Source organism: Oryx dammah, unplaced genomic scaffold (genome assembly GCF_014754425.2).
Source record: "Oryx dammah isolate SB20612 unplaced genomic scaffold, SCBI_Odam_1.1 HiC_scaffold_28, whole genome shotgun sequence".
Classification (NCBI taxonomy): domain Eukaryota; kingdom Metazoa; phylum Chordata; class Mammalia; order Artiodactyla; family Bovidae; genus Oryx; species Oryx dammah.
The window spans coordinates 29,132,709-29,204,797 of record NW_024070212.1 but is presented as its reverse complement, the minus strand read 5'-3'; the positions used below and the strand labels follow the sequence as shown (position 1 = coordinate 29,204,797).

General features: G+C 43.6%; 1 protein-coding gene across 1 annotated transcript; it reads right to left on the bottom strand.

The window, feature by feature from the left end:
• Positions 1-50,495: 50,495 nt before the first annotated feature.
• LOC120856071 (monocarboxylate transporter 1-like) lies at positions 50,496-60,625 on the bottom strand. The gene is made up of 4 exons (XM_040231019.1): positions 60,409-60,625; positions 59,056-59,199; positions 53,516-54,382; positions 50,496-51,247 (listed from the first exon to the last, which is right to left on the bottom strand). The coding sequence occupies exons 1-4, from the start codon at positions 60,623-60,625 to the stop codon at positions 51,000-51,002; spliced, it is 1,476 nt and encodes a 491-aa protein (XP_040086953.1). The 3' UTR covers positions 50,496-50,999.
• Positions 60,626-72,089: the final 11,464 nt, after the last annotated feature.

Sequence of the window (72,089 nt, the reverse complement as noted above, 5' to 3'; positions counted from 1 at the left end):
AATCAGTGTCTGAGGAAGCCTGAGGCAAGCCTTTCTGAAGGGGCTGAAGACGGTGGAAGGGATTTAATGTGAAAAATGAAGACCCTCCTGATTCATTTGTGGCGAGAGAGTTCCAAGCTCAGTTGTCTATTTGCTTGTAGATCTGCTGCTTGGGGGCCATTGCTGGGGCATTCAGGGCCACCTCCCCCATCTTCCTCACACCTTCTGAGGTCCCCCTGGCTTCCTTTATTCTAACTCTGATTAGGGTAACATTTGTAACATTTGTCTCTGGAAAGCCAATGGCTTGGAGTTGGGGTGGGACCTTTGTGGGGTTCTGGTGCCTCCATGATCTAACTGTGACTTTGAGCAAGTCATCACTCTTCTACAGAACTCAGTCTCCTAAATTATAAATTGGGAGCAGAATCTCAGCCCTGTCTCCTTCACATGGCTATTGTGAGGGTGAGGTGTGATTATGGAAGTTTCCTGTTTACTTGTCTAACCTACATACTCCACGCTCCAGGGAATGGAAGTATGTCTTCCCTGTTAATTATTGTGTTCCCAGCACCCGGAAGAGTCCCTGGCATGGAAGCTCAGTAAACACATGCTGAATAAATCATTGTAAATGTGCTTCATCAGCTGTCAAATACCATTACATAGAATTCTGTTTACTGCTGCTCAGTCTGATTTATGGGAGGGCCCTCCATGTGCTCCTCGCTGTGCCTTGAGTTGTGGGTCTGCCCCTCCAGCCTAGGAGCTCCCAGAGAGCAGAGACATCTCTACATCTGTGCACCTAGTGCTGTACCTGCCACACAGCTTTAGAAATGTCTGAGGAATGAATGGATGGGTGAACAATACAGAGTGCTTAAGTGGTTTGCTTGAGATTATCAGCTAAGATTATCAACTGAAAAGCAAATGTTTATTAAAAGTTGAATAAACGCACTATGAACCTGGGTTTTTGTGAAGTATTTTTCGCTATTTCATACCAGGTGTCCTGACTTACAGTGCCATATTCTCTCCATTGCCCTTTCACGAGCATACCTCACCCATCCCACACTGGTCAGTAGTGAGATTAGTACTTTCTTGTGAGGGCAGGTCATTCTACTTGGAACCCACCTCGATGGAGGCTCTAGGGGAGCCCTGCTCCCCTATTACTGCTCCCCTCAAATACTGCTGTTGTTGCTGCCACTGCAGGGCCAGAAATTAGAGCAACAAAATTGAAGTGATTTGTCTTAGCTTGAGTTTTCTTAAGCGGACCTTGAGACATAGATGTGGATGCCGAATGTTTTGGGGAGATGATCCCAGGAAACATTCATGGGGGTGGGAAAGTGAGATAAGGAAAGAAAGAAAGCCAATAAAGGGCTGTTACCAAGCCAGTTACCACTGTGGACGCCTGGAGTCCTATCCTGCTGGGGACCCTTAGGAGCTGGTGTGGCGCGTGCTGCAGAGTCATCTCGACTGAGGACGAGGAAGCTAGGTTCTTATGCCCTACCCTGTTGTCCTTGGTGGAGGGCTGCTCTTTCAGCTCTCTGGTACTTCTGGTTTGCCAGACATGCAGATGTTCTAAGTGGCATCTTTGGAGTGTGGCGGTAAATGCCAAGGTTATGTGGCAGAGCATGCGCAGAGTCCACTGAGGTCTCATCAGAGTCCCAGCCTGGCTTGGTGTCCTTTGAGCCTCATCTTCAGCTTCTGTAAAAGAGAGGTAACAATCCACCTCCCCAGCTAGGCTGTGGTGAAGTTAAAGGAGATGCAGTTAGTTATGTGACATCACTTACAGGGTGATAATCGACATTTGTGACTAATGGCTAGTCCCACTCTTCTAGTATACTAAAGGAAGATTTAGAAATCAAATGACAAAGAGAAAGCTGGGCAGGTCACTCCAACGGGGAATGGCTTTAGATTTAGATCTTGATTAAATTTCTGAGTTGGAGGAAAGGACCACCCCAAGGCTGTGCCCAATTACTGGTCAATTCACACCCAACCCATACCCAGACCTCTGGGAGGGAAAAACACTTTCATCTCAGCTCCAACTCTTGGCTCAGTTGAGCGACTGATCTGAACTGAACTGAAGTGGGCAGGAAATGCTAGAGAAAAAAAGAAAGACAAAGTTGCTAAGATAAAGAGGGCTGATTGCTGTTTGGCAGGAGGGAAGGACAGGGCAAGATGTGGGGAGAAACAGATGAAACTGCCCCGGTGGATGCAGATCATTGAATGAATGGCACGTGTGATTCACGTGCTCTTACATCTGAAGATCTAGAAGTTTCAGAGAGTGGGGAGAGGGAAGGAAAATGAAGGAAAGCACTAAAAAAAGAAACAGAAGTCTCTGTTTACTCTGCTTTTTCTCTACTACTGGCCAAGGCTGCTGGCAGTAAACTCAGCAAATCTATTTGATGTTAATCTTGTTGGAAGAATTTACTGTAATTTGGTTCACTGGGGCGATAATCAGATTTGTGTAAACTTTCATAATAATCTGCAAACAGTTCATATCTCTTGACAGATATGGTCTTTAAAATGCCTGCACTCTGATCTTAGGAAAAGAGAGACTGTGGGCTGGTGGGGACCTTGGTTTTAGGAACCAAAGAGGTGCACCGACCTGCTTTTTTCTCTGGACTCCCACTCTCAGGCTTTCACTCCACCCCTTCCTCAGTGCCTGGCTCCAAAGCTGATGGGGTCCCCTTGGTGGGTGGTACTGATAGTAGCCTGGGATAGCAGTATCTTAAGGATAAGAAAGCCCACCAGGACTTTCCTGGTGGCTCAGTGGTAAAGAATCCACCTGCAAATGCAGGAAATGCAGATTTGATCCCTGGCTTGGGAAGATCCTCTGGAGGAGGAAATGGCAACCCACTCTAGTCATCTTGCTTGGGAAATCCCACGGGGAGAGGAGCCTGGCGGGCTACAGTCCATGGGGTTGCAAAGAGTCAGAGATGACTTAGTAACTGAACAACAACAAGGATGAGAGAGTAATTATTCTCCATGTCCCCAGGTCTAATTGTTCAATAATTCCTGATCAATCAACCAATAGTATTGCCTTTAAAAATCTTTGTTTGGCAGTCCCTGTAGCAGCAAACTTGATTCTTACCAATATTTTTATAATTTTCCAATTACCAATAGAATTATTTATGTTTCTATTTTAAAGCCATAAAAATATTTATTCTATGCACTTTTTCATGCCTAGAAAACCTGACATAAATAGCAACTATTTCAGTATAATAAGCATAAACTATCCTTTTAAGAAGCAGTGGGGATTTTTTGCTTGTTTATAACAATAGGAACTGGATTCTTGGAGCAAATGGTGGAAAGTTAGAGGTGAAAGGAGAAAACTAGGATCTGGGAGGACAACTGGGGCAACTTGTGTTTCTCGTAGGATGGCAAGGTCCAGAGGGCATGAATTCGTATTTTTTAATGATGACATGAAACTACCCATCTCCTTTCCTCAAACAAAAACAGACCACAACTCCAAGCAAAACCAAGCCTAAACATTTTACCATAAAACGTAACTCTACGTGGCCCATTGAAGCCAAGTCTGGCTTCTGTACTCTAACACCAAATTAAATCTAAGAGGTGAGTTTGGGGAGGAGTAGAAAAGAACAGCTTTATTGCTTTGCCAGGCAAAAGGGACCAGAGTGGGCTAATACCCTTAAAATTGTATATCTTCACCTGGAGGAGATAGGAGTTTTGCAGTAATGGCTCTGAAAGGCATGATCAGGGACTTCCTTGGCCATCCAGTGGTTAAAACTCCACACTTCCAATGCCAGGGGTATGGGTTCCATCTCTGGTCAGGGAATTAAGATCCCATATGCCAGGGAATTAAAACCCCATATGCAGAAAAAAAAAAAAAAGACATGATCAGCTTCTGGACATTCTTCTGATTGGTTGGTGGTGAGGAATTGGGAGTCCAACTGGTCTGAGGTCTCCATGCTTGTGGCAGCATACAGTTCTACAAAACAGTTCAAAGATACTGTTTTACATATATATATATGTTCCCCCCTTGAAGGGGAACCAGGACCTTGCCCCAAGTCTATACTACTGTTTCTTGACTTTTCTCTGCATCGCCTCTCTTCCCTAATTAACAACTGTTTCAACCTACCCATTGGAACTCATAGAAGGTCATGGAAGCTGAACAAAACCTATTTTCTGCTAACCAGAAAACAGAGGACACAGAAAGACTTTTGTACCCAGGACCCCCCTCCCCCACCCAGGATCCTGCTTGGTTTCACCATCAGGCTCTCTATGACTTTGGAAATGTGTGCAGTTAGGATCTGAGAAGTGATATGAAGTGAAAGTTGCTCAGTTGTGTCCTACTCTTTGCGACCCCATGGGCTGCACAGTCCATAGAATACTGCAGGATCTGAGAAGCTGTGGGGAAAAATGTCCTCAGGGGAATGGGCTCTGAGAGCTGTATCAGCTTGGTGAGGAGAGCTAAAGCCAGAGTGCTTTCAGAGAAGTTGAGATTTGCTGCAAAAAGAAAGGCAATTAAAGCTGATATTCAGATCAGGTCTGAGCCTAGGGGCACTGGGGAATCATAGATCTAGAATGGGGCTTCTCCGGTGCCTCAGCGGTAAAGAATCCACCTGCAATGCAGGAGACGGAGGAGATGTGGGTTTAATCCTTGGGTCAGGAAGATCCCCCTGGAGGAGGGCATGGCAACCCACTCCAGTATTCTTGCCTAGAGAATCCCATAGACAGAGGAACTTGGCAGGCTACAATTCATAGGGTTGCAAAGAGTCAGATACGACTGAAGTGACTGAGCACAGCACAGCACACACACACATCTAGAATGACTGTAGGTTTGTTAGCGTGGGGATGGGAAAATGGTGGTATCATGAGAAATGGAACCATTGGGAAAGAGGAACATTTAGGTAGAGAAGATGATTAACTCAGGGTTGGTCACCTTGAGAAGTGGCTTTGGGGCAACTGGCAGAAACATCCTACATTAATGGTTGGCAGAGGACTGAGAAAATAGGGCAGAAAATAGAGAACTGAGAATTACATAAGGAACGTTTAGCGAGCCCTTGCTGCATGCCAGGAGTTCAGGTAAATGCCAGGTGGAGAGGTGCCTGGGTGCGCAATCAGAAAGTGGGGTGATTAAGTGCTCCAACTTCAGATTACACAGATCAGTGTTCCAATTCCCACTTTGCCACTTACTAGCTGTCGGCACCTTGGGCAGGTCATTTAATGTTTTTAAGCCACAATTTTCTCATCTCACAAAAAATGTGGAAAAGGGTGTCTGGCACACAATCATCAATAATAAAGGGAGTTCTCATGAAGATTAGGGAAGATAATGCATATGAAGTGCACAGCACTGTGTCTAGCATACAGCAAATACTTTAAAAATGTTACCTATTATTATCAGGAAAAAAAAAAACAAACCTTAAAGCACCCCTAGTCTAGTATGCTGTATGAAACAGATATACAGTATCTAGTGTGAAAACAGCAAGATAGGAGCTCAGCTGAGCTGGAGGAGAGAGAGAGAGAGCAGTAACTGAGCCTGTCGGTTATCTGTGTAGCTGATTAAACCAACTGTCAGGGAAGAAGATATTTTCCTCTACCCTTCTAGGTTCTTCTGGCCAGTCTAAGAAGATTAACAGATTAACAGGAGAAAATAATATAAAAGTTTAATAACATATATGCATAGGAGAGACCCAGAAAACCTGAGTAACTGGCCCAGATGACCCAAATTCTCACCTTAAATACCATCTTCAGCTAAAGACAAAGGAGGATGTTGGGGGTAGGGTGTTGGGTCTTCGAAGGGGAGGAAAGCAATTGACATGGAGATGGAAAAGCAAAAGTCTGGGAAACAGTTGTTTGCTGGGCCAGGCAGAGGCACTGGGACACAGAAGAATTTTAACTGACTTTGCTAGGTTCCTCCCTTTCTACACACCTGGTTCATACCATCCATGATATGATATCATCACAGATACCCTATCTGTGGTGATGACTGCCTTCCGGCAATAGGTCCCCTATCTATGTTCTTCAGGCAGTTAGGGGGAGTTCAAAGTTTCTTCCTGAGACTTTTGGGCCTTGGTTGTTTTCAGCTCGAAATAATCTTCACACTGAAGAGATAATTTGGTATCTTAGAAAGTACGTGACAGGAACGTCAGCCCAGCAATGTTTCTGTGACGATAAGGCCAGGCCAGTAAATGAGATCCCAGGTGGCCTCTGCCTGCAGTGGCTTGAAGTTCCTTGTCCAGAGACTGAGGTCAGGTCACAGCAGTGAGAGCACCGAATCCTAGCACTAGGCCAGTGGTCAGTGACAAGGCCCTGGCCCTTCCACTTTGCAGAAAATAATTCCCACAAAGACAGAAAGTAGTGAAACAAGTAAGGTGTTTATTAGGGGGAAAAGGAGAGCAGTACGTGTTGACAGACACATGGGCAGACTCAGAGGGAGAGTCCTGAGTCGTGCCCTCGTGGCAGTTTCAATCACTTGTATGGGGGTACTTCTTCTGGGTTTCCTTTGGCCAATCATTTTGATTTGCCTGGTTCAGAGTCCACATTTAATATATCTCAGGATCCTCCCATGTGTGTGCATGCATCTCTTAGCCAAGGTGGATTCTACTGCAAAGGTCTATGAGTACAGCATCCCTTAGCATTACTTCCCTTTGACCTCCAGTGAGCCTTGTTGTGTGTGTGTGGTCAGGAAGGTCTCTTGACTTAGAGAATGAGAAAAATGTGGTCCAGCCTCTTCTCTTAATTGTCCTGCTAGTCTCCTCTTGGAGTTTCAGTCCATAGGGAATGAATCTCCTATCACTTTACCCTGGAAGGGGGCCATCTACTTCCTGGCTCCTGTTTCTAACAGGAGCCCACACTTGTGAATGAGTTAACCTAGGCTCTGAATTTGGAGTTCTCATCAACTTTGCAGGATACTTTAGTTCATCAACACCCTTCGCTGACTCTTCTTGGTCTCTTTCATTTTGGTGTTATCGAGAGTGAAATAAGGTGACTGTGTTTTCATTCTGACTACCATACCAGACCTCAGGTATGCGGATGATACCACCCTTATGGCAGAAAGTGAAGAAGAACTAAAGAGCCTCTTGAGAAAGTGAAAGAGGAGAGTGAAAAAGTTGGCTTAAAGCTCAACATTCAGAAAACTAAGATCATGGCATCTGGTTCCATCACTTCATGGCAAATAGATGGCTGACTTTATTTTTTGGGGACTCGAAAATCACTGCAGATGGTGATTGCAGCCATGAAATTAAAAGATGCTTACTCCTTGGAAGGAAAGTTATGACCAACCTAGACAGCATATTAAAAAGCAGAGACATTACATTATTAACAAAGATCTGTATAGTCAAGGCTATGGTTTTTCCAGTAGTCATCTATGGATCTGAGAGTTAGACTATAAAGAAAGCTGAGCACCAAAGAATTGATGCTTTTGAACTGTGGTATTGGAGAAGACTCTTGAGAATCCCTTGGAGTGCAAGGAGATCCAACCAGTCCATCCTAAAGGAGATCAGTCCTTTAGGACTGATCAGTGTTCATTGGAAGGACTGATGTTGAAGCTGAAGCTCCAATACTTTGGCCACCTGATGCAAAGAGCTGACTCATTGAAAAAGACCCTGATGCTGGGAAAGATTGAGGGCAGGAGGAGAAGGGGACGACAGAGGATGATATGGTTGGATGGCATCACCAATTCAATGGACATGAGTTTGGGTAAACTCTGGGAGTTGGTGATGGACAAGGAGGCCTGGCGTGCTGCGGTTCATGGGATCGCAAAGAGTGGGACACGACTGAGCAACTGAACTGACTGACTGACTGACTGACCAGACCTGTCCTGCATGCTAGTAGTTACCTGCAAGACCACTGGCTATGAAAGTAACATGTTCAGTTTAGCAGGAAGAGGACTTTAGGTTTTCATTCTGTTTAGTAGAAGTAGAAGACAGCCCGGGGAAATGATAGAGGTTTCTTTCCCACAAAAATGTTGGCAAATGAGTTTTCAAGTAATTTTCTCCCCTTTGTCCTTTAACCCCAGGAGATAAGCGAGATGGCTACTGACAGTTCTTACAATTTGCGCTTCAAAGTAATGGATGCAAAAATGAGGCATTTTAGCACATGCTTCAAAAAGATATTAAATTGGCTTTGGGTCCTTGCCATTTATATCTTTCTCATTCTAGCTCTAGGTCCCTTAATGCATTTAGGAAGAAAGGAGGAGAAGCATCTGGGTGGAGAGGGGAAGAGAGAAAAAGGCTTCCCAGGTGGCTCAGTGGTAAAAACCTGCCTACCTGTGCAGGGGGTGCAGGAGACACGGGTTCAATCCCTGGGTCAGGAAGATCCCCTGGAGGAGGAGATGGTATTCAGATGGTATTACACTCCAGTATTCTTGCCTGTAAAAACTCCACGGACAGCAGAGCCAGGCAGGCTACAGTCCCTGGGGTTGACTGAGCATGCATGCACAGGGAAGAGAGACAAGTGCTGTGTGTTTGTCTGGAGGGAGTGGGGAGCGTACTCATCTCTTTGCACCCGGGCTCAGGCCCGTGGTATTCAGAGGCCCTAGAGTGAAATGACTGCTGTGAGATAAGCGTGTGAAGACATCCTGTTCTCTGGGGAAATGAGAGGAGCCCTCCTTGGGAACCCCCACCACTGCTATCATCACCACCCAAACATCCTGTGCTCTCTCTCCAATGCTAGTATAATTAGATGATGTGGTTGTCTATGGGTGCTCTTAGAGGGGATAGAAACTGCAGGTCCCAAGAAGTTCCCCTTGTCAAAATATAATTTTCAGAAGGTAAAATATGACCCTCATGGAAGGTACAGTGAGCACTTATTTAATTCATTAATGAGGAAATGGGCATAATCATAAAGCCTTGTGAAAGAAGAGTATGTGGGACAGTATATACAGTAAGAGAAAGAGAGATTGCTAAGCTAACTACAAAGCTTGGTTAATTTGCTACAGTGCAAGAAAGCTAAAATGTTTGGACCTATCTTTTCTACTGGGCAGAATATGTTTGTACCCCTAACTGGACCAAAAAAATCATTTGCAACTTATTAATTATCTAAAAGTTAACATCTCTCTTTACAGAGTAAGGATCCCCGTCAAAGTCAGACAAAGGTATACTCCCTCAAAAGTCAGGAGATGCTTAGGTAGGCTCATTGGGAAATGCTCTAGTGTGAATTTGAAAGTGTATACAGTGATATCTTTACCTTACGTACAAGTTTTGGATAGTTTTTCTTAAAACTCAGAGTATACCCCAACCCCACCATAGTTTTATAATTCAACAATTTGGCCGATATCTCTTTGAGCAAGTTGGGAGTCAGACTAGAAGAGGCTCTAGGCGTGAGGCTCCCCTGGACCCTCTCTCCGTGCTAGTCCTCCCAGTCCTTCCATCCCATTCCTGCACTCAGTCCTTGGAGATGAGACTGTAGGACACTGAGTCCAGAATGGGAGCCCCGAAGCTTTTGTTGGCTTCACACGAGGGCACAAATAAACTCCATGCTTCAGCGTGGTTTCTGCCACCTGTCCCAAGGCATAAGAAATTTCTGTAGTCGAAGGTTAAGGGTGTGGAGCCAGACCCCCATCCCTGAGGCCTGTGTGTTTGTTTATGAATTACTCCTCCTCCTGCCATTCACACACAGCCCTCCCTTTACCCACAGAACTGCTTACAGCCACAACAATAAACAGGTGTGCACGGTGCTGAGCCCTGACAGAGACTCTCTTTGACCAAACAGACAAAGGCTCTTCTAAGCCTTTTTTCTTTGGCCTCCATCCTATGTCCTGCCCTGTGTCGCTGCATAGCCCACTCTCAGCAAAGAACGCGGCTTGATAAGTCAGTGTGGTGAGAAATCCCCCACTTTTGACATCTGACTTTCCTCATCTCTACCCCATCTTTGATGTATACGTTTTTGACTTTTCCTTTGGAAAGAGTCCTATTAAGTCAGCTTAGCAAGACTCCTGCTACCCTTGTCTTCCCTTAAAAATTTCCCATCCACTGACCCCCCTCATTCTGCTCATTGGCCATAAGTCCCTAGCTGCCTTCACTGTATTGGGAGTGGAGCCCAATCTCTTACCCCTATTGCAAGTCTTGAATAAAATCTTCCTTACTAATTTAATGAGTGTCATACTAATATTTTCTTTAATGGAACTAAAAATAAAGTGTACCCAGTCCAAATCCAGTCCTTCTTGCTGCTGTCAGAGCCCCGCTGTCAAAAGGAGTCTCCATCTGCCCCAAGTTCTTCCACTGGATTTAGTTGCTGCCTCGGAGATTAAGAATCAACAAGGATGGGGCCTCTTGTTCGAAAGCAGAAAAAAGTGCCATTAAAATCACTAAAGTATAAAGCCCTTTTCTTTCTTCCCTTCCTTTGTCTCTTGATTTATTATGGTGTTTATTTGCTATTTAATGTCATTTTCTTTCTTCTGTTACTTCCTTGAATTCAGTTCAGTTCAGTCACTCAGTCGTGTCTGACTCTGCGATCCCATGAATCACAGCACACCAGGCCTCCCTGTCCATCACCAACTCCCGGAGTTTACCCAAATTCATGTCCATTGAGTCGGTGATGCCATCCAGCCATCTCATCCTCTGTCATCCCCTTCTCCTCCTGCCCCCAATCCCTCCCAGCATCAGAGTCTTTTCCAATGAGTCAACTCTTCGCATGAGGTGGCCAAAGTATTGAATTGAATTAGCTAGCCACTAATACAGAAAATGATGGCATTGAAGGAAAGGAAAAAACAGGACCACTCACAGTTCCTTCTCCTTTCAGTCCTTCTTTAGTCATTGACAAGCTGTAAGTAGATAGAACTGGTCAGATGTGTACATATCAAGAAGTAGAATGAAGGGACTTCCCTGTGGTCCAGTGGCTAAGACTCCATACTCCCAATGCAGAGGGCCCAGGTTCCATCCCTGGTCAGGGAGCTAATCCCACATGCTGAACTAAGAGTTCACAGGCTGCACCTAAAGGGCCCTGCCCCCTGCAATGAAGACTGGAGGTTCCAGGTGCCACAGCTAAGACCTGGCACAGCCAGATAAATAAATAAATCCTATTTTAAAAAGAAGAAGTAAGATGAAAGCAGCTGAGTTAGTTTCATGCCTTTCTACTATTTTGGTAAGAACAAAATATGCATACATGTACAAATTATGAAATGTGAATTATGTAACTTCGGTGATTCTGCATATGAACTAAATGACCTTACATTTGCATTTAAAACTGGGATTGTGCAAAATAAAGACGAACAGTAAAATTTATGTTAATAATCCAAAAATTTTCTTAAATTTCTTTTTACTTAGAATGACATTAAGTAGCAAATAAACACCATAACGAGTCAAGAGAGAAAGGAAGAGAAGAAAGAAGAGGGTTTTATATTTTAGTAACTTTAATAGCAAGTTTTCCTTGCTTTTTGAGCAAGGGGCCCCATCCTTGTTAATGTTAACAGACTGGACCTAAAGAAGAGGCTGAATGCTGAGGCAGGGAACACAGGGAAGTGGTCAGAGCAAGGCCATAAACAGGCTGGGTGCAATATACAAGTGAAATTGTCCCCTGAGCAAAAGGTCCTATAAAATGTTCCTAGGAAATATTTTCTAATATTTCCCAGGGGAGGCTCCCCTCCCCACAGTAGGCTTAAAGGGCCATATATTTATGACAAAAACTTTTTGTTTATTTTTAAAATATTTATTTATTTGACTGTGTCAGGTCTTAGCTGTGGCATGTGGGATCTAGTTCCCTGACCAGGGATCGAACCTGGGCCCCCTGCATTTAGAGCATGGAGTCCTAGCCTCTGGACCATAAGGGAAGTCCCGAGAAAAACTTTTTAAATAAGCTAAAATGTTTTACATTGCTTTAGTATCAACATATATTTTCTTTATGGTTTCTTTAATTTATTTAACAGTAAATTAACATCAGCATGACCATAAAATAAGGAAAAGATAAGGCTAGACGGACAGTTCCGGTGGGTCAGCTAGATGAAGTTCCCTGTGTTACCCCTGTGGGCTTAGCCGAGAGTCCACTCCTCTGACCCTTCCAACAGTTGTACAAATGCCTCATTCTCTTTATTAAATTTCTCCCTGCTTCAAATAGCTATAGTGGTTTATTTCTTGGGAAGACCCTGTCTGATAAATAAGTTCGACAGCACAGGCCAAAGGGAGTAGTGTCAGAGACTCGATGAAAACTGTGTCCTGCCGGAGAAAATAGATCCGCTCTTTGCTGGGAGCTTCTCTGTCAGATCAACCAAATCCCTCTCTAATCAATTAAGCCCATTTACTCCTTTACCATCCTCTACTGAAAACCAGAAGAGCTAGACATTGGGCTCCATTTCGGACACTGGGGAATTAATATCTGCTGGAGAAAGTGGAAGCTTAGCCCGCCCTGGTTTTGTCTGGGATGTGATGGTGTGACTCCTACTCACACGGTGGTTTAAGAGGCCCTCCTGAGGAGCCTTTGTGAGTTCTGTTAGAAGCCAGAGCAAGATTGGATAACCACCGGGCTACACCTTCCTTCCATGCAAGATTGATTTCCTGAGGCAAAAACACCTCCTGCCAAAAGCCTCTTACCTTGTTCCCTGAAGCTAACTTCCATTTGGCTGACACCATGAAACAGAATGTATTAATACCCATGGTGGGTGATCAGCCTTCAATAAATAATGCTAGTTGTTCTAATGTACCTGGTATGAAATATTCAGAGCTATTAATGCATTTCCGTTTAAATCGTCACCAGGGCATTAGTCCAAATCAGTGATGAACTTAGGTTCTATCATCTTTTTCTGCACAGATCAGATGTAGAGTGCAGGCTGAGGGTTCCAGGAAATGGCACCAAGGAGCCAACGCTCTGCAGAATGGAGCAGACTATGCAGTGTAAAAAGATGTGATGGGGGAATACCAGGGTCCTTGCTTGGGGTCCAGGGTTCCTGTCCTAGCCTGGCTGGACTGAAGGACGTGATAAGCAAACTTTCAGAAGCAGAGACCTGATGGAAATGGAAATAAAGAGGCATTTATTTCGGGTTTGTTAGGACTACAGCTTGGAGACATGGATTCAAGAGGCAAATGAATTGTGTTCTGCTAGACTACAAAATGGAGAAAGTTTATAAAAGCAAAAACCTTAAGGTTACAGGTGGTTACATGAGTTGTTTATCAAGGATTATAATTGAAGCTGGCAAGAAGTAAGAATGTCTATTTAGCAAGAATTGATTGAGGTCTGAAATATTTGCATAGTTACCAGGGGGAACAATCTTCGGACACAAGGTTGTAGCTAGCAGATGTGTTAAAAATGGCTGGTGACCTTGGGTTTGGTACAGTTCACAAAAAGTTCTCAGTGGTGCAGGGGCATGGCAGACCAGATCCTCCATAGCCACTTAACTACATTTTGGATGCTCAAACTATGATTACTCCATCAGGATTTCAATCTGTCATCATTCTCGAGGCTTCTGTGGTCACGGGAAGTCAGATTAGAGCATTATAAGATGTCTTCTCCTGTCCTTGATTGTAAGCACTTAAAATGCTTTAGTCTCTTGAGGCTACAGAGGGAACATTGGAGAGTGGGGGAGTCTAAACAACCACACAGATTGGGAGTGGGACTCAAATTACCAAGCATTAGGACCTCCGCAGGAAACTTTGGGTACTGAGAGATTTGAGAAGGTTAATCTCAGATATCCTGGCACTGTGCGGATAGTTGACAGGTCTATAAATTATGTTTGCTTGTGAGCTGTGGTCCTGACTGGCAGGTAGTAAGCAATGGGAAGAATCTGAAGGGTGAGCTGACAGAAGTGTCAATAAGGACCAAGTGGGTCAGGATTACTTCCTGCCTCTTTCTGCCTTGTTTGTTCATTTTTAGGACTTTAAGTGAGAGGTAAAGAATTGTTGGTGTGGGAGAACTCTCCAGACATAATGGAATTGCCTAGGTGCCTCCAACACCAATGTCCCCACACCCTTCTCAGATCCCTGGTTTCCCACCCTGCCCCATCCCAGGTGAAGTCCATTAAGAACGTAATCCAAAGGGATCTGAAAGGAAGGACAGAGTTATTTAGTTCCACTAAGGGTTCCCTGCTCCTCCCTCCCCCGAGCAGAAATGGATGTAGGAAGAGGAGATTTCAGAGGTGGAATTAGCTCTCTGAGATCTATTCTCTGAATCCCAGCTGAAAGCCTGTCTTATCCTTACTCTTATGAAATCCTGATCGCCCCTCACTCTTGCCTCTCCTCTTACCCTTCCATCGGCCGAGGTCACTTAAATGCTTTCTTTATGGGTTTCTGACATTGTCAGTTCCCAGCAGCTCAGCAGCTCCATTCCAATCTCTACGCTAATAAGCTGATCTCTACTTTTGTCAATATGGCGATTCTCTCAGCTCATGCCAGTTCTGCTTGATCTTTGCTTTACTCAATCACTTCTTCACTCTCAGAGGCCATGAGGTAAACATGGCAGAAAGCAGTAGTCAGACTGGCCTTAGGGACTAAGCAAGAACCTTAATGTGTGCCAGTTATTTAGTTATTGCTTCTCAGCCTCAGTCTTATCTTTCTATCCTCTGCTTTGTGATGCTGGGGCTAGAACTTTGAAAACTAGTTTTCTGCTCAGCCAGTTAGCTCCCTGTTAGTTTCTGCCAGTAGGGGTTTGCCAGACTGGCAGGCAGAAGGCATACACTTTTCGTCTGTGCTGTCCTCAGTTGTCCATCTGACTCTTTGAGACCCCATAGACTGTAGCCCACAGGGCTCCTCCGTCCATGGGATTTCCTAGGCAAGAAGGCTGGAGTGGGCTGCCATTTCCTTCTCCAGGGAAACTTCCCAACCCAGAGATCGAACCCATGTCTCTTGTGTCTCCTGCATTGGCAGGCGGATTCTTTACCACTCTGCCACCTAGGAAGCCTCCACAGTTTTCCTCCAGCCTTGATTTTTCACAGCAGATGAGGCAGTTTGTTCAGTAGCAACAGTTGGTTCCAATTTGCAATTGCTCCTCCTCTGTTCAACTTCTAAATAATGGGTTATCCAGGGCCAAGGTCCAGTCCTGCATGCCCATCACTCCTCTGTGAACACATTTTGAACACTTCGGCTGGTTTATGGATTTATGTGCCAGAAATTCTGATGACTGTCAAATCTGCTTCTCTAACACTGACCCTTCCCTATACTCCGTATTTGAAATGTTAGACGCATCTTCAGTTTAACATGTCCAAACATAATTTCAAATTTCTCCTCTTCCAAATAAGGTTCTCCTTTTGTCTACTTCACCTCCACTGACCATGTGTCACCATCTTCACCACACCACCCTCATCTAAGCAAGCATCAGCTCAGAATGAGTTGGGTACAAAATCAGGAAAATTCTTGCAGTAAAGCTCCCAAGATATTTTTAAAATATTTATTTACTTATTTGGCATGTGAGATCTTAAATTGCCACATGCAAACTCTTAGTTGAAACCTGCAAATTCTTAATTGTGGCATGTGGGATCTAGTTCACTGACTAGGAATCGAACCCAGGCCCCCTGCATTGCAAGCACAGTCTTAGCCACTGCAACACCAGAAAAGTACCCCCAGTAAAGCTTCTAGAATGCCCAGTTATAGAATCTCAGAGCACAGTGACTTTCTCCCTGAACAAAGGGAAACTTGGGATAACAAATCTGTTGGGAGTGAAACCAGAACTACGAAACGAAGGAGTCATGAGGGAACATTCGTAAGAAGTGGCAAACTAAATAGGGAAAGTCGCCCTTGTTGATGACCTCAGCCTCCCTGCTGCTCAGGGGCCACGTGCTCCTGCTTATTACTGGGACCGTGAGCTGTGCTGGGCTGGAGCCCATCATTACTCATAATGACTTCACAGAGCTCAGTCCAGGTAGGAGCCCAGACATTTCAAGATAATGGCTTTTCTTCCCTTTTTATTCTGAGTGTGCTAGCTCCCTGCATGGATTGAAAAACGCTTATTGAAAGTGCCTTTGATAATTAGGTTGGTCCTGGCTTCATTAAACACCGATAAGCTTCCTGCTTCTAGGTCCAGACATGAGAAGGAGCCCAAAATATGGATTCTCCTTTAAATGAGGCCCTGGGACACAGAGAGGGCAGAAGTGTTTCCCTTTCTGTTTCTGGGTTGAGTTAGTTGTGGGGATAGGGAGGCAGGCAGGCAGGAGGCAGGTCCCCATGGGACTACTGAAGGAGGTCTTTTTTTACCATTCATGCCACCCACATGCTAGGCCTTGATTTTGCTAGGTCTTGCTAGGTCTTAATTTTGGCATGTGGGATCTGGTTCCCTGACCAGGGATCAAACCCGGTCCTGCTGCATTGGGAACGCAGAGTCTTAGCCAGTGGACCACCAGGGCAGTCCCTAAGCCTTGATTTTCTTATCTGTTATATGGAGCTTAGAACCTGGAGAATGTCAGAGCCAGAAAGGACCTCAGGTGTATTGATGCCTACACCTTTACCCTACAGAGGAAGACATACAGCTATGGAGGCCCAGAGAGGAAATGCAACTTGCCCAAGGTCACACAGTTCAGCTGTCACAAGGCCATGCTCAGAACCCAGGTCTTTTTTGGTGGCTCCAGGCTCAACGAGGGCTTCCCAGGTGGTGCTAGTGGTAAAGAACCCACCTGCCAATGCAGGAGACGCAAGAAACACGGGTTTGATCCCTGGGTTGGGAGGATCCCCTGGAGGAGGAAATGGCAACCCACTGCAGTATCCTTGCCTGGAGAATCCCATGGACGGAGGAGCCTGGCGGGCTACAGTCCAGGGGGTCACAGGGAGTCAGACACGGCTGAGATGACTAGGCATGCACACAGGCTCAGCAATCCCCAGTGCACAGAACCTCAGAAAATAGGAGAGAGAAGATGAAGTAGTTTGACAAAGGACCCATGCTTTGCAGACGCGAGGGGTTCCTGTCTGGGGGATGGAGAGGAGGAGGTTCACGGGTCTCCTGGCTTTAGCCTCTCCTCCCAGGCATGAGAGCATGGCCAGGTCATTTGGCCTCCTTGAGTCTCATGAGCTGCCCTGCTTGCCTCACAGGGCTCTGGGGAAGAGAGGGTGAGATGAGAGAGGAGACTTGAGAAAGTGCCTCAATAAACACAGCCCACCAGGCTGCATGAAAGGCTGGCTTTGTGCTCACTCCCTCCTCGTCTGCCCCAAAGTCATCAAAGGTACTACTCACGGTCCAGTCTGGCACAGACCTCCACTGGCATCAGCAAGTCACTTTTCCACATGCTTTCTGAGTTATTGAGCCCTCCTCTGCCCAACCACCCTTAGACCTTTGACAACATCAAACCTTTAAAAAGGCCTGGGTCTTGGCTTGGGTGGCACCATTTCCTTACTGTGCCAGCCACTGTCTCCACTGTTCAGATCCCAGAACCTCATGAAGGCTCAGCTCTGCACAGATTTTCCCTTTGGCTGTGATCGTGGTGGTGGATTTCACCTGGGTCCTAATTCAGGAACAGGCCCGGCCCTCAGTCCTGCCCGGGACTCACCCCTTGCCATGGGTTCTTCCATCTATCCCTGCCCAGCACTCACTAAATATTTACTACCCTATGCCCAGCTAGCCCGTGGCTGTCCCCGGGCTGGAAGGCTCCCCAGGAAGCTGTTTTGTCTCCTCTGCTCTCAGACTGGTGCAGACACATGTGTAGAGACAGTTGTTAACTGCAGCTCTGTCTCACCCCGACCCCCACCCCGACCCTATCTCCTTCCTAGGGAAGGCCCAGAGAGTGAACGCTTGGGTGTCCACATCAGTCCTAGAAAAACTTTTGTGTGGACTATCCGGCCAGTGCTGGTTGTTGAGACAGCCCAGAGGAACAACCAAGGGAGAGAGTGGGGGACCACTGGGGACCGGGGGTGGGTGTCAGGGCCAAGAGGATAAAGTGGTGTGTGTGTGGCTCAGGAGAGTCCCACTGAGATGAAAGGAACCCTGCCTGCTTCTGAGAATCTTATTAGCCCATTTGTTTGTGGGTCCTGCCCAGATCAGCCAACCATTAACAGTCTAGCCCTCCTCCCCATCCTGCCTTACTCTGGGCCCAGCCTGCAGAAAGCTTTGATCAGCTCACCCCACGTCCCCTCCACCTTCCCCACAACCTCTTCTGGGTGACTCCCACCCCTCTTGACCTCTCAGCAAATACATGTTGAATGAACACAAGTATTGCTCTGAATCCTGGAGGAAGGAGTGTGCCTTGTTTCCAATGGGCTGTGATTGTGGCCTCATTCAAGGCCTAGGCCTGGGGTCCAGGAATGGTGTGTGGGCTCCTCTGCATCTATGCAATCACGTGGATGTGTGCTGGGTAGGCTGGCTGGTGGAGCCAGGACAGGGACCAGTATGAAGGGACAGCTGCAGCTGGGGCCAGAGCAACACCGGGGTCCTAGAGTCGGCTCGGTAAAGGGGCGTCACCTAGGGATTCCCTGGGCACTGGCCAATTCTTGAGCAGACCAATGGTCTTTCTGACTTACGGGGGTGGGGGGTTGTTATACAATCTCAGCCTGATTGGCCCTTGGCGTGGGGACCTGTGCTCCTGAAAGGGGGGCCCAGGTCAGGCTGAGGATACCCTTGGAGAAGCCCCAGGTGGGGACTAGGCTAATCAAAAGCACCTGAAGGAACTCCGTGGTGTTCCAGTGGCTTAGAGTGTGAGCTTCCAATTCCAGGGGCCAGGTTCACACGTAAAGATCCCACATACCACAGTGAAGATGGAAGGTCCTGCATGCTGCAACCAAAGACTTAGAGCAGCCAAGCCAGCGGCTGACGGGGCTGCTTACAGAAGGAAAGTGTCCAGGCCATGGGGTGACCGTCTTACTATGCATTGGCTCCGCTGTCTGGGGGCAGTTCGGCACCTCGGCAGTGGGTCACACGTGCGTCCTCAGGGCTGCTGAGGGGCGGGGGCAAGGTCTACACGTCCTGTCTTCCTCACAGCCTGGGCCATCCTGGCCCCACACAGAACCTTGCGCTGTGGCTCTGCGTGGCAGGAGCTGACTGGTATGAGGAGAGCCGTCAAGCAGTCCCCACTGTCCAGGCACCGGAAGGGCCACTCTGAGATGACATGTCCCTTCACGGTCAGCGTTCCACCAGGGCCCCATCAGCCAGGTCAGATCTAGCCGCGTCGCTGTGCTGGGAGGGAAGCTGGGCTAGGTGACTCCTGAGCTTCCTTTCGTTTATGATTCTATAACATGGACACTTAAAAAGAATTAATTTATTTTAATTGAAGGCTAATTACTTTACAATATTGTGGTGGTTTTTGCCATACGTTGACATGAATCAGCCACGGGTATACATATAACATGGACACTTTTAACACTGCTTAATTTAAATTTCTGTCACGAGCTGGGATGCCAGAGAAGCAAACTCTGAGAGGGAGATAAGTGTGCAGGACATTCACGAGAGGATTGGGATTCCACCCCCTGTGGAAGTGGCTGTGGCAGCAGGGTTGGCCAGAGGAGTGAGCTGCACTACAGTCGACCCTCCTGGCAGCACAGGAGCTGACAAGGCGTTCAGAGGGGACCAGCGTGCTGGGCCACAGGAACCTCGTGTTGCTCTTCAGCTGGCGCTGGCTGGCCTGGGAAGGCAGTGTGACCTCAGGCAATCCGAAAGGGTGGCTGCCTGCTGGCAGCAGTCCCAGTGGCTGGGGAGTGTCCTGCATCCCAGCATCTGCCACAGTTCCTGTGGCGACCTTTTAGGCAGCAGTGAAGCAAGCAAGACTCAACGGACGCTAATTAGAGCGGACTCCTGGAGATAGTGGAGGGCAGAGGAGCCTGGCGTGCTGCAGTCCACGGGGTTATCAAGTCAGACATGACAGCAACTGAACAGCAAGAAACCAGCAAGAACAGTGGATTCGGGTTGGTAGACCCTGTCCCAGTGTTTCTGACCCCTGCTTGCGAGCATCTCCCTGAGGGAGATGGCCAGAGTCCTGGAGGCAGTGGTTGGCCCTCTGGGCTCCACTTTGCCTCCGCTGAGAGGCGGTGCAGCTGGAGGCCTGGGGAAAGAAGCCTGCCCAGGAGTCAGAGGCCTTCGCTTTAATTGCTAACAATCACTTACAAGAGAAACCAGCTCATTCCCATTCCCACCATACAGAGGCCCTAATTAAAATTTAAACTCATGTTTCCTTTTTTCTTTTTTAAAATTTCCATGGTAGGTAATTAACTTTTCCTTTCTGTGGGTAAGCAATTAATCAATGCTGTGTTAGTGACAGTGGAGGTCAGAGCACTGTGATTTGCTTGGGAATTTGTTTCTTTCATTTAATTCTACTTTCCCAAAGAAGGGGCTGTAGCAGAGGAGGGAGCAGGGGGAAGTCAAGATGCTCTAGAGAGTGTCTGCTGTGCAAAGGATGCTTGGTTAGGACTCCCATGAAGTCCTTACAACAAGGAGGATAAATGGTTTCCCCCAGAGCAGCAGAGCAGCTGAGTGCAAAGGTCATTGTTGTTTAGCTGCCAAGTCGTGTCTGACTCTTGTAACCCCACGGACTGTAGTGCCCCAGGGTCCCCTGTCCATGGGATTTCCCAGGCAAGAATACTGGAGTGGGTTGCCATTTCCTTCATTTCTTCCTCCAGGGGATCTTCCTGAGCCAGGGATCGAATCCACGTCTCCTGCAATGGCAGGTGGTTTCTGGACCACTGAGCCAGCAGGAAGGCCCAAGTGCAAAGGTGTCCCTGTCTAAATGAGCCTTCCTCAAGAGGGGCCAGCTGAATGCTTCTGGGGGCCTAAACCCTGGACCCAATTCCAACATGTGGGAGTACTGTGCATGCATGGTGTGTGTGTGTGTGTGTGTGTTAGGGGGGGGTTCTCCCCACACCAACAAGCAATTCTCCAAGACCATGTGGGTGTCCTACATACAATTTCTCTTGATTGTGACGCTATCAACCCAGAGACAGTGATGCTGAAAGCTCAGCTTCTCTGTACACTGGTGCTGAAGCAAATCTTGGAGACAAGAGTTTTGAGTGAAGAAAAAATGGGTAGCTTTATTGCTTTGCCAGGCAAAGGGGGACACAGTGGGCTAATACCCTAAAACCACGTGTCCCCACTTGGGGAAGACAGTGACAAGTTTGATCGTGGTGATTCCACAACAGGTTCTGGCAGTCCCTGTCCTGTGACATTCCTTCTGGAATGAAGAAAGCTCCCAGAGCAAAGGAGCATTATCATCTTGAAGCAGTGTCATCTTGAAGGCTAGATGACAGATATTCTTCTCATTCCTGCGTTCCCTCATGGTTCATTGGAGGGCTGCAATCACTGATGACTGTGACATCCTTGTTTACTGTTGTGTGTCTGACTCTTTGTGAACCCATGGACTGCAGCATGCCCAGCCTCCCTGTCCTTCACAATCTCCCGGAGTTTCCTCAAAATCATGTCCATTGAGTCAGTGATGCCATCCAACCATCTCATCCTCTGTCACTCCCTTCTCCTCCTGCCCTCAATCTTTCCCAGCATCAGGGTCTTTCCCAATGAGTCGGCTGTTTGCATCAGGTGGCCAAAGTATTGGAGCTTCAGCATCAGTCCTTCTGATAAATATTCACGGTTGATTTCCTTTAGGATTGACTGGTTTGACCATCTTGCTGTTCAAAGGACTCTCAAGAGTCTTCTCCAGCACCACAGTCTGAAACCATCAATTCTTCAGCCTTCTTTATAGTCCAACTCTCTCCTGTTTACTGATATGGCAGGAGATATTCCATTTCTCAGATATAAACTCAGGAACAGCCAGGTGGAAGAGATGCGTAGGGCATGGAAGGCCTGGGAGAAGGGAACCAAACTTTCATGCTCTCTCCAAGTGCCACTCTCCCCGGCTCTCCATTCACCAACCTGGGACATGTTCACCAACCTGGAAGCTCCCTAAACCCTCTGCTTTGGAGTTTTTACGGCAGCTTCATTACGAATTCATGATTGATCACATCATTATAGTGAACAGTGAAGTCGCTCAGTCGTGTCCGACTCTTTGTGACCCCATGGACTGTAGCCTACCAGGCTCCTCTGTCCATGGGATTTTCCAGGCAATAGTCCTAGAGTGGATTGCCATTTCCTTCTCCAAGGGATCTTCGCAACCCAGGGATCGAACCCAGGTCTCCCACATTGTAGACAGAGGCTTTACCGTCTGAGCCACCAGCGAAGTCCACATCATTAGCTATGGGTAATTTATTCAACCTCCAGCCCCTCTTCCCTCCCTGGAGCTCGGTGGGTAGGACTGAAAGTTCCCACCCTCTATTCACTCAGCTCCTCTGGTAACCAGCACCCAACTTTAGATGCTGTCCAAATGTCATCTCATTAATATCTTCATCTGTTCTCCTCACTTAGGACATTCCAAGGGTTTTAGGAGCTCTGGGCGGAATTGAGGATGCAGATGAAGACCATATGTATATTTCTTGTCATAAATCACAACATCAGAGGGCTGAAACTTCCTCTGACAGAGTTGGGCTGGGGCCCAGGGGTGTGTGGGTCCTCCCCCTGCCAGTCTCAGTGCCCTGGAGCCTGTCTTCTCTCCCAAAGCCATGGGTCTACTTCCCCACCACACATACCTGAGAGAGAACATGTGGATCAATAGGATTTTATACAGCTTGCAAGCGAGAGTGCAAATTGGCGCAGCCACTGTGGAAAATATTCTGACGTTGTCTTGTTTGCATATCCTAGAACCCAGCACCCTTTGCTTAGGCATAAACATGGGGAAACTTGCATGCGTGTACCAGGAGACATTACCAAAGTGACTTAGCATCATTTTTCAGTTCGAAGTGGAAACAACCCAGATGTCCACATACAGGAGAATGGATAAATAAAGAATGCTTATGTAACCTAGGGACTTCCCAGGTGGTGCTAGTGGTAAAGAATGTGCCTGCCAGTGCAGGAGACCCAAGAGATGTGGGTTCGGGAAGATCCCCTGGAGAAGGAAATGGCAAACCACTCCAGTATTCTTGCCTGGGAAATCCCATGAACAGAGGAGCCTGGCGGGCACAGTCCAAAGGGTGGCAAACAGTTGGACACGACTGAGGGACTGAGTACACACACAGAAAACTGGAGCTGGGAGGAAGGAGCACCATTTACTACCAACAGCCCATCATTTCCTCAAAGATCAAAGAAACAAATGAAACAAACATTATTTAGACATATGCACCTATGTAGCAAAACTGTTTGAAAAGCAAAGGAATGATAGACACAAAATTCAAGATGGAGATTTCCTCTTAGGGAGGAAGAAAGTAGATGAAAGGGGACATATGATGTTCTGGTTCTTGAGTGATTGGTGGATTCATGGGTGTCGATCATACTTTGTTTTAAGCTGCTGCAGGATTTCTGACCATCAGAAACTGTGTGAGGAAATGTTTGCTATTTTAAGGTGCTACATTTTAGGGTAACTGGTTACATAAGGTTAGAAAACTAATACATACTCTTTGACATGCATAGAACATTGAATTTTAAAATACGAGTGAGAAAACATTCAGAGGTATAAGAAGGAGGGAACGTAGCTTGGAGGCAGGCCAGTTGGAGTAGTGGACACGTGAGGGGTGCCACACCCATGACATCCGGGGAACAGTGCTGCCAGTGCTCCTGGAAGCCGGCAGCACTGATGAGAGGAGGGCAGCCCGGGATCCTGCTGGCGCGGCTGCAGGGCCGCCCTTGCCCACACGAGGGCGCCCCACACTGCCACATCCAGCGGGGCCTGGAGGTGGCAGGCAAGAAGAGGCGGGTGCTCAGGGAGAGGCCCTCTGGGGAGCGGGGCGGAAAGCTCACTGTGACCCAATGCTGAGACCCTCACAAGAGATCTGGAATGTGAAAGGGAACCAGAGACCGCCTTCCTGCTGCTTTGGCTGCTCCCTTCTGGCAAGCAGGGTCACACAGATGGGCATCATTTCTGGCAGCGTGTCCAGTGTGCGGTCCCCACTCCTAGCAGCAGCAGTGGCGTCGCTGCCTGCTCCCGGGATCACAGCCAAGTCAGTGTATCCTGAACTGAGAACTCAGGTTGCCAGTGGCAACCTCCATTTGCCCACCTTCCTCTCCTGCCCGGGACTAGGGAGCATGTAAGGTATAGTTCAGGCAGAGGCAGAAAAAGGAAAGACGACCTCAACAGAAGTAGGTTACCTTTATTCAGGCAAGGAGGGGCGACAGTCGGCCTAACGACCAGGCTGAGAGCGGAGAGGGATCAGGGAGGCTCCATATTTATAGGGAGGTTTGTGGAAGCGATAGGGGAAACATTAACCAGGCGGGATGTTTTGGGTATACTTTAGTTGAGATGGCATTTGTAGTTGGGCAGGGGGGTGATAAGTCTTCTGGGCAGGTGTAGCGGGTGGAAGGTTTCTGGACAGGGGGTGATAAGTCCCAGATAGATGCAACCGGCCTGGAGCATCAGGGTGGGACCTAAAGTTCTGTTTTGTTTTCTCCGAAGTTAGATGATTCAGCAAGGGCCTTTGAAACTGTTGTTTTCTTTTCTAGGCCCAAAAGACTCCTTCAGAGCAGATCTCCAGAGACTCAGCCTTACCTCCTCCCCTCCTCCATCCAACCATCCCATAAGCATCTAGCCAAGTTTCAAGTCACTTTACTCAAAACACCTCGAGTGGTTCCTATTTCCTGCAGTGAACTCCAGCTGATACAACCGTTGTCATCTATATTTTACAGATGGGGAAACCGAGGCACAGGGAAGCAAAGTGGTCTTCCCAGAGCTACACAGCCGGTGAGTGGTAGGGCCAGGCTCAAAACCCAGGTATTCCTGAGCCCTGAGCCCCTGCACCATCCTGCCTGGTGAAGACGTATTGGTGTTGCCGGGTGTGGGAGGAGACAGGGTGAGCTTTCAGGCTGTGGGCTGGGCTGACTCCCATGGCCGGTCCTGAGCAGGTCCCCATGCTGTCTGTTCCCTCGTGAGCACAAACAGCTCTGGTTCCGGGGGGCCTGACCCTGAGGCCTGGGCTGACCCAGGTGAGATGTGAGGGGCCAGGGTGGGGGTTGCCAAGAGCCCAACTGTCTGGGCTCCACGTCAGTCACCTCCCAGGATTAAAGCCCATCAACAGTGTCTGGAGAAAGACTTCAGTGATCAGAGCAAAATCAAAAGATGAGGATGGTGAGGGAGGTGTCATCGGGCCTGTGGTGCAGGAGGCTGACTCTGGTGGCACCACCTTGGTGAACTTGCGGTGGTTTGTTCTTATCTGTCCCTTGGGTTGAATGGAGCCTGAGAGCAACCTGACAGACTTTTGACCATTTCACTGACTGAGGCCACAGCCCGATCATCAAGCAGGGAGTTCTTTTATTATTATTAATTTTTATGCTGCAAGCTTTATTTAGCAATTTATTTGTAATAAAAAGGAAGTTTCAAAAGGTCTAATGGGGTAGCATTTGGATGAAGAGCTTAAGTGGAATAATTTAAGCTGTGAAAGGAAGCACAGATGGGACTTTGTACTTTTATTCAGTGCCTGAGGAAAAAAGAAACATGGTTGGAATTAGCTGACCCTAGAGTCAGACAGGACTGAAGCGACTTAGCCGCAGCAGCAGAAGGGCCTCCTAAGTAGTGCTAGTGGTAAAGACCCCACCTGCCAATGCAGGAGACCCAAGAGACATGGGTTCGATCCCTGGGTCAGGAAGATCCCCTGCAGGAAGAGGCTCCCCAGAGGAGCCTGGCAGGCTGCTGTCCATAGGGCTGCAGAGTCGGACACAACTGAAGTGACTTAGCACAGTACGGGGTTCTAAATAATAATGGTAGAAAGAAAGTAAACAAATTATAAAATTAATAAAACTTACAAAGTTCTTGACTAAGATTTCTGACTCTTTTGAGGAGGTCAAACTGCAGAATCTCAGTATTAATCTCTTTCTTTGAGTGAAGATAACTCAAACTCTGTCTTCTTGTAAGCCCAAGAAAGGCTTAATGACCTCGTCTATCTTATTGAACTCATCTACCAGGGAATCATTTCCTATCCAGGAGCATCAAAATGAAATCCAGATTTCATGACAATCAGGGGTAACCTCCATCAGGAGGTCTTCCCTGGCTTTGTCAGCCTATGAACCTCTGTGCTTCTAGAGCTATATGTAATCTGTCCTCTGCTTTTACTTTGTGCCTCTCTTCAGTCTAGCAGGGGATTCTTGCAGTAAGGTTTCAGTCCTCTGGAATGTCCTTCCAGCATGTTGAGTATTCTCGATTTCTTTGGCTAATAGAAACTTGGGTGGGGGAGGTGAGCCACGTGCTGCTGATGGGGAGAAAAATAAACCCAAAAGAAGTGGCTGATGTTTCAGGTGTTTAAAGGACACCAGTCTTAGGCTGCCTTGGAGGGCACATAGCAGGGCAGCTTGTGTGCGAGTCCCCACCCCAGAAGATCCATCTTCTGAGTCTTCATTCACTCGCTCATTCATTGTTTTATACCTTTAGCACATACTTGATTGCTTCCACAAACCAAATCTTTGTCTGCATACCAGAGATGGAATCTTCAGATATTCAAAGTTGGAGCTTACATTCCTGGTGGAACACGGTTTCCTGTCTTGTGTTCTCTTTTGATAAATTTTCTTTCAGTTCAGTTCAGTTCAGTCGCTCAGGCGTGTCCAACTCTTTGCGACCCCGTGAATCGCAGCACGCCAGGCCTCCCTGTCCATCACCAACTCCTGGAGTTCACCCAGACTGACGTCCATCGAGTCCGTGATGCCCTCCAGCCATCTCAGCCTCTGTCGTCCTCTTCTCCTCCAGCCCCCAATCCCTCCCAGCATCAGAGTCTTTTCCAATGAGTCAACTCTTCACATGAGGTGGCCAAAGTACTGGAGTTTCAGCTTTAGCATCATTCCTCCCAAAGAAATCCCAGGGTTGATCTTCAGAATGGACTGGTTGGATCTCCTTGCAGTCCAAGGGACTCTCAAGAGTCTTCTCCAACACCACAGTTCAAAAGCATCAATTCTTCAGCGCTCAGCCTTCTTCACAGTCCAACTCTCACATCCATACATGACCACAGGAAAAACCAGAGCCTTGACTAGTCAGACCTTAGTCGGCAAAGTAATGTCTCTGCTTTTGAATATACTATCTAGATTGGTCATAACTTTTCTTCCAAGGAGTAAGTGTCTTTTAATTTCATGGCTGCAGTCACCATCTGCAGTGATTTTGGAGCCCCCAAAAATAAAATTTTCTTTAGGCATGTAATACTGTTTTCTTCTCAATAATTTTAGATGTGCTACCTTAACCTCTGATTGCCTCTTCTATGATTGGGACCTTAATTCCTGGAGAACTGAGCTCAAGGAATAGGGGCATTCACTTCCTACTCAGTACTAACCCATCTTTACTCCAAAGGAGGAAGAGGTTGGGGGGATGGGTGTAGAACATAGATGCCACTTCAGCATTTCTCCAAGGCAGCCCATAGGCCCACGGGGATGTCCTCTGCCCTCATCAGACCTGGGCTTGGGAAACTCTCTTTCCTTGATTCACTTTTGAGTCCTTGGACATTTGGGGTCCTCATCATATTGTGATTGTAAGCACCAATTTCCTTCCCTTGCTCCCAGAGGACAAAAAGCTTCTTATTCAGCATTCTATCTTCCTAGCCCAGCCTGGGGCCTGATGCAATGTGTGTTAACACATGGTTCCTCAATTAAGATAATTTGCAAAATTTCAAAATCTAGTTAGTTTCTACCATTGGTCTCTCTATACCTATCTCTGTTTTTCTCTTTCCGGGAGAGATGCCATCCTTCCCCTATTTACCTACACCAATCCAACAGTTCAGGGTCAGCTGACATGACATCTCTTCCAGGAAGCTTCCTCAGCTCTCCAATCAAAAGGGGTGCCTCTTTGCTCAAGAAGTTCACACTCTGGTCTGTGTGTTGATGGTGGTTCTGAAAAGCAAGTCAGTGATAGGTGTTATTTATGACAGAGGTAATGATCATAGTGAATATTGAGTATTTACACTAGGTGAAGGTCTGTGCTAAGAATTTTACTGCCATTATCTTATTTCATCCTCATAGCAAACTTCTGGTTTTTTGTTTTTTTTTTTTTTTCTGGCATGTTACATGGCATGCAGGATCTTAGTTCCCCAGCCAGGAATAGAACTCATGCCTGCTGCTGTGGAATTACAGAATACAAACCACTGGCCTGCCAGGGAAAGTCCCTAATCCTCATAGCAAGCTTCTAAGGGAGATATGTTATTATTCCCATTTTACGGGTGTAGAAACTGAGGCTTAGAGTAGTTAAATACTCTGCTTGGGGAGCCAGAGCTGGGGAGGGCCTGAGCTGGAATTTAGCATCAAAGTTCATTCTCTTAATAACCACTGCACTCTAGCCATGAGGAGACATCAGAACCCTGGGCCTAGAGGGCCTAAAGGATTATTGAGAAAAGATGAGGAGTGTATATCAGTCAGGATTGTGCAGAGAACAGAATAACTAAGAGTTACTTGAAATAAGTAATTTATGATAGGAATTAAACCATATGTAATTGTGGGAGCTGGTGGGAATTATTCCAGGAGAATAAAACTTAAAAATTTTTTTTTTAATTTTTTTGAAGTATAGTAGATTTACAATGTTGTATTATGCTATACAGCAAAGTGATTTAATTATACATATATATATATACACATCCCTTTTCACATTCTTTTCCATTGTGGTTTATCATAGGGTTTGAATATAGCTTCTTTGGTAGACAGTAGGACTCTGTTGTTTATCCATCCTATATATAAGTTTGCCTCTGCTAATTCCAGACTCTTAATCCATCCCTTCCCCACTGCCTACCCTTTTGGCAACCGCAAGTCTGTTCTCCAAGTCTGCGAGTCTGTTTCTGTTTCATATATAAGTTCATTTGTATCATATTTAGATGCCACACATAAGTGATATCTCACGATATTTGTCTTTTTCTTATTCACTTAGTATGATCACCTCTAGGTCCATCCATACTGATGCAAATGGCACTATTTCATTGTTTTTACAGTTGAGTATTATCAGGAGAGTAAGCCTTTGCTGTCTGTCTATTTACTGTTGTTTAGGCCCAGGCTCTGGGATGCTCTGTGTTCACTCATTACCTTTGAGGTAGGAGACAGCCTGTAAATACCCAGGCTTGGCATTTACAACTGACCTCCTGTTTACATTTCTTGGGGTGAGAAAAAGATGGGCTTCAGTCTGGACACCTGCAAATAGACTATTTGTACTTCCTAAAGCAGGGGATAAGAGGGCTCCAGGTTCAGTTCAGTTCAGTCGCTCAGTCGTGTCCGACTCTTTGCAACCCCATGAATAGCAGCACGCTAGGCCTCCCTGTCCATCACCAACTCCCGGAGTTCACTCAGATTCACATCCATTGAGTCAGTGATGCCATCCAGCCATCTCATCCTCTGTTGTCCCCTTTTCCTCCTGCCCTCAATCCCTCCCAGCATCAGAATCTTTTCTAATGAGTCAACTCTTCTCATCAGGTGGCCAAAGTACTGGAGTTTTGGCTTTAGCATCAGTCCTTCCAAAGAAATCTCAGGGCTGATCTCCTTTAGAATGGACTGGTTGGATCTCTTTGCAGTCCAAGGGACTCTCAAGAGTCTTCTCCAACACCACAGTTCAAAAACATCAATTCTTCAGTGCTCAGCTTTCTTCACAGTCCAACTCTCGCATCCATACATGACCACAGGAAAAATCATAGCCTTGACTAGAAGGACCTTTGTTGGCAAAGTAATGTCTCTGCTTTTGAATATGCTATCTAGGTTGGTCATAACTTTTCTTCCAAGGAGTAAGCGTCTTTAAATTTCATGGATGCAATCACCATCTGCAGTGATTTTGGAGCCCAAAAAGATAAAGTCTGATACTGTTTCCACTGTTTCCCCATCTATTTGCCATGAAGTGATGGGACCAGATGCCATGATCTTCGGGTTAGATATTTACAATCAGCCTCCTGTTTGTTCTCCGAAATGGAGAACAACTGACAGACAGGGTAAAAAGCCAAGTTTTGTTTCCTGTGGACGCCTTAAGGTAATAGTCATGGCAGGAACAGAGGGGCTAAACCTTGTTTGAATAAAGGATCAGGAGGTCATGTATTTCCCATCATTGGAGCAAGGGAGACATATCATATGTGCAGAAAGCCTCCTTGGGTCAAAAAGGAGAAGGCACCACTCCATAATATGTGATGCTAATATGTGACTCCATAGCCCTCTGGGCTGGAATCCATCATGGAAAAAAGTTGCACACACATGTCAGGGAGGGCCCTAGGGTAGGTCAGGTGTGGAAAAAGAAACCAGATTAATTAAAGGTAAACAAAGACCCAAAAGAACTGTTCTATATAAGTAAGTGACTCAACTGCCTCGCTGCATTCCTCCTCTTTAGGGAAGATGCCATACCCTTTCTCTCTGGGTGCGCACCTCTGCCGTGTGTGTGTGTGTGTGTGTGTGTGTGTGTGTGTGTGTGTGTGTGCACAAAGTTGTGTCCAACTCTTTCTGACCCCATGGACTGTAGCCTGCCAGGCTTCTCTGTCCACGGAATTTTCTGGGTAAGAACATTGGAGTGGGTGGCCATTTCCTTCTCCAGGGGATCTTTCCAACCCTGGAATCAAACTTGTGTCTCTTACATCTCCTGCCTTAGCAGACAGATTCTTTACCACTGTGCCACCTGGGAATCTCTGCCTTGTTTCTATCTTAACAATTTTTCTGCGTGCTATCCTGTTGTAGGCACACGTTCCGGGAAACACACTCACTCAGAAAGACAATGCAGATAGTGGAGTGCAGTTTATTACACTGGCGGGCCCAAGGCAGAGTCTCCTCTTAGCCAAGGACCCTGACCAGTTTTTGTGAAAACCTTATATACCCTAAGTGTACTTGCTCAAACCCCAAATTCCTTGAAACTAGTCTGGACAAAGTAAAAGAGAGATATGATCAAAGTTAACCCATGATTCATGTGTCACAAGACTAGATACGCAGTGGACATTTATCAATAGGCCTGTGGTCATAGCCCGATAGACATAATGGAATTTACCACTTTGTTCTGTTACAGAGATAATTAGCATATTCTTTTAGGCAATGGAGAGTCCAAGTCCAAGTCCTGAGGCTCTTTTATCTGGGGGATTTGGTTTTCCATTGGTATGCCGTTTCTATAGACACTGGGCACAAAGTTCAGAGTCCATTGGGAGGGTGACCATGCGTGTAGCCTAATGTTCGCAGCCTGGCCTAAGACGGAGTCCAGCTCTGTCTGTTTCCTCCTCCATTCCCTCCTCTTGATGCTCCTCACTCATATTACGAGCATCACTCATAAGGGTATATTGCACCCTGGCTCTTCGACTGCCAATTTGGGAGAATGACATCAACCTTCGGGTTACAAAGTTCATCAGTTCAGTTCAGTTCAGTCGCTCAGTCATGTCCAACTCTTTGCGACCCCATGAATCGCAGCACACCAGGCCTCCCTGTCCATCACCAACTCCCGGAGTTCACTCAGATTCACATCCATCGAGTCAGTGATGCCATCCAGCCATCTCATCCTCTGTCGTCCCCTTTTCCTCCTGCCCCCAATCCCTCCCAGCATCAGAGTCTTTTCCAGTGAGTCAACTCTTCTCATCAGGTGGCCAAAGTACTGGAGCTTCAGCTTTAGCATCATTCCTTCCAAAGAAATCCCAGGGTTGATCTCCTTTAGAATGGACTGGTTGGATCTCCTTGCAGTCAGCTCTCAGCTTTCTTCACAGTCCAGCTCTTGCATCCATACATGACCACTGGAAAAACTATAGCCTTGACTAGAAGGACCTTTGTTGGCAAAGTAATGTCTCTGCTTTTGAATATGCTATCTAGGTTGGTCATAACTTTTCTTCCAAGGAGTAAGCGTCTTTTAATTTCATGGCTGCAATCACCATCTGTAGTGATTTTGGAGCCCCAAAAAATAAAGTCTGACACTGTTTCCACTGTTTCCCCATCTATTTCCCATGAAGTGATGGGACCAGATGCCATGATCTTCGTTTTTGGAATGTTGAGCTTTAAGCCAACTTTTTCACTCTCCTCTTTCACTTTTATCAAGAGGCTTTTTGGTTCCTCTTCACTTTCTGCCATAAGGGTGGTGTCATCTGCATATCTGAGGTTATTGATATTTCTCCGGGCAATCTTGATTCCAGCTTGTGTTTCTTCCAGTCCAGGGTTTCTCATGATGTACTCTGCATAGAAGTTAAATAAGCAGGGTGACAATATACAGCCTTGATGTACTCCTTTTCCTATTTGGAACCAGTCTGTTGTTCCATGTCCAGTTCTAACTGTTGCTTCCTGAGCTGCATACAGATTTCTCAAGAGGCAGGTCAGGTGGTCTGGTATTCCCATCTCTTTCAGAATTTCATAATACATTGTAAAATTCAGGGTCCACAAAGCAGAACTATCAAGGCAACTATAACAATGGTAAATATAGTTTTCCACCTATCACCCTTCACCCAAGACAGGACCAAAGTCCAGAAAGGAATGTTTTCATTTAACATTGCCTTTACCTGTTTTTTCATGTCTTCTAAAGCAGTTGATACATTGCCAGATAAGTCAGGAATGCATACACAACATTCAACCTTAATTATAGCACAGGTCTCTCCTTGAGCAGCTGTATGTCCAAAGCCATTCTGTTTCGAATTACCACTTTTCTCATTTGGATTTGCTCTTCATTTAAGGCTTGGATGGCTTTTGTTCTATCTAGGAGGGCCCGTTTTGTGAAATTAGTCAAGGCCTCTACTTTAATCATAATATCTGTTGTCCCTGTAGAGGGTAGGAATAAGGCAGCAATATACTCATGCCATTGAAACACAGACCTTGTCCACCTAGCATGTAAATAAGGTAGATTTACCGGGGCTTGTTGTAGGTTAGGCTTTTGTTACACTGGCATTTATATCAAATGTAATCCTATGACCCGAGTCTATTGACAGTAGGTCTGGCTTACACCCAGAGAGCAGGGAGAGATTATGATTGTGTCCCAAAAGAGAGCAGAGTGGTTTAAAATCTCCTTGGTGGAGCTGTGACAGCCACCAGGGAAGTCCATCCATCACAGACAGAGGCAGAGCCCTACATACCCAACAGTTGGAGGTATTGTGGAAGTTGGCGTAGGAATGTGCACATTGATGAGACCAAGCAGCAGGAGTTGATTATGTGGTTCATCCTCAAGGGGCTCATCCAGGATCTTCTTTTCCTTCTTCTTCAGGACGGTCTTAATCTCTCAAGGGTCAGCGGGGTCCCTCTGTGCAGTCCACTCAGCATTTTCTGAGTCTGCATGGTATGCTCTCGTCACCCTTGTATGATGGATCCAAGGGGCAATACCTGTAACTTTTACTGCAGTAGGAGTAGTTAGAATAACAGTATAAGGGCCCTTCCACCAAGGGGCTAGCAAATCACGTTTCCAATCTTTGACCCATACTTAGTCACCAAGCGTAAACTCATGAATCTGTTCCCCAAGGCGGAACGGCACCCTTTCTTGTACAAACTTAGTTACCCAACTTATTACCTTACCTAGTTCAGCTGCGAAATCCTAACCCCCCTTACCTGAGGCAAATTTGTTGATACCTGTTTTATTATGGGAGGGAGCCTCCCATACACAATTTCGTATGGTGAATAGCCTTGGGGCTGTGGGGTCATCCTGAGTCTGAGCAGAGCTGTCAGAAGCAAGTCCACCCAGGAGCAGTCAGTCTCTGTGATCCACTTGGAGAGTCTCTTTAAGTGTCCAGTTGGTTCATTCCATCATCTCAGAACTCTGAGCCTATATGCAGTGTGCAGTTTCCATTTGATATTTAAAGTTTTGCTTACTTGTTGTACTAAATCAGCTACAAAAGCCGGGCCATTGTCTGGTCCAATGTGGTAGGAAATCCAAATCTGGGAACTACTTCCCTAAGCAGGCACTGGGCTACTTCTGGTGCTCTTTCAGTCCAGGTAGAAAAGCTTCTACCATTCCCGAGAACGTACATACCATGACCAGCAGGTAACGGTAGTGTCGGTGAGGTTTCATTTCAGTGAAGTCCACTCCCAGGTGTTCAAGGGGGCAGCGTGCCTTTCAGCTGAATACCCGGAGGTTTTTGTCTGAATACCCGAGAGGCAGCATTAACCTGTGAGCAGGCAGCATGGCCTAGGTGGGTCGCTTGGTGTGTTTGGCAATTCCCACCATCCCTTTTCAATCTTGAAATCCCTTCTGCTTTGCCTAACCTGACAGCCATTGTCCTTGTTTTATCAGGCTAGTGCCATCAGTATACAGGACCCAACTAGGGTCTGAACCTTGTGTCCTCCTTTAAAACAAACCCCAGATACCTTACCTCCTCCTTGCAGATCTGTGCCTTCTTCGACACCTGGTAACCTGCTTCCATCAACAGCTGGAGTAGTGCTTTTGTCTCTTCCCAACATGTTTCCTTGGTCTCGGCAGCCAGCAGCAGGTCATCCCCTTATTGTAGGAGCCAACACCTGTACTTTTCCGGGTGGAATGAGTCCAGGTCAGAAGCCAAGGCTTCCCCAAAGATGGTTGGGGAATTCTTAACCCTTGTGGGGGAGTCCAGGTGAGCTCTTGTTTGGTGTCCCTGACTGGATCTTCCCATCCAAAGGCAAAGATGGGCTGTGATGCTAGGGAGAGGTGTATGCAGAAGAAGGCATCCTTGAGATCAGGAGAGGCGGGTATAGCTTGGGCAGTTCGGTTGGTGCCGAATCCCGGAAGTGTTGGCCAGAGGCTTCTGCCACCGGGATCAGAGCCTGCCGAGGTGGCAGCTCTACAACCTCCGGGAGAGTTGGCGGAGGAGCAGTGCTGCTGCAGGAACCTCACCTGACCCTGGATCGGGCATTAAGGCGGCCCCTGGTCCTGGTGGAGCGCTGGGCCGGCGGGCGCGTCATCATCCGGTATGGGGGAGGGGCAGGTCATCCTCATCCAAATCCTGCCAGATCCCAGAGGAAGAAGGGGGATCAGCGTGTCTTCACCTGCCGGTCAGCAAGGCCGAACCCGAATACCACGTGGTCCAAGACTGTTTCTCCCTTAAAGTCCGTTCTGTCTTAGTGGGCTTGATCAGGTGCGGATGAAAACATAGATGGGTTAAATATCCCACGTCCCAGGCCGTCTCCGGAAAAGCCAATTCATACTCACTTACGTATCCCCCTCCTTCTAGCCTGACAATTCCGAGGGGCTCAAGAATTTCACAGCAGACAGGACACCTCCTGGGGGGAGGGCAGAATGTGAGCACACAAGGACCAGTTTCCTATCCTAAAAATCCCCTGGTGATCACTGGTAATAATTTTCCCTGAGCCAGCGTGGACACACCTCCTAAATGACCTTCGCAAATTCCCTTCCTAAGCCCTAGCATGCTCATTGAGTGTGTACCAAACAATCACCGCCTGCCTATTCCAGGCTCCTGTGGGTCCATCCCCCTTCTAGTCCCTCCCAGGGGGGTGATCAGGCCCCCTCTTCCACCCTGCCAGGTGGGTTCCTCCTCACCTGAACGCTCAGTTTCCCTGCTGCCGTCCACTACCTGCTAACTGAAAGGTCCAGGCGTTGAGAAGCAGAATCCTTCCAGAAGGGCGAGGTGCCTTCCCCCCTCTGGAAGATTCAAGCTGCAAGGCCTCGGAGTAGTCCCAAATGGGACTTGTCTCTTCAAAGTGAAGAGTTTCCCGGCCCATGCACCAAATGTTGTATCCATGCATTCCAGGAAACAAACTCACTTATAAGGACAATGCACATAGTGGAGTGCAGTTTATTACACTGGCGGGCCAAAGCAGCATCTCCTTTTAGCCAAGGACCCCGACCAGTTTCTGTGAAAACCTTATATACCCTAAGTGTACTTGCTCAAACCCACCTCCCTAAATTCCTTGAAACTAGTCTGGACAAGGTAAAAGAGAGATATGATCAAAGTTAAAGCATGATTCATGTGTCACAAGACTAGATACACAGTGGACATTTATCAACAGGCCTGTGGTCATATCCCGATAGACATAATGGAATTTACCACTTTGTTCTGTTACAGAGATAATTAGCATATTCTTTTAGGCAATGGAGAGTCCAAGTACAAGTCCTGAGGCTCTTTCATCCGGGGGTCTGGTTTTCCATTGGTATGCCATTTCTATAGACACCAGGCACAAAGTTCAGAGCCCATTGGGAGGGTGACCATGCGTGTAGCCTAATGTTCTCAGCCTGGCCTAAGATGGAGTCCAGCTCTGTCTGTTTCCTCCTTCAATCCCACTCGTTGTTGCTTTCTATATCTAATAATAAACTTTGTACTTGAATTTACAGTCCTTGCCTCCATTGAGAAATGAGTGTTTCACTGGGGGCAGGATCCAAGGAAAATTAGCTTCTAACCTCTAGCCCTTGCTGGTCTGTTGAATAGGATTCATCAAGGCTACCCAGGTTCACTTCCTGGGCAGGAAATTAAGATCTCACTTCACGCCACCACTAATGGCTGCCTCTCTGAAATCATCTTTTTGCCTCACAAACATGCAGATGGCCTCTCATCCAATAAATACACAGCCCTGTCTAGAGCCTGGCTGAGCCAGGAGCCAGAGAGCGGCCAGGTGTCAAGAGCAGCCAGATAAAGCACAGCCCTAAATGGAAGAGGTAAGCCTGTAATCACTTGCTGTGGTGGTGTAAATAAGAAGCCAAAATCCAGGAAGCAACAGCTACACCATTGCTTTTTCCCGAAGTTCATGTAGATCAGCACAGACATGGAGTCATAACAGTGTTGCAGGGAAGAGTTGGTTCTGACTCCAGGTTGGAACTGTTTCTCTGACTTGATTTTCATTGCCTTTGCTCTTATAATCACACATAATGGCCCACCTCAGAGAACCCTGCCTCTCTGCTGGACTGTTAAAGTGCCATCATTCAACTCACAGAGAGATTATCCGACCCTGCCCACCTGAAAGAAAGAAGAGATTAACACATCCCTTCCACAGGCTGGCCATCCCAGAGATGTTTTGCGAGACGCAGCTCTTTTTACTCCACGTCCTCACTGCCTCTCCCTCTCTGTTCTGCTTTTTAATTTTAGTTGCTCACCTCTTTTCTCTCTGGTTATGTAAGAGAACCTGGCCTCCAGACCCTGACAAGATGGTTATTTTGAGACATTAATCTCAAAATCTTCTTGGTCAGCTTTCCAAATAGTCGTGTTCCTTGCCTCAACACCTCATCTCTCAGATTTAGTGGTCCGTCATTCGGGGAGCTTGAACTCAGTATCATCACTGTTGCGGGAGCACCGAACAAAACTCTCCGGCAGTTTGATGAACCCTGGGGTTGGGGAAGGGTGAATTGTGGAAAGACCTGGATCCTGAGGACTTGAACTTGCCTTCCTCTCCCCCTAACCACAAGGAGGCCTGGCGGACCTGAAGTGCCCGAAGAGGGCCTGGCCCGCCTGAGGCCTCAGACTAGGAGACGTGGGAATGAAGCCACTGGCAAGGAATGTATGTGAAAGAGCTAAGGTGAGTTTTATTTTCTCTCTTTTATTTCTAAGTCTGCAGTCTTTCCAGCATACCTTTTATCGTGCACTATAGCTTCTTGAACTTTCCTTTGAACTGGATTTACTGTTCTGCTAGTTTCTTCATTAAGGAGTTAAATTAATCTTTGTCACACGTTCCTTATATATGCATATGACAGGCATATTTTAACCTTGTCATGATTTTACTGTGACAGTAGTAGTGTTGGCGGGGGATTGGAAGTGAAGAATGAGACCCCAGGCTGGGGGTGTCCTTAGACTATCTCAAGAATCCTGATGGGCAAGTAAGGGCCTGACCCAAGACTATAGCAGGGAAAACAGGTGAGGAAGGTATGGACAGGGCAGACGCTGAAGTGGAGCACCCTGTGGGTGTTGGTCAATCAGTTCAGTCACTCAGTCATATCTGACTCTTTGCGACCCACTGTACTGCAGCATGCCAGATTTCCCTGTCCATTGCCAACTCCCCAAGTTTGCTCAAACCCATGTCCATTGAGTCAGTGATGCCATCTAGCCATCTCATCCTCTGTCATCCCCTTTTCCTCCTGCCTTTGATCTTTCCCAGCTTCAGGGTCTTTTCCAGTGAGTCAGTTCTTTGCATGAGGTAGCCAAAGTATTGGAGTTTCAGCTTCAGCATCAGTCCTTCCAATGAATATTCAGGACTGATTTCTTTTAGGATTGACTAGTTGGATCTCCTTGCAGTCCAAGGGACTCTCAAGAGTCTTCTCCAACACCACAGTTCAAAGTCATCAGTTCTTTGGCTCTCAGCTTTCTTTATGGTCCAACTCTCACATCCATACATGACTACCAGAAAAACCATAGCTTTGCCTAGATGGACCTTTGCTGGAAAAGTAATGTCTCTGCTTTTTAATATGTTGTGTAGGTTGGTCATAGCTTTTCTTCCAATGTTGTAGCCATGCGTTCTGGGAAACAAACTCACTCAGAAGGATAATGCAGATAGTGGAGTGCAGTTTATTACACTGGCGGGCCCAAGGCAGAGTCTCCTCTTAGCCAAGGACCCTGACCAGTTTTTGTGAAAACTTTATATACCCTAAGTGTACTTGCTCAAACCCACCTACCCAAATTCCTTGAAACTAGTCTGGACAAGGTAAAAGAGAGATATGATCAAAGTTAATGCATGATTCATGTGTCACAAGACTAGATACACAATGGACATTTATCAACAGGCCTGTGGTCATATCCCAAAAAACATAATGGAATTTACCACTTTGTTCTGTTACAGAGATAATTAGCATATTCTTTTAGGCAACGGAGAGTCCAAGTACAAGTCCTGAGGCTCTTTTATTGGGGGGTCTGGTTTTCGACTGGTGTGCCTGCCGTTTCTATAGTCACCGGGCACAAAGCTCAGAGTCCACTGGAAGGGTGACCATGCGGGTAGCCTAATGTTCGCAGCCTGGCCTAAGACGGAGTGAGTCCAGCTCTGTCTGTTTCCTCCTTCACCAAGGAGCAAGCATCTTTTAATTTCATGGCTGCAGTCACCATCTGCAGTGATTTTGGAGCCCCCCAAAATAAAATCTGTCACTGTTTCCATTGTTTCCCCATCTATTTGCTATGAAGTGATGGGACGAGATGCCATGATCTTAGTTTTCTGAATGCTGAGTTTTAAGCCAACTTTTTCACTCTCCTCTTTCACTTTCATCAAGAGGCTCTTTTGTTCTTCTTCACTTCCTGCCATAAGGGTGGTATCATCTGCATATCTGAGGTTTTTGATATTTCTCCCAGCAAACTTGGTTCCAGCTTGTGCTTCATCCAGTCTAGCATTTCTCATGATGTACTCTGCATATAAATTAAGTAAGCAGGGTGACTATATACATCCTTGACATTACTCCTTTTCTGATTTGGAACCCAGTCCATTGTTCCATATCCAGTTCTAACTGTTGCTTTTGACCTGCATAGAGGTTTCTCAGGAGGCAGGTCAGGTGGTCTGGTATTCCCATCTCTTGAAGAATTTTCCACAGTTTGTTGTGATCCACACAGTCAAAGGCTCTGACATAGTCAATAAAGCAGAAGTAGATGTTTTTCTGGAATTCTCTAGCTTTTTCAATGATCCACTCGATGTTGGCAATTTGATCTCTGGTTCCTCTGCCTTTTCTAAATCCAGCTTCAACATCTGGAAGTGCACAGTTCACGTAATTTTGAAGCCTGGCTTGGAGAATTTTGAGCAGTACTTTACTACTGTGTGAGATGAGTGCAATTGTGCGGTAGTTTGAACATCTCTGGCATTGCCTTTCTTTGGGATTGGAATGAAAACTGACCTTTTCCAGTCCTGTGCCACTGCTGAGTTTTCCAAATTTGCTGGCATATTGAGTGCAGCACTTTCACAGCATCATCTTTCAGGATTTGAAATAGCTCAACTGGAATTCCATCACCTCCACTAGCTTTGTTCATAGTGATGCTTCCTAAGGCCTACTTGATTTCACATTCCAGGATGTCTGGCTCTAGGTGAATGATCACACCATTGTGATTATCTGGGTCATGAAGATCTTTTTTTGTACAGTTCTTCTATGTATTCTTGCCACCTCTTCTTAATATCTTCTGTTTCTGTTAGGTCCATGCCATTTCTGTCCTTTATTGAGCCCATCTTTGCATGAAATTTTCCCTTGGTATCTCTAATTTTCTTGAAGAGATCTCTAGTCTTTCCCATTCTATTGTTTTCCTCTATTTCTTCGCACTGAGCACTAAGGAAGGCTTTCTTATCTCTCTTTGCTATTCTTTGGAACTCCGCATTCAAATGGACATATCTATCCTTTTCTCCTTTGCCTTTAGCTTCTCTTCTTTTCAAAGCTATTTGTAAGTCCTCCTGAGACAACCATTTTGCCTTTTTGCATTTCTTTTTCTTGGGGATGGTCTTGATCACTGTCTCCTGTACAAGGTCATGAACCTCCATCCACAGTTTTTTAGACATTATTTTAAATTTCACATATTAGTGATATGATGTATTATCCTTCTCTCTTGGACTTCACTGCAAATGTCACTATTTCATCATTTTTTTATGGCTGAGTAAGAACGAAACGATGGAGCCAAAGCAAAAACAATACCCAGTTGTGGATGTGACTGGTGATAGAAGCAAGATCCGATGCTGTAAAGAGCAATACTGCACAGGGACCTAGAATGTTAGGTCTATGAATCAAGGCAAATTGGAAGTGGTCAAACAGGAGATGGCAAGAGTGAACGTTGACATTTCAGGAATCAGCGAACTAAAATGGACTGGAATGGGTGAATTTAACTCAGATGACCATTATATCTACTACTGTGGGCAGGAATCCCTTAGAAGAAATGGAGTAGCCATCATGGTTAACAAAAGAGTCCGAAATGCAGTACTTAGATGCAATCTCAAAAATGACAGAATGATCTCTGTTCGTTTCCAAGGCAAACCATTCAATATCACAATAATCCAAGTCTAAGCCCCAACAAGTAATGCTGAAGAAGCTGAAGTTGAACGGTTCTATGAAGACCTACAAGACCTTTTAGAACTAACATCCAAAAAAGATGTCCTTATCATTATAGGGGACTGGAATGCAAAAGTAGGAAGTCAAGAAACACCTGGAGTAACAGACAAAATTGGCCTTGGAATATGGAATGAAGCAGGGCAAAGGCTAATAGAGTTTTGCCAAGAAAACGCACTGGTCATAACGAACACCCTCTTCCAACAACACAAGAGAAGATTCTACACATGGACATCACCAGATGGTCAACACCAAAATCAGATTGATTATATTCTTTGCAGCAAAAGATGGAGAAACTCTATACAGTCAGGAAAAACAAGACCGGAGCTGACTGTGGCTCAGATCATGAACTCCTTCTTGCCAAATTCAGACTTAAATTTAAGAAAGTGGGGAAAACCACTAGACCATTCAGTTCAGTTAGTTCAGTCACTCAGTCATGTCTGACTCTTTGCGACCCCCATGAATTGCAGCACGCCAGGCCTCCCTGTCCATCACCAACTCCCGGAGTTCACTCAGACTCACGTTCATCGAGTCTGTGATGCCATCCAGCCATCTCATCCTCTGTCATCCCCTTCTCCTCCTACCCCCAATCTCTCCCAGCATCAGAGTCTTTTCCAGTGAGTCAGCTCTTCACATGAGGTGGCCAAAGTACTGGAGTTTCAGCTTCAGCATCATTCCTTCCAAAGAAATCCCAGGGCTGATCTCCTTCAGAATAGACTGGTTGGATTTCCTTGCAGTCCAAGGGACTCTCAAGAGTCTTCTCCAACACCACAGTTCAAAAGCATCAATTCTTCAGCACTCAGCCTTCTTCACAGTTTAACTCTCACATTCATACGTGACCACTGGAAAAACCATAGCCTTGACTAGACAGACCTTAGTCGGCAAAGTAATGTCTCTGCTTTTGAATATGCTATCTAGGTTGGTCATAACTTTTCTTCCAAGAAATAAGCATCTTTTAATTTCATCACTGCAATGACCATCGGCAGTGATTTTGGAGCCCCCCAAAATAAAGTCTGACACTGTTTCCACTGTTTCCCCATCTATTTCCCATGAAGTGATGGGACCAGATGCCATGACCTTCATTTTCTGAATGTTGAGCTTTAAGCCAACTTTTTCATTCTCCACTTTCACTTTCATCAAGAGGCTTTTAGTTCCTCTTCACTTTCTGACATAAAGGTGGTGTCATCTGCATATCTGAGGTTATTGATATTTCTCCTGGCAATCTTGATTCCAGCTTGTGTTTCTTCCAGCCCAGCGTTTCCATTGATGTACTCTGCATATAATGCTCAAAATTCTCCAAGCCAGGCTTCAGCAATATGTGAACCGTGAACTTCCTGATGTTCAAGTTGGTTTTAGAAAAGGCAGAGGAACCAGAGATCAAATTGCCAACATCCACTGGATCATTGAAAAAGCAAGAGAGTTCCAGAAAAACATCTGTTTCTGCTTTATTGACTATGCCAAAGCCTTTGACTGTGTGGATCACAATAAACTGTGGAAAATTCTTCAAGAGATGAGAATACCAGACCACCTGACCTGCCTCTTGAGAAATTTGTATGCAGGTCAGGAAGCAACAGTTAGAACTGGACATGGAACAAACTGGTTCCAAATAGGAAAAGGAGTACGTCAAGGCTGTATATTGTCACCCTGCTTATTTAACTTATATGCAGAGTACATCAATGGGAACGCTGGGCTGGAAGAAGCACAAGCTGAAATCAAGATTGACAGGAGAAATATCAACAACCTCAGATATGCAGATAACACCACACTTATGGCAGAAAGTGAAGAGGAACTAAAAAGCCTCTTGATGAAAGTGAAAGTGGAGAATGAAAAAGTTGGCTTAAAGCTCAACATTCAGAAAACGAAGATCATGGCATCCGGTCCCATCACTTCATGGGAAATAGATGGGGAAACAGTGGAAACAGTGTCAGACTTCATTTTGGGGGGCTCCAAAATCACTGCAGATGGTGATTGCAGCCTGAAATTAAAAGATGCTCACTCCTTGGAAGGAAAGTTATGACCAACCTAGATAGCATATTGAAAAGCAGAGACATTACTTTGCCAACAAAGGTCTGTCTAGTCAAGGCTATGCTTTTTCCAGTGGTCATGTATGGATGCGAGAGTTGGACTGTGAAGAAAGCTGAGTGCCAAAGAATTGATGCTTTTGAACTGTAGTGTTGGAGAAGACTCTTGAGAGTCTCTTGGACTGCAAGGAGTTCCAACCAGTCCATTCTGAAGGAGATCAGTCCTGAGTGTTCTTTGGAAGGAGTGATGTTAAAGCTGAAACTCCAGTACTTTGGCCACCTCATGAGAAGAGTTGACTCATTGGAAAAGACTCTGATGCTGGGAGGGATTGGGGGCAGGTGGAGAAGGGGACGACCGAGGATGAGATGGCTGGATGGCATCACTGACTCGATGGACGTGAGTCTGAATGAACTCCGGGAGTTGGTGATGGACAGGAGGCCTGGCGTACTTCGATTCATGGGGGTCACAAAGAATCGGACACGACTGAGTGACTCAACTGAAGTGAACTGAACTGAATATTCTACTGTGTGTGTGTATGTGTGTGTGTGTGTGTGTGTGTATTCATATGCTACATTTTCTTTCTCCATTTATCTGCTGTTAGACCTCTAGGCTGCTTCTATGTCTTGGCTATTGTCAATCATGCTTCTGTGAACATTGTGGTGCATTCATCTTTTCAAATTAACAGTTTTCATCTTTCCATATATATATCCAGGAATGGGATTGCTGGATAAAATGGAGGCTCTATTTTTAGATTTTTAAGGAACCTCCATACTGTTGTCAATAGTGGCAGTGTAACAGAAGGGAAAGGGGCAGAGCACAACTTTTGAAAGAATGACATAGCCCAAGGACACAGCATAAACTGATTAGAATCAAATGGGACCAAGTTGGCAGACAAGACTAGACCTTGATCCTCAGTCAGCAAGCGAAATGACACACTCAGAGGTGCCATAACAGTTCCAAGGCACTGTTAAAAGAACAAGGATTGGGCGTTGGCCCAAATCCTGGAACTCTCTGCCTCTTCCCCAAAAAAGTTAGAATAATCCTCCCACTCATTAGCATGTGAAATTACCCAGCCTATAAAAACTAACCAGACCAAATTTCGGGGCTGTACTCGCAAAGGATGAGATGGCTGGATGGCATCACTGATTCGATGGACGTGAGTCTGAGTGAACTCCGGGAGTTGGTGATGGACAGGGAGGCCTGGCGTGCTGCGGTTCATGGGGTCGCAAAGAGTCAGACACGACTGAGCGACTGAACTGAACTGAACTCGCCCTCTGTGATGGCCTACACTTTGTGCAGTGTGCTGCTCTCTGTATCTGAATAAATCCCCTTCTTCCTATCACTTTGTCTCTCACTGAATTTTTTCTGCGATGAGACACCAAGAACCTGAGTTTCATTAGGTCCTGAAACCAGGTACCATGGCTTTTGGCTGGCTTTCCAACCCAGCCATGTGGTTCAAGGTTTTGGCTCAGTTTGAGTCCCATTGAAAGTGGAGAGTGAAAAAGTTGGCTTAAAGCTCAACATTCAGAAAACGAAGATCATGGCATCCGGTCCCATCACTTCATGGGAAATAGATGGGGAAACAGTGGAAACAGTGTCAGACTTTATTTTGGGGGGCTCCAAAATCACTGCAGATGGTGATCGCAGCCATGAAATTAAAAGACGCTTACTCCTTGGAAGAAAAGTTATGACTAACCTAGATAGCATATTCAAAAGCAGAGACATTACTTTGCCGACTAAGGTCCGTCTAGTCAAGGCTATGGTTTTTCCTGTGGTCATGTATGGATGTGAGAGTTGAACTGTATAGAAGGCTGAGTGCCGAAGAATTGATGCTTTTGAACTGTGGTGTTGGAGAAGACTCTTGAGGGTCCCTTGGACTATAAGGAGATCCAACCAGTCTTCTGAAGGAGATCAGCCCTGGGATTTCTTTGGAAGGAATGATGCTAAAGCTGAAACTCCAGTACTTTGGCCATCTCATGTGAAGAGTTGACTCACTGGAAAAGACTCTGATGCTGGGAGGGCTTGGGGGCAGGAGGAGAAGGGGACAACCGAGGATGAGATGGCTGGATGGCATCACGGACTCGATGAACGTGAGTCTGAGTGAACTCCGGGAGTTGGTGATGGACAGGGAGGCCTGGCGTGCTGCGATTCATGGGGTCGCAAAGAGTCGGACACTACTGAGCGACTGAACTGAACTGAACTGAACTGAGTCCCAGCCAGCTGGGTCAAGTCCCACCCAGGGTTTTGTCTGGGTTTGAGTCCCAACCATGTGGGTTTGGGTCCCTTTAGCTGGGTTCAAGTCATGGCACGTGGGTTCGAGTTCCAATCTGTGGTAAATGGTTTTAGCAGCACCAGCTTACATTCCCACCAACAATGCAGCAGGGTTCCCTTTTCTCTACACCCTCTCCAGCACTTATTTCTAGCCTTTTTGATGATGGCTGTTCTGAGAGGTGTGAGGTGATACCTCATTGCAGTTTTGCTTTGCATTTCCCTGATAATCAGTGATGTTAAATAGCTTTTCCTGTGCCTGTTGGCCATCTGTACATCTTCTTTGGAGAAATGTTTATCAGGTCTTTTTCCTATTTTTTTATTAGGTTGTTTGGTTTTTTGTTACTGAGTTGTATAAGCTGTTTGTATATTTTAGAAATTAAGCCCTTGTTGGTTGCATTGTTTGGAAATATTTTCTCCCATTTCATAGGTTGCCTTTTCTTTTTTGTTCATGGACAATCAGGATTTTTAAATGCTGCTTTAGGTAAAACTATTTTAACAGACTGGAATGTATTAGAATTTTTTTAAAAATCCAGGTGTTTCACAAAGTGACATAATAATAATCAAATACAGTCACTGGGTGATAAGAAGAAACATAGTGCTTCTGGTTCTGCCTTTAAATTTAATCACAGATTATATACTCTGTTTAATGTCTGTTTTACTTTCTAGACTATAAAACTCTCTGAAGAAACATTCCTTGTGTTAGTCACTATTGTAAATTCCCAAGGTTCTATACAGTGTTGGGCATGTGGTTGGCTTTCAGATATTATGTATATGATGAATAAAGAAACACACAAAACTGTCTTATAATGCCCCTCCAGCCTCAAATATGAAAAGCACTCAGAAGTATTGGGTGCATTTCTTCCTTTCTTTGTAAGTGGGGTGGTAAGGCACAGAGAAGGAAACACAGCAACAAGAGAAAAACACCCCAGGGTAAACATCTCTTGACTACACATTTGTAGACTGTCAACCTAGGAAGAGACTTACTCCCAGCCCACTTCTCCTTCTGGCTTCTTAATGACTACTGGCCACCTCTTCCTATGACTCAGCCAGCAGGAGCTCAGTAATGCAAGCTCTTTAAATTCTTAAAATAGTGAAGCATGGTAGGAAAGAAAGTCCACAAATGAAGAAACCATGTTATAAATTCCGGTGCCAAGAATAAAGACTGTAACTCAGATTATGAATACACCGGAGACCAGGAATCATCTTGTTCTTTTTGGTGCAGCACTTGAATGATTTCTTTGGCCACTGTTTACCCTCCAAGATTACCAGGGACTCACCTCTTCCATTCTAGTGTTTTTTCCCAGAGTTTCCATCCACTCTTGAGTCTATACCTTCAGCCCTACTGAGGTAGCCGAGTAGAGCTTTCATGCCACTGAGCTGCTATGCTCTTCTGAGGGCAGATGATCTGCTAGGATGAAGGGCTGTGTTGTGTACTTTTTTTCTTCACTTCTCATTGAAATTTAAAATTCATAGAAAAGTTGGCACATTGAGTTCCTATTCTCTTCACCTAGCTCTCAGATTAAAAAAAAATTTTTTTTAAGTTTTATTTTATATTGGAGTATAGTCGATTCACAATGTTGTGTTAGTTTCAGATGTACAGCAAAGTGATTTAGTTATACATGTTTTCCTTCCTCTGATGTTAATTTCTTTCATAATAATGGAACATTGGTCATTAACTAGGAAGTTAACATTGGACAATCCTATTAACTAAACCACAGACCAATTTTTCCATTAACGTTCTTTTTTAGTTCCAGGACCTAATCCAAGATATTGCATGTGTTGTTTTACTTATAGCTACCTCCCTGGGGTTTTGTAGGGGTTGGATAATAAACCGCATGTAGAAGGGCTTCATAGATCATGAACTTGTGTAACCAGCAGTTCTCTTCCATTATTGTTCTGGTTAATGATAAAATGTACACTTCCCTCCCAGCACTGCAGGGTGTGAGTAGATTCCAATTTCATTACTAAAATGACTAAAACTATATGCTGGGCACTTTAATCCTCACAACAATTATATTATGCTTCTGTTATGAGACTCAAGAGTTGATATATTCTTAGGCTTCCTCCCAATAGCTGCCTTTTCATATGCTATCTCATCACAGCACTTACTGTGCCATCTTCCCCACTAGACTAGAAGCTGGGGCTGCCAGGAACTGACTTTTGTTTTGTTATCCCAGCTATCCAGCAAATAGGTACCTGTGCTGTGCTGTACTTGGTCCTCAATTGTATCCGACTCTTTGCAGCCCACCAGGCACTTCTGTCCATGGGAATTCTCCAGGCAGGAATACTGAAGTGGGTTGCCATGCTCTCTTCCAGGGGCTCTTCCAAGCCCAGGGATCAAAGCCAGGTCTCCTGCATTACAGGCAGATTCTTTATCAGCTGAGCCACCAGGGAAGCCCAGGAATACTGGAGAGGGTAGCCTACCCCTTCTCCAGGGTATCTTCCTGACCCAGGAATTGAACCAGGGTCTCCTGCAGTGCAGGCAGATTCTTTATGAGCTGAAATACCAGGGAACCCCAAATAGGTACTTAGATGATGCTCAAAAAACGCTGCTTACATAAATGAATAAATGATCTTTTACCCACTGCTCTATTCTGAAAACTGCTGTTTCCCTTTCAACTTACTGTTCAGTTTGCCTTCCCCTACCAGAAAGTAAGATCCATAGAACACAGACTGCTGAGTTTCACTCCCTAATGAATTTTCAATACCTAGAACCCTGTTTGGAACTGACAATTCAGACATGGTAAATGTCAATAATATCTGTTGAATGGATGTGTGGAAAGGTAGACTTCCTCCTTTGGCCCATATCATCCTGTCTTTTTATGACATCACCATATTTTTCTCTGATGCTGATCTCAATAAGTTAATGTTCAATAATGCTGTGATGTGGGTGAGCACTGACTGCTCTGGCTTCCTGAGTTAAATGGTCATTTGCAGCTGAATGGTGACTGGAGGGGGAATCACAGGAATGCTGTCTCCAGGAAGGAGGCAGTGATGGTTGGCACAGGTGGCCTGTGGACTCTACACCCCACAGCTTTGTCCAGGACCAGGAGAACCATGCCTTGAGGCTATCTGTGCTCTGTGCTCTTTTTAATGTTTTTCGTTTTTAATATTTTTATTTATTTGGCTGAGGCAGGTCTTAGTTGTGGCACGAGGGATCAGCGTGTAGGATCTTTAGTTACAGCATGTAAGAGCTTCAGGTGACGCATACAAACTCTTAGTTGTGGCATGTAGGATCTAGTTCCTGGCAAGGGATTGAACCCAGGCCCCCTGCATTGGGAATGTACAGTCTTAGCCACTGGACCACCAGGAAAGTCCTTGTGCTCTGTGCTCGTGACTTCCATATCACACTCACCTCCCTTTCACCAGAATGCAACTCTAAATGACAAACAGACAATGGCTTATAATAATCATTAGCTTTATTTCCTTAGGAGATAATTTCCTTTTGTCACAACTCTTCTATTTCAAATCTATTTTTCCTGTCACTAATGAAAAGATAACAATCACATTCCCATTAAGGAAAACGGATATAGGGTAAAAGTCACCATTCCAACACAAGTATGGTTGGAATTTTATGTTTTCCCCTTTCCTTCCCCCACCCCAAGAGTATATTATATATGCTTATCTAGTTTGTGTTCTGTGTTTTTCACTTAACATTGTATCATGCTTATAACAGAAGGATCTTTCCATGCTATGAGACTTCATAACCATCTATTTAAATATACTCTACACATTTAAAGATGTTCAAATACATTATTCATTTCACTGTCAGATATGCCAAGCAAAGTCATCTAAAGAATTTGAAAGATAAAAACTCAAGGAACCTAAATATTTTTGACTGTTAAATGTCAAGCTTAAAAAAATAAACCTCTGGAATTCCCTGGCAGTCCAGTGCTTAGGACTCTGCACTGCACTTCCACAGCAAGGTACAGGGGTTCATCCCCTGGTTGGGGACCTAAGATCTTACATGTCACACAGCACAACAACAACAACAAAAATCTCTAAAAGTATATGGAGGGCAACACATGAAAAAATGGTCAACATCATTCATGTTCAAGGAAATGTCACCCACTACATTCCAACTAAAATTAAAAAGATCAGCAATGCCAAGTGCTGACAAGAATGCAGAATAGCTAGAATTTGCATACATCATTAATGAGATTAGCAAATGGGATAGCCACTGAGAAAACAGTGTGATAATTTCTTATGAAGTTAACCATGCATTTGTCATGGCTCAGCAATTCCAATGCTGGGCATCTACCCAAGAGAAATGAAAGCATATGTCTTCTAGACCCCTATGTGAATATTTACAGCATCTTAACGTGTAACAGCTAAAAAGTGGAAACAGCTCATATGACCAACTGGTGGATGGATATACAAAGTATGGTACATCTGCACAAAGAAATGGGCTCCCTGGGTGGCTCCATGGTAGAGAATCTGCCTGCCAGTGCAGGAGACTTGGGTTCAATCCCTGGGTCAGAAAGAGCCTCTGCAGGAGGAAATGGCAACCCATTCCAGTATTCTTGCCTGAGAAATCTCATGGACATAGAAGCCCAAAGGGCTACAGTCCATGGGGTCACAAAAGAGTCAGACATGACTTAGCCACTAAACAACAAAACAACAACAAATACTGCTCAACAATAAAAAGCAAAGAATTACTGAAAAATGCAACAACAGGATGGATCATAAAACATTATGCTATTGTGAAGTCAGACACAGAAGGCTACTCCCAACTGTTTTTACTCAAACATTTCTGACACCAAATGTGTGGGTTATTTTCACACCAACAACCACTTTGCCAATTCTCCAGACACCAAGTGGGTGTCCTACAGTTCGATTCAATTCTGACATAAAGTACCCAGAGTTAGCATCAGATTCCACAGATTTAAAGGCTTAGTCTCACAAGACTGCCTTCACTTCAGATTCCATTCTCAAGCCCCAGGTTGCCACCTGTACTTGTGACCAATCCTTTTTCAAGGTTGATAATTTGCTAGAATGGATCACTGAACTCAGGGAAACACTTTGCTTACATGCAGTGATTTTTTATAAAGTATACATTTCAGAACAACCAGATGGAAGAGATTCATAGGGCAAAATATGGAGGGGAGGGGTGGCAGGGAACTTCCCTGTCTTATCTGGGCACACTACCCTCCCAGTACCTTAAGGTACTCACCAGCCAGAAAGCTCTCTGTAGTTTAGGGGGTTTCATTACATAGGTGTGATCGATTATTTTATTGGACATTAATAATTGAACTCAATTTCCAGTCCCTCTTCCCTCCCCAGAGGTCATGGGGCTGAAAGAGCCAACCTCCTAATCATGCCTTGGCCTTTCTAGAGACTAGCCCCAACCCTGAAGTTAAGAAGGGGGTCTCCAGCCACCAGTCACTTAATTAGCATGCAAAAGATACTCTTATCACTCCCAAGGTGCCAAGGGTTCTAGGAGCTCTATACCAGGAACTGAGGATAAAGATCAAATATATGCTATCATGCCACAGTTACATACTAGGTCATTCCATACAGGCTTCCCAGGTGGCACAGTGGTAAAGAATCTGCCTGTCAATGCAGGAGATGCCAAGAGATACGAATTGGGTGGGGAAGATGCCCTGGAGGAGGGCATGGCAACTCACTCCAGAGAATCCCATGGACATAGGAGCCTGGTGGGCTATATAGTCCATGGAATCCCAAAGAGTCGACACTACTGAGCGTGTAGGCATAGGGGAAGTAGGTACCAGGTGCTTTAGTTAAGGAGAGGATTGACTGCAAAGGGGCAGAAGGGAATTATCTTGGCTGTTTGAAATGTTCTACATTGGAATGGTAGTTATTTGACAAAAGAACTTTGTCAAAATTCATTAAACTTTATAAAAGGGGTGTGAACAGTATATAAGTATACCTGAATAAATATGACTTCAAATAAAAGCTATTTCCTTCTGTCACCTTTTGCAAATGTCCCTTGCCCTTAAAAAGTGTGACTGTAAGTGGGTGTAAAGGAAGGGATAAAAGTTCCATCAGTTAACACCTGGTCTGACTTCTACACAAGTGTCCACTGTCCATGGTAAGCACCAAGAGTAGAACATGATTCAGTAGCATTTTTCATGTATCTTTGGTCCAAAGCTTCTGTTTCTCCCTGATTTCAGCCTCAAAGTTCCTCCTCTTTGGGTCCTTCTTCTGTGCCTTTCAGTTCTGGAGACTGAGCAGCTTTAATAACTTCTTTTGGTTCCATCTCTTTACTTTCTTTTTTCTGTTTCTCTCCTGCCTTTTGTTCTTCAGCCTCAAGTCGGTAATTGATGCCCATGCCGATGAAGAGATAGATGCCAGAGACAATAAGGATTATGCCACATGCCCAGTATGTATATTTATAGTCTCCATATATGTCATTGAGACGACCTAAGGATGTCCAAAAAAAAAGTTATGTGGGTAAACAATTATACCCTTTCCCAAACAAAGGTTAAGGATCCTTTCAAAGAGCCCATAAATGACAAATTAGTCTAAAAAGAAACTGCTCAAAGTTGTATGATCTTTCATTTATGATGTCACACTGATTTTGGGGTGTCCCTGCACATTCTGTTATCTTTAGCAACTTGAAAATAATTAAATCTTGGGAAATTTGAATTGAGAAAGTCCTGGAGAACACCTAGAATCAATTCTCTCAATATCCAATGGAAAAAATTGCTCAAAAGAGGTTTAGGAGTCTTGCCCAAGGCCACAGAGCTAATTCCAGTCTCCCAGGCCAATGCACTTTTTCTGACATCAACATTTCCCAAAGAGTGTTCCTGGGGACACTCATCCTCTGCTAAAACATGAACTAACAGCAATACTTTCCACCATTCTAACCTCACACCAGGAAGATTCTATCATCATTCCCACTGTATAACATAAAAGCTGAAGTACAGAAACTTTAAGGAAGGTCACAAAGCTTTAAGTGAAACAGGTTGGCTTTACCCCCAGGAAGTCTGACTCTGAGGCATGCACCCATAACCTCTGTGCTTCAGGCTACCTCCCTAACATTTGCACAGTCAAGTAAATTTGGAAATGACACATCATAGTTTTTTCTATTCAAGTTTTTATGAGGTCTGATATTAAAGAAACTTATTTAATCCTCATTATAGTAAAAATTATTAGCAACTCATCAAACTAGTATTAAGAAATAAACTTTGGAAAACTTGACACATATAAAGGCTATAATAATCAATTCAAATATGATTCCATATGGTTTTCCAATGCAGGGCATCACTCACTCAGCAATACTTAGTTTCTATATATCAGTACAGCCCTGAGTCTGCTAAGCTCAAAGTTAAGAGTGAGCAAAGGAGGTAACATCCACAGTTCAGTGGAGAAGAGAAATGTTAATCCAATAACCACACAGACTGTGACAAGTGCTACAGGTGTGTTTGAAGGCAGAAAATAGGGATTTGTGGCTAGCAAGGAGGGTCAGGAAGGCTGTTTTAAAGTGTAAACTTAACCAAAACTTACAGGAGGATAAGAGTTAATCTAGGAGAAAGGAGATGGGAAAAGGATCTGGGCGGAGAACAGCCAGTGCTAAGGCAGGTGGTATGGGGAAACACCAGGTGTGAGAGGGGGAACACAGAAAACAAACTGGGTGGTAGGAAATGAGGCTGGAGAAAGAGGTGGGCGAGGCCACGCAGGAACCAGTAGCCACAGTAGGGAATTTCATCTTCACCCTAAGAACGCAGGAAGCAACTGGAGTGTTCTAAGAGATGGGAGAACAGCTAGAGTGGATATGGGTAAAGTTAGAAGGCTACTGATAGAAGATCGGAGATTAGGATAAGAGCACTAATAGTGATGGAGGAAAAAATGAGCAGATTAGAAAGAGATTTAGGAAGCAAAAAACGAACAGGATTTGGAATCTCCTTGGATATACTGGGTTGGCCAAAAAAGTTCAATTGGGGTTTTTCTGTAAGATCTTATGCAGGAGAGAAGGTGGAAAAGTTTTGCCAGGTCAGTAGTGGGTCTTTCATTACGTGTCCTTCTTAACTTTATAGTACATAATCTCAAAAACATGCATCACATCCAGAAGTCCAAATTATTGTTGTATTTTGTATTAATGATAATTTAAAAATGTAAACTGTTTAGCACTGACTGAGAGAGTAATACCTCAGGTTTTATGGTCACTTCTTAGCTGTGTGATCCTGGGCAAGTTATTTCACTTTCAAAAGCCTCTATTTCTTTAAAGTGGGAACAATAAGTCTGACATCATAGTCTTGCAATATATGGCAGAATATAGAAACGATTAGGACAGTCCCTGGTATACTGTGAGCCCTCATCTGGTACCTACTGTTATTTTAAATATTACTTTTGAAATAAATTCCACAATTAAAAAGAAATCACCAACAGTATTTTAAAGGTGGTTATACATTTTTCTACAATGAATGTTAGGATTTTTTTAGATCAGGAAAATTATTAGAAATACTTAAATTTATAATAGCTTTTTATTCCTCTTTCAGCTTGAGGATTCACTTTAATTCAGTTCTATAAGTATTTGAGCAATCACTGTGCCAAGCACTGTGTCAGCTTTGAGGGTACAGAAATGAGGACTATCAAGCACCCCACTGACTTCTGCTTTCCATCACCTTCCCAATCTTCTCTGCCTGTTTTATGTTACTAGAACCATAGAAATTGGGAGACATACTGTACCTAAAACTGGTGGCCCCAGGAGGATAGGGCAGCACTCCACAATGGTCACCAACCCCACAGCACTGGAGAATCTCTCGGCTCCCACAAGGTCCATCAGTGTTTCAAACAGCACAGCACCAAACCACCCAAAAGCAAATCCAAGGAATCCCGAGTAGACACAGAACCCTATGTAGCTGGAAGATAAAGGTACTAGCATATGACATACTCCGTTCATGATAACAGAAGCAGCCAAAAAGTACTGAATTCGTGGTCTTACCCACTTTGTGTTGGCTACAAATCCCATACAAGGTCTGGATACCATGTCAACAAAAGCCAGAATGGAAAGAAGGAAGGCAGCCTTCTCACTAGAGTGATGTTGACTCTTGGCGTAATTGCTAATAAAGACTAAAGGCGTAGCCATCCCAAAAGACATGATCACATTCCCAGAGAGGTAGAGCAGGAAGCCTCTGTGCTTCAACAAGGATAGGTCCAAAAGTTTGTTAACTGTTTGAAAAAGTGATTGCTTCTCCTTTGGGGAGTTTCCGCCACTAACTTCTGTCTTTGGATTACCTGCCCCCTTGTTCGCATCACATTTTCCGGCTTCCTGAAGGGATTCTTTAGACTTCTCTTGCTCTGCAGTGGTTGGCTTGGGCCCTATTGGTCTCATCAGAGCTCCAGCCACACAGCAGTTTAGTAGGAGGGCCCCCAGAATTAGGAAGCTTCCTCTCCAGCCAAAGGCAGCAAAAAGAGCCTGGTTGAGGGGGGCCATGGCAGAGAGGAACACAGGGCTGCCTGCCATGGCTAGTCCACTTGCTAACGGCCGCTTCTTGTAGAAATACTTGCCAATCATGGTCAAAGCTGGACTGAAGTTGAAGGCAAGCCCAAGACCTGGGGAGAGGGGAGGAAAAAAGAATCACATACTATCAGAAACATATTTGGAAATGATTAACTAGGAAAAGAACTGACGTGGCAAGAGGTCAAAATCAGGAGAGGCTATTGTAACTAGTAGGTCATGAAGTGGACTATTATCAAATAAATACAGACATAAAATCTCTTTATGCAGCAAATACTAGATTTATACACACACACATGCGTGTGTGTGTATGTGTGGTGTGCCATGTGGCTTGCAGGATCTTAGTGCCCTGAACAGGGATTGAACCCATGCCTCCCACAGTGGAAGTGTGCAATCTTAACCACTGCACCACCAGGGAAGTCCCTAAAAAATGTATATTATTAAAAACAATTCTTTTCACTTTAGCAACAAAAAGGACAATATAGATTCTTTGTCTAATTTCATAATTACAAATGTATTAGAACTATTGGAAAAGGATAAATAATTGGTGGGCCTACCCTAACAAATAAATAAACATATTGTACAGCTATAGTAATAGAACAAAACACTTACTCAAAATTGAAAAACTGATTTCTAAAAGTGGGAAGAAAATCCAGAAATAGAACTGAAAGATACATTTAAATTAATAGGGAAAAATGGATTTTTCAGCTAATGGGGTTGGGACAGTAACTATGCTGACAACCTTTTAAGTGGTCTTCCAAACTTGCTTTTCTACTAGGTAAACCAGGTTAGGATGCTTGCCCATTTCCATCTCTCTAATGACTGCCTGTCCATAACTTTTCACTCTGGATTAAGAGGTCCTATGACTTGGCTCACACCTACCTCCCTGCCCTCACTTCAGTCTGTTCTTTTTGTGCAAAGTGGAACTATTACTCTAGGTTTCCACAAAGCCTTCTCCTGGCTATCATTCAGATCTCAACTCAAAATCACAATCTCCTTCCCTTTAGGGGCCATTCGATCCTTCTCTATCAAATTCTGTTTTAAGTCTTTGCAAAGCACTTATTACTACCTGAATTTTTCTTATTTATTCATTTATTTGTTGGCCTGTTTATTGTCTGATTCCCTCCACTAAGGATCAGGAATTTTGCTTGTCATGTTGGTCTCCCCACAGAGCTTGAACCAGTGCCTGGCATATAGTTAGGGACTCAATGAATATTTGCTGAGTAAATTAATGACATGAAATAATGAACAGGTTGAATAACCACGTGGGAACAAATAAAATTCTATTCCTTCTTTGTGTTATTCAAATATTCCAGATGAATTAAAATATTTAAATATTTAAAATTTTTTAATGCAGTAAAAGTATAGATCTAAAAAGATAATACCTATTATTAGCATTATCTCAGGTCCTGCAGGTGGGGCTGTAAATTATTAAAACCTTTCTAAAAGAGTAATTGACCAATCGTATCAAAAACCTTTTCTTCCCCCAGTAATTGCACTTCTACAATTTATCCAAAGAAAATTATCATTTTCAAAGATGCATACAGAGGCACTATCATACAAACACTGTTTATTAAGAGTGAAAATACAATCTAAATGTCCTTCAATTAAAGTGAAATAAATTATAGTACATCCATCCAGTGAAAAAAGAATAGCTGCTAAAGTAAATTTACTGAGATGGGGAAACTATTAATAGGTACATGATGTATTACTAAGTAAAAAAAGCTGGTTATAAACATTTCACATAATCTGGTCAGTTTTCATTCCAATCCCAAAGACGGGCAATGCCAAAGAATGTTTAAATTACTGTATAATTGTGCTCATTTCACATGCTAGCAACATAATACTCAAAATCCTTCAAGTTGGGCTTCAGCAGTACCTGAACTGAGAACTTCCAGATGTACAAGCTGGGTTTAGAAAAGGCAGAGGAACCAGAGATCAAATTGCCAACATTTATTGGATAATAGAGAAAGGAAGGGAATTCCAGTAAAACATCTATTTCTGCTTCATTGACTATGGTAAAGTCTTTAACTGTGTAGATCACAACAAACTGGAAAATTCTTAAAGAGATGGGAATACGAGACCACCTTACCTGCCTCCTGAGAAACCTGTATGCAGGTCAAAATGCAACAATTAGAACTGACATGGAACAACAGACTGGTTCAAAATCGGGAAAGGAGTATGTCAAGGCTATACATTGTCACCCTGCTTATTTAACTTACATGCAGAGTACATCATGAGAAATCCTGGGCTGGCTGACTCAAAAGGTTGAATCAAGACTGCTGGGAGAAATCACTATCTCAGATATGCAGAAGATGCCACTCTAATGGCAGAAAGCAAAGAGAAACTTTAGAGCCTCTAGACGAGGGTCTTTCACCTCATCTTCCACCTCAGCCAGAGTGAAAAAGCTGGCTTATAACCCAACATTCAAAAAACTAAGATCATGGCATCTGGTCCCATCACTTCGCAGCAAATACAAGGGGGAAAAGTGGAAACTGTGACAGATTTTATTTTCCTGGGCTCCAAAATGACTATGGAATGGTGACTGCAGCCATGAAAGTAAAAGATACTTGCTTCTTGGAAGGAAGGTGTGGTGTCGTCACTCAGTCGTGTCCGACTCTTTGTGACCCCGTGGACTGTAGCCTACCAGGCTCCTCCATCTTGGAAGGAAAGCTATGACAAACCTAGCTGCTGCTGCTGCTGCTAAGTCGCTTCAGTCGTGTCTGACTCTGCGAGACCCCATAGATGGCAGCTAACCAGGCTCCCCTGTCCCTGGGATTCTCCAGGCAAGAACACTGGAGTGGGTTGCCATTTCCTTCTCCAATGCATGAAAGTGAAAAGTGAAAGTGAAGTCGCTCAGTCGTGTCCAACTCTTCTCAACCCCATGGACTGCAGCCTACCAGGCTCCTCCGCCCATGGGATTTTCCAGGCGAGAGTACTGGAGTGGGGTGCCATTGCCTTCTCCGATGACATAAAACCTAGACAGCACATCAAAAAGCAGAGACATCACTTTGCCGACAAAGGTCCGTATAGTCAAAGCTATGGTTTTCCCAGTAGTCATGTATGGATGTGAGAATTGGACCACAAAGAAAGCTGAGTGCCAAAGAATTGGATGGCAAGGATATCAAACCAGTCAATCCTAAAGGAAATCAATCCTGAATATTCATTGGAAGGACTGATGCTGAAACTGATGCTCCAACACTTTGGTCACCTGATGCAAAGAGCCAGCTCATTGGAAAAGACCCTGATGCTGGGAAAGATTGAGGACAGGAGGAGAAAGGGGCAACAGAAGATGAGATGGTTAGTGGCATCACTGACTTAATGGACAAGAGTTTGCGCAAACTCTGGTAAACAGTGAAGGACAGGGAAGCCTGGTGAGGTGCAGTCCATGGGGTCACAAAGAGTTGGACATGACTTAGTAACTGAACAACAATATCCCTTTTAAAAAAAATTTAACTTTATTGGAGTATAGCTGATTTTTGTTAGTTTCAGGTGTACAGCAAAGTGATTCAGTTTTACATATACATATATTCATTCTTTTTAAGATTTTTTTCTCTTACAGGTTAGCACAGAGTACTGAGTAGAATTCCTTGTGTTATTGCCCTTGTTCATTTTCTTTCTTAAATACAGTAGTGTGTGTATGTTCATCCCAAGCTCCTAATTTATCCCCTACCTCTCAACATTTCCCCTTTGGTCACCATAAGTTTTTTCAATATCTATAATCTGTTTCTGTAAATAAGTTCATTTGTATAATTTTTAAAAATTAGATTCCACATATAAGTGATATCACGATATTTGTCTTTGATTTACTTCACTTAATCTCATCCCTTTTTGTTCTAAAAGTTCTATGTGTATAGAAGAATTTTTAAAACAAAACTTTTTGTTTTGTTTTTAGAAAGAATATAGAAAACTATAGAAAAATCAGTGGATATGGCATCAAAATGTTTTTTAAATAAATCTTATTGGAGTATAGTTGATTTATAATGTTGTGTTAGTTCCAGGTGTACAGCAAAGTGAATCAGTTATATATGTACACACATCTACTCTTGTTTTTTTTTTTTTTAAGATTCTTTCCCATATATGCTATTACAGAGTATTGAGTATTGTGCTATAGAGCAGATTATTATAAATTATCTTCTTTACATATAGAAGTGTGCATATGTCAATCCCAATCTCCCAGTTTATCCCTCACCCCCCATGTTATCAAAATATTAATGGTAGTTTTCTCTGAACTGTAGAGCTCTGGGTGTTGACAGTATTTATATTCAGCAGTTATATTTTCTTAATTTAGCTATTAGAAAGGGAGTTTTCCCATGTGTGCCCTTCATCCTTTGAAATGTATCTGGCTTTTCTATCAGAAAACTCTTTTCTATGTATCTGACATTTTCTCTTTCTCCAATTTGAGCCAGTGTCTTCTTAGGCAGAAGGGGAAATGAGTGGGAACAGTTAATGACCTCCCTTTCAACAACTTTTTACCTATCACTGCTATCTTCTTTATAAAAACAAAAAAAGAAAAAGACTTCTCTTTCACTGTATTCATTCAATAAAAAATAATCACTCATTAAGTGTGATTACTTTTACACTTAATGTGAACTTTCTTTAAATATTGCTTTTCTAATACTATTAAATTAATGATCAACAGCTCAAAAACATAGTGACCTAGTAATTTTCTAACAAAGAACTTTCATTTTTCAAAAGAATTGGCAAATGGATACTATAAATAGTCCACAAAGAAATTATTGCCTGAAAAGGTATTAGTACAACTCACCTACAATAACTCCGATACAAAAGTAAAGTTCCATCACAGTGCTACAGAAGGAACCTGCAATCAAGCCACAGCCTGACAGGCAGCCACCAAGCATCATGACGGGGCGACTGCCATATTTATTCACCAGGACACTGCTGATAGGACCTATGAGAGAACAGACAGATTAGTAACAATATAGAGGAGAAGCCCAGCCCTCCCATCCACACCTGTTCATGCCATTACTGACATGACAGCATGCTATCCCAGAAAATAAACAGACAGAACACAGTGCTAAAGAACAGTGCTTTCTATCTTTATTTCAGAGCCACAGGTTTGTCTAATGGAAAAAATATATAGTATTGATTATACATCTTCTATATACCTAGGACATGTTAGATGGGTATTAACTGAAGTATGAAAGACCATAAGCTAACTATTTTAAGGCAGAAGAGGCTGCAAGTACCCTGATTATAAGTGCTTAAAGGATTCTTCATATATCTAGGATATTATCCACATATATGTAGCAAGTTTGCTTATTTTAAATTTTTTTAAAAATATTTTAATTTATGTATTTGGTTGCTCTGGGTCTTAGTTGCAGCATATGAACTCTGTAAGTTGTGGCATGTGGGATCTAGTTCCCTGACCAGGGTTGAACCTGGGCCCCTTGCCCTAGGAGCATGGAGTCCTAGCCACTGGACCACCAGGGAAGTCCTTGTTTTAAAATTTTAGATAGAATTTAAACATACACGACTGATGAGATATATGAGCTAGTCTGATCATACTTCTGACTTAAGGACATATTTACTACAAACTACCTAAAATATTGTTTCTCATAGAAAACAACAACAAAACCAAAACAGGCCTACAAAATAAGAATGCCTACCATCACCACTTTTCTTCAACATTATACTGGAGGTCCAAGCCAGTGCAGTAAGACAGGAGGAAAAAAGGTGTAAGAAAAGGAAGAAACCAAAGTATCAGTATTTGTAGAAGATTTATTTGTCTATCTAAAATTCTTGAAAAAGAAATCTACCAATAAACTACTGGAAATCAGAGTTTAGCAAGCTTACAGGATATATGATTAAAGTACAAATATCAATTAACTGTCTATACCCAGCAGCCAACACAAAACACATATTTTTAAAGACAGCTATCCTTTATAATGACACTGTTTTATATTATAACTGACCCAACAGAGCACACGATTGCTATGTAACTTTGTTAGAATGAAAAATATGATTCTAATCACATAACTCCAATAACTAACATTTCAATTATTTTTCCTGATAAAGATATCAAGAGTAAAACGTACTTAATACAGAACTTCTGTCTACCCACTGAAAGTTAAAAGAGCAAGCCTTCCTGGGTACTTACCTCCAGCATAAATGACAGCAAACGTGATGGAAGATAACCATGACACTTCGCTGGTGCTGGCTTCAAATATTTCTTCAATTTCTTTGTAAAATACACTAATAGATTTGCCAAATGCACAAGAGAAGCCAATGGAAATGAAAGCTCCAACTACCACTGCCCACCCCCAGCCTCCATCTGGTGGGGTATATCCAGCTGGACCTCCATTTGATGGTGGCATTGTAAGTAAAGATGAATTCTAAAATCCAGTTCAAATCCAGATATCTAAAGGGTATGAAATCAAAATAGTACAGAACAAGTAGATCAATAGCAGAGCACTTCCAGAAAATCCCTTACATTTATGAAATAAATAAATAAAGGCATATAGCAATTTTCTAAATAGAAGGTCAAACATTAGATTCTCATTTAATGGGCTGCAAAGTTATCTCAGTAAAGTTTATCTTTCATCCAGATGCTTAGACTTAAGTTTTTTGTTGTTTTACTATTATGTGACTAGAAAGATTCCTAAATGATAGCTGGCCAATACAGTTTAAATCTGCAAAATGAATCCTGATATCAGAGACTAGTAGTTTTAAACCAAAGATTTCACCTTTTCTTAAGCCCCAGCATTAGTGAAAAACATAGCTAGAAAAAGAAATTTAATATGATTACGAATTACCAGCAGGTGGGAGAAGTTGAGAGCAGATTTACCAGTATAGAGAAATTAAGTTCTCCTTGGATTTACTTAAACCGGATTCTATTTTATGTCAAAATTAACAATGAAATGTTATCATACACATTTCTGGCCACCCTATCATTACCTGGAGAGATCTAGTACAGTATTGACACTGTGCAATGACAATATGATATAAATGATATAAAATGGTTAACAATATCACATTTTACTATTCCTTTTTAATACAAATTCTACCTTCCTATCCATAGAAATTAACTTTTAAATAGCTCACATTCTAACTAAACACTTCAAATATAATTTAGAAAGTGATGCTGTAGTGATTTAAAAAAAAATAACTCCGAAAGAGTTCTGCTTGAGAAGCTAAAAGACTAAGTTTTTAAATAAAACTTTTATAGAAGTAAAGTTTCTAAAACCTTTATAAAATTATAAAACTCCCAGAATTTGCAAACTTTTGTTAGACTTATCTCAAGGTGTTTTTATTACTCTTACAGATAGTAGTTATAAAAAATCATTTTCTGTTAGTTGCTGGTGTATAAAGACACAACTTATTTGTTTAAATAATAGCTTTACTGAGATATAATTCACACATCATAAAACTTTAAACTTTATATTTCAGTGGTTTTCAGTATATTCACAAAACTATCATCACTAATATCAAGCATTTTTATCACCCTTGAAAGAAACCCTGTACCCATTAGCAATTTTATTGCTAAATATTATTCTTTTATGATATTGTAAATCAAATTGTTTTCTGAATATCACTTTTGGATTTTTCATTGCTAATGTCTAGAAATTGATTTTTTGATGTTAATTTTGCAGACTGCAAATTCGCCGAACTCATTTACTAGTTCTAATAGGCTTACCTAAGTATCTGTGGATTTCTCAGGATTTTCTATTTACAAAAACATGTAATCTGTGATGATTTTACATCTTTCTTTCATTGCCTAATTCCTTGGATAAAACCTCCAGTACATGTGGTGAAAGCAAACATCCTCATCTTATTTCTGACCTTAGAAAGCTTTCAGTATTTTACCATTAAGTATGCTGTTAGCTGTGGGTTTTTGTAGATGCCCTTTAGCTCAGATGGTAAAGAATCCGCCTGCAATGCAGGAGACCCAGGTTTGATCCCTGGGTCAGGAAGATCCCCTGGAGAAGGAAATAGCAACCCACTCCTGTACTCTTGCCTGGAGAATTCCATGGACGGAGGAGCCTGGTGGGCTATAGTCCATGGGATCGCAGAGTCAGACAGGACTGTGTGACTAACTTTAACTTTATTAAGTTTGGGAAGTTTCCTTCTATTTCTAGTTGTTGAGTATTTTTATCAAGAAGGATGTTCAGTTCAGTTCAGTCACTCAGTCATGTCCGACTCTGCAATCCAATGCACTGCAGCACCCCCGGCTTCCCTGTCCATCACCAACTCGTGGAGCTTGCTCAAACTCATGTCCATCAAGTGGGTGATACCATCCAACCATCTCATCCTGTTGTCCCCTTCTCCTGCCTTCAATCTCTCCCAGCATCAGGGTCTTTTCCAGTGAGTCAGCTGTTTGTATCAGGTGGCCAATGTATTGGAGCTTCAGCATCAGTCCTTCAGCATCAGAAGGACATTGGATTGTGGCAAATGCTTTGTTATGTATCTATTAAGATGACCTTGTGGTTTGGGACCTCTATTCTATTAATACAGTGTGGTTGAACTGACTCTTTTAAATTTTGACCCACTTATGAATTCCTGCACTCCTGAGATAAGTCCCAGTTCATCAAGATATATAACCCATTTTAAATGTTTTTGGATTCTGTTTGCTCATATTTTGTTGAAGATTTTTATGTCCATATTTACAAGGGATGTGTAGTTTTCTCCTCTTGTGATGTCTGATTTTGGTTTCAGGGTAATTCTGGCTTCAAAAACAAGTTGGGAGGTGTTCTGTTCTTTGGAACAATTGGTAAGAGTTGTGTTTGTTCTTTAAATGTTTCATAGAATTCACCAGTGAAACCATCTAGGCTTCAGGTTTTCTTTGTGGGTAGTTTTTTGTGTGTGTGTGATGATTACGTCAATCTTTTTACTTTCTATAGGTATATACAGATTGTCTATATCTAACTTGAGTCATTTAACAGTTTGTCTTTCTATAAATGTATTCATTTCATTTAGGTTATCTAATTTGTTGGTCTGCAATTGTTCATAGTATCCCTTTATAATCTCCTTTTTATTTCTGTAAGATTAGTAGTGATATATGAAGAGTTGCTCAGTGGTAAAGAATCCACCTGCTAATACAGGAGACATGGGTTCAATCCTTGGGTCAGGAAGATCCCCTGGAGAAGGGAATGGCAACCCACTTCAGCATTCTTGTCTGGGAAATCCCATGGGCAGAGAAGCCTGGCAGGCTATAGTCCATGAGGTTGCAAGACAGGCAGACATGACTTACAGGCTAAACAACAACGATACCATGAAGAGTTTCAGCAAGAGTACTATTAGAGGGAACAGGCCTCACAAAATTGACCTCACTTCTAACACCAACTGCAAGTTTAGGCATTGGAGGTGGAGGTGTGTGGTGGGAAGTGGTTTCAAAATCAGGTTTGGCAATTCTACAGGACTCACAGAATTCACTGAAAGCTATTATACCCACGATTTACTACAGGGGAAAGGACACAGGTTGAAATTAGCCACAGGAAGAGATGCACAGGGTAGAGTTTGGGAGAGGTTCAAGTGTGGAGGTTTTAATCATCCTCTTTCCATGAAGTCATGGAAGCATCCCCTTCTCCAAGTCACAGTGTGTGACAATACAGAGTATTACCAACCAGGGAAGCTCACCTAAGCTTTCAGTGTCTAGAATTTAATGGGACTTGATCACACACTGCCCACATGACAGCTGACTGTCTCCAGCTCTTTTAGAGACTGGAAAAAGACAATATGGCTAAAAGGCCTAGCAAAGACACTCTGAGCAAACAGGACTTTTCAGAGGGCTAAGGAAATGGCACCCCACTCCAGTGTTCTTGCCTGGAGAATCCCAGGGATGGGGGAGCCTGGTGGGCTGCCGTCTATGGGGTTGGACACGACTGAAGCGACTTAGCAGCAGCAGCAGAGATCATATTCCAATAGCCAAGGGCAAAGGCCAAACCTTGTTTTTCCTAAGGTTAATTCTTTACTATACCTACTGTATCCTCTTGCATTTCTGACTTCAGTAGTTTGAGTCTTTTCTCTTTTCTTGGTTAGTCTGGCTAAAAGTTTGTCAATTTTATTGATTTTTATCAAACAATCAAACTTTGTTTTACTGACTTTTTGTTTTTGTACTTTCATTTATTTCTGTTCTAAACTTTATTATTTCTTTCCCCGTTTCCTTACATTTAATTTGCCCTTTTCTCCCCACATTTCTCATGGTAAAAGTTTCAGTTATTAATTTGAGATTTTCTCTCTTTTTAAATATAGATGTATACAGCTATTGATTTCCTACTAAGCACTGTTTTAGCTATATTCTGGAACCTTTGATATTTTGTATTTGTTTTCATTCATCTCAATGTGTTTCCTAATTTTTTTTTTTTTTTACAATTCATCCTTTGAACCACCACTGGTTATTTAGGAATGTGTCGACAATTTGCACATTTTTGTTCATTTCACAAATTTTCTTTTGTTATTCATTTCTGATTTTATTTCATTATAATCAGAGAACATACTCAGTCCTTTCAAATGTACTGAGACATGTTTTATGGCCTAATGGATGGTCTATCCTGGAAAATGTTCCGTATGTTACTTGAGAAGAAAGTGTATTCTGCTGTTGTTACATAAAATATTCTATGGATGTTTGTTAGATTTATTTGGTTTATACTCAGTATGTACTTGGTTGTCCAAGTCTTCTATTTCTTAGTTGATTTTCTGCCTAGTTATTTTATTGAAAGTGAAAGTGAAAGTGAAGTCACTCAGTCGTGTCCGACTCTGCGAACCCATGAACTGTAGTCTACCAGGCTTCTCTGGACATGGGATTTCCCAGGCAAGAGTACTGGAGTGGGTTGCCATTTCCTTCTCCAGGGGATCTTCCTGACCCAGGGATCAAACTCAGGTCTCCTGCATTGCAGGCAGACGCTTTACCCTCTGAGCCACCAGGGAAGCTTATTTTATTGAAGTTCTGTTGAAATCTTCAACTATTGTTACTGAATTGTCTATTTCTCTCTTTAATTCTGTCAGTTTTTGCTTTATGTATTTTAGGGCTTTGTGGTTAGGTGTATATATGTTTATAATTTGGAGAAGGAAATGGCAACCCACCCCAGTATTCTTGCCTGGAGAATCCCATGGACGGAGGAACCTGCCAGGCTATAGTCCATGGGGTCACAAAGAGTAAGACACAACTGAATGCCTAACAACAACAACAACAACATGTTTATAACTTTTATATCTTCATAGTGGATTAAACTTTTACCATCATAAAATGTCCTTATTTATGTCTAGGTCTCTTTGGTTACTGTTTCCCTCCGCATCTGTATACTCTAAATCAGTCTGCCTTTGAATCTATAACTGTCTCTTGTAGATAGCATAAGGTTTGATCCAATCTTCCAATCACTGGTTTTTGATTGGAGTGTTTAATCTATTTACATTTAATTAATGCTAAGGTAGGACTTGAGTCTGCTGTTTTACCATTTGTTTTCTCTGCCATGTCTTGTTTTTCTAGTCCTCCATCACTACCTTCTTTTATGTTAGGTATATTTTAGTGTGCCTCTTTAATTACCTTGTTGTTTCTTTTATTATGCTTTTGGTTATTTTCTTAGTGGTTGTCCTATGAATTACAATTAACATCTTAAAACAATCTAGTCTGGTTTAATACCAATTTAATTGTAATAATGTACAAAAATTTTGCTCCTGTACAGTATCCCCTTTCACACTATTGTCTTACAAATGATCTCTTTATATAAGCCTATCAAAAGTTGTATAATTATTGTTTTAAAATTGGATTGAAGACAAAAAAATAGAGTTTACAAAGAAAAAATATATTTTACTGTCTTACTGTATATTAACCGATGAAGTTGCCATTACTGGCGCACTTAACTTCTTTCCATGTGGATGCAAGTTATTGTGTAGTGTCCTTTCAATTCATTCTGAAGGACACTCTCTGGTCTTTCTTGTAGAGCAAGCTTGCTGGCAAGAAATTCTTTCACTTTTTATCTGCGAATGTCCTACTCTCCCCTTCATTTTGGAAGATAGCTTTGCCGGATATAGAAGTTTTGGTTGACAAGTCTTTTTCTTCCAGCACTTGCAACATTTTCTCACATTGTCTTCTTACTTCTATACCCGTTATCTTACTGAGAGGAGATAACCTCCATGTCCAAGGTCAGGGGAAGCAGCCGAGAGGAGCTACCCCATGTCAAAGGCAAGGAGCAGTGGCTGTGCTTTGCTGGAGCAGCCATGAAGAGATACCCCATGTATAAGGTAAGAGAAACCCAAGTAAGGTGGTAGGCACTGAGAAAGGGCATCAGGGGGCAAACAGACTGAAACCACAATCACAACTAGCCAATCTGATCACATGGACCACAGCCTTGTCTAACTCAATGAAACTAAGTCATGCTGTGTGGGGCCACCCAAGACAGACGGGTCATGGGGGAGAGGTCTGACAGAATGTGGTCCATTGGAGAATGGAATAGCAAACCACTTCATTATTCTTGCCTTGAGAACCCCATGAAGAGTATGAAAAGGCAAAAAGATAGGACACTGAAAGATGAATTCTCCAGGTCAGTAGGTACCTAATATGCTACTGGAGATCAGAGAAATGACTCCAGAAAAAATGAAGGGATGGAGCCAAAGCAAAAACAACACCCAGTTGTGGATATGACTGGTGATAGAAGCAAGGTCCGATGCTGTAAAGAGCAATATTCCATAGGAACCTGGAATATTAGGTCCAAGAATCAAGGCAAATTGGAAGTGGTCAAACAGGAGATGGCAAGAGTGAACGTTGACATTCTAGGAATCAGTGAACTAAAATGGACTGGAATGGGTGAATTTAACTCAGATGACCATTATATCTACTACTGTGGGCAGGAATCCCTTAGAAGAAATGGAGTAGCCATCATGGTTAACAAAAGAGTCCAAAATGCAGTACTTGGATACAGTCTCAGAAACGACAGAATGATCTCTGTTCATCTCCAAGGCAAACCATTCACTATCGCGGTAATCCAAGTCTATGCCCCAACCAGTAATGCTGAAGAAGCTGAAGTTGACTGGTTCTGTGAAGATCTACAAGACCTTTTAGAACTAACATCCAAAAAAGATATCCTTTTCATTATAGGGGACTGGAATGAAAAAGTAGGAATTCAAGAAACACCTGGAGTAACAGGCAAATTTGGCCTTGGAGTACAGAATGAAGCACAGCAAAGGCTAGTAGAGTTTTGCCAAGGGAACGCACTGGTCATAGCAAACACCCTCTTCCAACAACACAAGAGAAGACTCTACACATGGACATCACCAGATGGTCAACACTGAAATAAGATTGGTTATATTCTTTGCAGCCAAAGATTGAAAAGCTCTATACAGTCAGCAAAAACAAGATTGGGAGCTGACTGTGGCTCGGATCACAAGCTCCTAATTGCCAAATTCAGACTTGAAGAAAGTGGGGAAAACCACTAGACCATTCAGGTATGACCTAAATCAAATCCCTTATGACTATACAGTGGAAGTGAGAAATAGATTTAAGGGCCTAGATCTGATAGACAGAGTGCCTGATGAACTATGGACGGAGGTACGTGACATTGTACAGGAGACAGGGATCAAGACCATCCCCAAGAAAAAGAAATGCAAAAAAGCAAAATGGCTGTCTGAGGAGGCCTTACAAATAGCTGTGAAAAGAAGAGAAGCGAAAAGCAAAGGAGAAAAGGAAAGATAGAAGCATCTGAATGCAGAGTTCCAAAGAATAGCAAGGAGACATAAGAAAGCCTTCCTCAGTGATCAATGCAAAGAAATAGAGGGAAACAACAGAATGGGAAAGACTAGAGATCTCTTCAAGAAAATTAGAGACACCAAGGGAACATTTCATGCAAAGATGGGCTCAATAAAGGACAGAAATGGTATGGACCTAACAGAAGCAGAAGATATTAAGAAGAGGTGGCAAGAATACACAGAAGAACTGTACAAAAAAGATCTTCACGACCAAGATAATCATGATGGTGTGATCAGTCATCTAGAGCCAGACATCCTGGAATGTGAAGTCAAGTGGGCCTTAGAAAGCCTTACTACAAACAAAGCTAGTGGAGGTGATGGAATTCCAGTTGAGCTATTTCAAATCCTTAAAGATGATGCTGTGAAAGTGCTGCACTCAATATGCCAGCAAATTTGGAAAAGTCAGCAGTGGCCACAGGACTGGAAAAGGTCAGCTTTCATTCCAATCCCAAAGAAAGGCAATGCCAAAGAATACTCAAACTACTGCACAATTGCACTCATCTCACACGCTAGCAAAGTACTGCTTAAATTCTCTAGCCAGGCTTCAGAAATATGTGAATCGTGAACTTCCAGATGTTCAAGCTGGATTTAGAAAAGGCAGAGGAACCAGAGATCAAATTGCCAACATCCACTGGATCATGGAAAAAGCAAGAGAGTTCCAGAAAAACATCTATTTCTGCTTTATTGACTATGCCAAAGCCTTTGACTGTGTGGATCACAATAAATTGTAATTCTTCAAGAGATGGGAATACCAGACCACCTGACCTGCCTCTTGAGAAACCTGTATGCAGGTCAGGAAGCAACAGTCAGAACTGGACATGGAACAACATACTGGTTCCAAATAGAAAAGGAGTACGTCAAGGCTGTATATTGTCACCCTGCTTATTTAACTTCTATGCAGAGTACATCATGCAAAATGCCAGGCTGCATGAAGCACAAGCTGGAATCAAGATTGCTGGGAGAAATATCAATAACCTCAGATATACAGATGATACCATCTTTATGGCAGAAAGTGAAAGAGGAGAGTGAAAAAGTTGGCTTAAAGCTCAATATTCAGAAAACTAAGATCATGGCATCCAGTCCCATCACTTCATGGCAAATAGATGGGGAAACAATGGGAACAGTAGCTGACATTATTTTGGGGGGCTCCAAAATCACTGCAGATGGTGATTGCAGTCCTGAAATTAAAAGACACTTATTCCTTGGAAGGAAAATTATGACCAATCTAGACAGCATATTCAAAAGCGGAGATATTACTTGACCAACAAAGGTCTGTCTAGTCAAGGCTATGGTTTTTCCAGTAGTCATGTATGGATGTGAGAGTTGGACTGTGAAGAAAGCTGAGTGCCGGAGAATTGATGCTTTTGAGCTGTGGTGTTGGAGAAGACTCTTGAGAGTCCCTTGGACTACAAGGAGATCCAACCAGTCCATCCTAAAGGAGATCAGCCCTGGGTGTTCATTGGAAGGACTGACGTTGAAGCTGAAACTCCAATACTTTGACCACCTCATGCGAAGAGTTGACTCATATGAAAAGACCCTGATGCTAGCAAAGATGAAGGCAGGAAGAGAAGGGGACGACAGAGGATGAGATGGTTGGATGGCATCACTGACTCGATGAACATGAATTTGGGTAAGCTCTGGGAGTTGGTGATGGACAGGGAGGCCTGGCGTGCTGCAGTCCATGGGGTCGCAAAGAGTCGGACACGACTGAGCAACTGAACTGAACTGAATCTTATCGAGGCTTCGTTTGTAATGAGTTGCTTCTCTCTTGTTGCTTTCAAGATTCTCTCTTTGTCTTTGTCTCTGAGGTTCTATTCATTTTTCATTTATTTTTTTCCCCTTAGATTTGATAATTGGCCAATGTTCAGGTTTACTGATTCTTCTGCCAGCTGGAGTCTGCTGTTGAGTCCCTCTTACAAATTTTTTCTCTCAATTACTATACTTTTCAGCTCCAGAATTTCTCTTTGGCTTTTTCATTTTTAAATTACTACTGTGTATTTGATGAGATGTTGTTCTCAAATCATTTCTTTTAGTTCTTTAGACATGGTTTTAATTCTTTAAAAAAACCTTTGTAATAGCTAATTTAAAGCCCTTGTCTAGTAAGTCCAAATGTCTAGGCTTCCTTGGGGATAGTTTCGATTTAATGACTTTTCTGTCTACAGACCATACTTTTCTGTTTCTTTGAGTATCTCACAGTTTGCTTTTGTTTTTGTTATTGCTGCAAACTGGACATTTAAAATAATACAAAGTGGCAACTGTGGCAATCTGATTTCAGATTCCTTCCTCCCCATGGCTAGTTGTTATTGCTGTTTGTTATTCACGTTGACACTACTACTATTGCCCTTTGTTTGTTTAATGAATTTCCTAAATAAATTCTGTGAAGTTTGTATTTTTTGTCATATATTACTATTGAAATACTATTGAAATACTTGCTTAGCTCAGTCATCAGCCAATGGTTGGGCAAAAATTTTCTTAAAATGCCTTGAATCAGTCAGAATTTCTCCCAGGCTTCATCAAAGGGTTCTATGTGTATGTTGGGGCATGCTTTCCATTATCCAGCAGGCAGCTTACAGTTCTGCCTTAGCCTTCAACTCCCGCTTGTACAGAGCTTCAAGGTCAGTCAGAGGAGGGAGATTCAGGCCTTCTCAGGTCTTTCCTAACATGGGCCCAGTGTGCCCACGTGCATGACCGTCTAGTATCCTGGGAATATGGCAGAGCTTTTCAAAGCCCACTGGGAACATCTCACTCCCCAGCTTTTGTTTTGAAGTGCTTGGTCAGCTTTTTGTTTGCCCCAGTTGTTTTTCCAATTCAGGCATGTGAGATGTTAAGTAATTGCCCCTGAGTGTTTTCAACAAATGTCCTGGGGAAAAAATTGTTTGCACTGGGCAAGCTCTGAATTAGGTCAAAGGCAAGCTCTGTGAGTTAGAGTTTCCATGACTGTCAGACATGTTGGCTAATAATAATTCTCTAAGAATGGGTCTTTTCTGTGAGTTCCAAACAATTCTGTCCCACAGTGATTACTACACTGATGAGGTTCAGTTGTTTGTTGATTATATTCTCTTTGGATTATTGTAAGCCTTGGGTTAATTTTGAGTTTTGAAAAGTGAGAGGTGGTTTTTTGTTGTTGTTGTTGTTTTTTTGCCAATGTTCTTATTGCTTTTATGAAAGAGGAAAGTTTCAGAAGACCTTACTTTACCATTCCAGAAGCAATTCCACTACAGTTGATTTTTGTATCTAGTAAACCCACTCCAGTATGGCTCAATGGGTAGGGTCCCCCTGCAATGCAGGAGACACAGGACATGCAGTTTCAATCCCTGGATCAAGAAGATCCCCTGGAGGAGGAAATGGCAACTCATTCCAGTATTCTTGCCTGAAAAAGCCCATGGACAGAGGATCCTGGTGGGCTACAGTCCAAAGGGTCCCAAAGAATCGGACATGACTGAGCTAGTAAGAAGTCCCCCTTTATCTGAAGTTTTGCTTTCTGCAGTTTTAGTTACTCATTGTCAAACTGCAGTCTGAAAATATGAAATAGAAAGTTCCAGAAATAAGCAACTTAATAAGCTTTAAATCGCATGCTCTTCTGAGTAGCATGATAAATCTCACACCATCCCGCTACTCCTTGCCTGGGATATGCGTCATTCTTGTGCCAGCAGCTCCACATCGTATGTCCTGCCAGCTCATTAGTCATTTAGTAGCTGTCTCCGTTTTCAGATTGTCATAGTATGGCAATGCTTGTGCTTGTAGGTAGTGTCTCATCAAGAAAAGTATTTACTCCAAAGTTTGCCAAATATATTATCAGATTTGGGAAGTTTCATTCCTAGCTCATTAAGAACTTACTTTAAATCCAGTGACCACTGAATTCAGGTATTTTTCTCCCATAATACCTTCACAAGGCATTTCTTCTTTTATCTGTACAAACAGTGACTAACATTTATAGATTTTTATTTTTACATGTTAAGCCACCCCTTGCATCCCTAGAATATGCCCAACTTGGTCACAATATACATCTTTTTTTAAAGTATGTTTCTAAGTTAAATTGTTATTATGTTTGGATTTTTTAAAAATGTGTCCATAAAGTATTTGGAAATATAATTTTCCCTT

Coding starts and splice junctions, on each gene's coding strand:
- LOC120856071 (XM_040231019.1), bottom strand. CDS start 60,625: ATGCCACCATCAAATGGAGGTCCAGCTGGATATACCCCACCAGATGGA. Junction 59,200..60,408: donor TGCTGTCATTTATGCTGGAG/GTAAGTACCCAG, acceptor GTTCTCTCATAG/GTCCTATCAGCAGTGTCCTG. Junction 51,248..53,515: donor CCTGGGGCCACCAGTTTTAG/GTACAGTATGTC, acceptor GGACATCCTTAG/GTCGTCTCAATGACATATAT.